This window comes from Bufo gargarizans, chromosome 3 (genome assembly GCF_014858855.1).
Source record: "Bufo gargarizans isolate SCDJY-AF-19 chromosome 3, ASM1485885v1, whole genome shotgun sequence".
Taxonomy (NCBI): domain Eukaryota; kingdom Metazoa; phylum Chordata; class Amphibia; order Anura; family Bufonidae; genus Bufo; species Bufo gargarizans.
The window spans coordinates 401,591,514-401,663,602 of record NC_058082.1 but is presented as its reverse complement, the minus strand read 5'-3'; the positions used below and the strand labels follow the sequence as shown (position 1 = coordinate 401,663,602).

Below are 72,089 nucleotides of genomic sequence, written 5' to 3'. Positions count from 1 at the left end.
TGCATAGCAATGACATAATGCTTTCTGTGCTATCCAGTACATTCCAGAACTGTAAGGCCCCTTTCACACGGGCGAGTATTCCGCGTGGATGCGATGCGTGAGTTGAACGCATTGCACCCGCACTGAATCCCGACCCATTCATTTCTATGGGGCTGTTCACATGAGCGGTGATTTTCACGCATCACTTGTGCGGTGCGTGAAAATCGCAGCATGCTCTATATTCTGCGTTTTTCACTTAACGCAGGCCCCATAGAAATGAATGGGGTTGCGTGAAAATCGCAAGCATCCGCATGCAAGTGCGAATGCGGTGCGATTTTCACGCACGGTTGCTAGGAGACGATTGGGATGGAGACCCGATCATTATTATTTTCTCTTATAACATGGTTATAAGGGAAAATAATAACATTCTGAATACAGAATGCATAGTACAATAGGGCTGGAGGAGTTAAAAAAAATAATAATAATTTAACTCACCTTAGTCCACTTGCTCGCGCAGCCCTTCTGTCTTCATCTTAGCTGTGTGCAGTAACAAGGACCTTTGGTGACGTCACAGTCATCACATGATCCATCACATGATCTTTTACCAGCATTTACACCAGACTATACACTGACTGACTGCAGCATTTACACCAGACTATACACTGACTGACTGCAGCATTTACTCCAGACTATACACTGACTGACTGCAGCATTTACACCAGACTATACACTGACTGACTGCTGCATTTACACCAGACTATACACTGACTGACTTCAGCATTTACACTAGACTATATGCTGACTGCAGCATTTACACCAGACTGAATTGACTGCAGCATTTACACCAGACTATACACTGACTGCAGAATTTACACCAGACTTACACTGACTACAGCATTTACACCAGACTGTGAACTGACTGCAGAATTTACACTAGACTATACACTGACTGACTGCAGCATTTACACTAGACTGTGAACTGACTGCAGTATTTACACCAGACTATACACTGACTGCAGCATTTACACTAGACTGTACATTGACTTACTGCAGCATTTACTCCAGACTATACACTGACTGACTGCAGCATTTACACTAGAGTATACACTGACTGACTACAGCATTTACACTGGACTATACACTGACTTACTGCAGCATTTACACTGGACTATACACTGACTGACTGCAACATCAGCATTTACTGTACATTAAACTGTGCACTGACCAGCAGCAGCATTTACACTACACTGTGCACTGACCAGCAGCAGCATTTACACTACACTGTGCACTGACCAGCAGCAGCATTTACACTACACTGTGCACTGACCAGCAGCATTTACACTACACTGTGCACTGACCAGCAGCAGCATTTACACTGGACTATACACTGACTGACTGCAACATCAGCATTTACTGTACATTAAACTGTGCACTGACCAGCAGCAGCATTTACACTACACTGTGCACTGACCAGCGACAGCATTTACATTACACTGTGGACTAACTGCAGCATGTACACTACACTGTGGACTGACTGCAGCATTTACATCACACTGTGGTCTGACAGAAGCATTTACACTACACTGGTTGACTGCAGCATTTACACTACAGTGTGGACTAACTGCAGCATGTACACTACACTGTGGACTGACTGCAGCATTTACACTACAGTGTGGACTAACTGCAGCATGTACACTACACTGTGGACTGACTGCAGCGTTTACATCACACTGTGGTATGACAGAAGCATTTACACTACACTGGTTGACTGCAGCATTTACACTACAGTGTGGACTAACTGCAGCATGTACACTACACTGTGGACTGACTGCAGCATTTACACTACAGTGTGGACTGACTGCAGTGTTTAGACCGCACTGTGGACTGACTGCAGTGTTTACACTACACTGTGGACTGACTGCAGCATTTACACTACACTGTGGATTGACTGCAGCATTTACACTACACTGTGGACTAACTGCAGCATGTACACTACACTGTGGACTGACTGCAGTGTTTAGACCGCACTGTGGACTGACTGCAGCATTTACACTACACTGTGGACTAACTGCAGCATGTACACTACACTGTGGACTGACTGCAGTGTTTAGACCGCACTGTGGACTGACTGCAGTGTTTACACTACACTGTGGACTGATTAGAGTGTTTACACTACACTGTGGACTGACTGCAGCATTTACACTACAGTGTGGACTGACTGCAGTGTTTAGACCGCACTGTGGACTGACTGCAGTGTTTACACTACACTGTGGACTGATTAGAGTGTTTACACTACACTGTGGACTGATTAGAGTGTTTACACTACACTGTGGACTGACTGCAGCATTTACACTACACTGTGGACTAACTGCAGCATTTACACTACAGTGTGGACTGACTGCAGTGTTTAGACCGCACTGTGGACTGACTGCAGCATTTACACTACACTGTGGACTGATTAGAGTGTTTACACTACACTGTGGACTGACTGCAGTATTTACACTACACTGTGGACTAACTGCAGCATGTACACTACACTGTGGACTGACTGCAGTGTTTAGACCGCACTGTGGACTGACTGCAGTGTTTACACTACACTGTGGACTGATTAGAGTGTTTACACTACACTGTGGACTGACTGCAGCATTTACACTACACTGTGGACTAACTGCAGCATGTACACTACAGTGTGGACTGACTGCAGTGTTTAGACCGCACTGTGGACTGACTGCAGTGTTTACACTACACTGTGGACTGATTAGAGTGTTTACACTACACTGTGGACTGACTGCAGCATTTACACTACACTGTGGACTAACTGCAGCATGTACACTACAGTGTGGACTGACTGCAGTGTTTAGACCGCACTGTGGACTGACTGCAGTGTTTACACTACACTGTGGACTGATTAGAGTGTTTACACTACACTGTGGACTGACTGCAGCATTTACACTACACTGTGGACTAACTGCAGCATGTACACTACAGTGTGGACTGACTGCAGTGTTTAGACCGCACTGTGGACTGACTGCAGCATTTACACTACACTGTGGACTGATTAGAGTGTTTACACTACGCCAGTGTTTCTCAACCTTTCCACAAAAATTACCCCTTAGGCCACTTTCAGGCGAGCGAGTTCCACGCTTTGCACTTGCAACATGAGTATGCGGCAGCTCCCGTCCTGACCTCCCAGAACTGACAGGGTCACATAGCATTATATTGATTTATGATGCTATGTAACCTTTAGGCTAGGTCTACACAACGACATTTGTTGCACAACATTTTATCTCACTAATGTCGCGTGACAATTTTTATAATGATAGTCTATGATGTCGCACTGCAACATGCGACAGACTGCGATGCGACAGTCGCAAAAAATCTATTCAAAATGGTTCTGTTGCGTCCCAGTCGCAGCATGTCGCAGTGCGACATCATAGACTATTATTATAAATGCTGTTGTGTAGACCTAGCCTTAGAGGTCTGGAATGTATTGCATAGCAATGACATAATGCTTTCTGTGCTATCCAGTACATTCCAGAACTGTAAGGCCCCTTTCACACGGGCGAGTATTCCGCGTGGATGCGATGCGTGAGTTGAACGCATTGCACCCGCACTGAATCCCGACCCATTCATTTCTATGGAGCTGTTCACATGAGCGGTGATTTTCATGCATCACTTGTGCGGTGCGTGAAAATTGCAGCATGCTCTATATTCTGCGTTTTTCACTTAACGCAGGCCCCATAGAAATGAATGGGGTTGCGTGAAAATCGCAAGCATCCGCATGCAAGTGCGAATGCGGTGCGATTTTCACGCACGGTTGCTAGGAGACGATTGGGATGGAGACCCGATCATTATTATTTTCTCTTATAACATGGTTATAAGGGAAAATAATAACATTCTGAATACAGAATGCATAGTACAATAGGGCTGGAGGAGTTAAAAAAAATAATAATAATTTAACTCACCTTAGTCCACTTGCTCGCGCAGCCCTTCTGTCTTCATCTTAGCTGTGTGCAGTAACAAGGACCTTTGGTGACGTCACAGTCATCACATGATCCATCACATGATCTTTTACCAGCATTTACACCAGACTATACACTGACTGACTGCAGCATTTACACCAGACTATACACTGACTGACTGCAGCATTTACTCCAGACTATACACTGACTGACTGCAGCATTTACACCAGACTATACACTGACTGACTGCAGCATTTACTCCAGACTATACACTGACTGACTACAGCATTTACACCAGACTATACACTGACTGCTGCATTTACACCAGACTATACACTGACTGACTGCAGCATTTACACTAGACTATATGCTGACTGCAGCATTTACACCAGACTATACACTGACTGACTGCAGCATTTACACCAGACTATACACTGACTGACTGCAGCATTTACACCAGACTATACACTGACTGACTGCAGCATTTACACCAGACTATACACTGACTGACTGCAGCATTTACACCAGACTATACAATGACTGACTACAGCATTTACACCAGACTATACACAGACTGACTACAGCATTTACACCAGACTATACACTGACTGCTGCATTTATACCAGACTATACACTGACTGCTGCATTTACACCAGACTATACACTGACTGACTTCAGCATTTACACCAGACGGAATTGACTGCAGCATTTACACCAGACTATACACTGACTACAGCATTTACACCAGACTGTGAACTGACTGCAGAATTTACACTAGACTATACACTGACTTACTGCAGCATTTACACTGGACTATACACTGACTGACTGCAACATCAGCATTTACTGTACATTAAACTGTGCACTGACCAGCAGCAGCATTTACACTACACTGTGCACTGACCAGCAGCAGCATTTACACTACACTGTGCACTGACCAGCAGCAGCATTTACACTACACTGTGCACTGACCAGCAGCAGCATTTACACTACACTGTGCACTGACCAGCAGCAGCATTTACACTACACTGTGCACTGACCAGCAGCAGCATTTACACTACACTGTGCACTGACCAGCAGCAGCATTTACACTACACTGTGCACTGACCAGCAGCAGCATTTACACTACACTGTGCACTGACCAGCAGCAGCATTTACACTACACTGTGCACTGACCAGCAGCAGCATTTACACTACACTGTGCACTAACCAGCGACAGCATTTACATCACACTGTGGTCTGACAGAAGCATTTACACTACACTGGTTGACTGCAGCATTTACACTACAGTGTGGACTAACTGCAGCATGTACACTACACTGTGGACTGACTGCAGCATTTACACTACAGTGTGGACTAAGGCTACTTTCACACTAGTGTTTTTCTTTTCCGGCATAGAGTTCCGTCACAGGGGCTCTATACCGGAAAAGAACTGATCAGTTTTATCCCCATGCATTCTGAATGGAGAGTAATCCGTTCAGTTTGCATCAGGATGTCTTCAGTTCAGTCGTTTTGACTGATCAGGCAAAAGAGAAAACCGTAGCATGCTACGGTTTTCTCTCCGGCGAAAAAAACTGAAGACATGCCTGAACGCCAGATCCGGCATTTTTTCCCATAGGAATGTATAAGCTCCGGATCCAGCATTCAGAATACCGGAATGCCGGAACCGTCGTTCCGGCATGCACAGATCGGTAGTAATGAGAAAAATGTACAAGACGGATCCGTCGGTCCGCATGACAAGCGGAGAGACGGATCCGTCCTTGCAATGCATTTGTGAGACGGATCCGCATCCTGATCCGTCTCACAAATGCTTTCAGTCAGCTGCAGATCGGCGGATCACACTGCCGCAAGTGTGAAAGTAGCCTTACTGCAGCATGTACACTACACTGTGGACTGACTGCAGCATTTACACTACAGTGTGGACTGACTGCAGTGTTTAGACCGCACTGTGGACTGACAGCAGTGTTTACACTACACTGTGGACTGACTGCAGCATTTACACTACACTGTGGACTGACTGCAGTATTTAGACTGCACTGTGGACTGACTGCAGTGTTTACACTACACTGTGGACTGATTAGAGTGTTTACACTACACTGTGGACTGACTGCAGCATTTACACTACACTGTGGACTAACTGCAGCATGTACACTACACTGTGGACTAACTGCAGCATGTACACTACACTGTGGACTGACTGCAGTGTTTAGACCGCACTGTGGACTAACTGCAGCATGTACACTACACTGTGGACTGACTGCAGTGTTTAGACCGCACTGTGGACTGACTGCAGTGTTTACACTACACTGTGGACTAACTGCAGCATGTACACTACAGTGTGGACTGACTGCAGTGTTTAGACCGCACTGTGGACTGACTGCAGTGTTTACACTACACTGTGGACTGATTAGAGTGTTTACACTACACTGTGGACTGACTGCAGCATTTACACTACACTGTGGACTAACTGCAGCATGTACACTACACTGTGGACTGACTGCAGTGTTTAGACCGCACTGTGGACTGACTGCAGCATTTACACTACACTGTGGACTGATTAGAGTGTTTACACTACACTGTGGACTGACTGCAGCATTTACACTACACTGTGGACTAACTGCAGCATGTACACTACAGTGTGGACTGACTGCAGTGTTTAGACCGCACTGTGGACTGACTGCAGTGTTTACACTACACTGTGGACTGGTTAGAGTGTTTACACTACACTGTGGACTGACTGCAGCATTTACACTACACTGTGGACTAACTGCAGCATTTACACTACAGTGTGGACTGACTGCAGTGTTTAGACCGCACTGTGGACTGACTGCAGTGTTTACACTACACTGTGGACTGATTAGAGTGTTTACACTACACTGTGGACTGACTGCAGCATTTACACTACACTGTGGACTAACTGCAGCATGTACACTACAGTGTGGACTGACTGCAGTGTTTAGACCGCACTGTGGACTGACTGCAGTGTTTACACTACACTGTGGACTGATTAGAGTGTTTACACTACACTGTGGACTGACTGCAGCATTTACACTACACTGTGGACTCACTGCAGCATGTACACTACAGTGTGGACTGACTGCAGCATTTACACTACACTGTGGACTGATTAGAGTGTTTACACTACGCCAGTGTTTCTCAACCTTTCCACAAAAATTACCCCTTAGGCCACTTTCAGGCGAGCGAGTTCCACGCTTTGCACTTGCAACATGAGTATGCGGCAGCTCCCGTCCTGACCTCCCAGAACTGACAGGGTCACATAGCATTATATTGATTTATGATGCTATGTAACCTTTAGGCTAGGTCTACACAACGACATTTGTTGCACAACATTTTATCTCACTAATGTCGCGTGACAATTTTTATAATGATAGTCTATGATGTCGCACTGCAACATGCGACAGACTGCGATGCGACAGTCGCAAAAAATCTATTCAAAATGGTTCTGTTGCGTCCCAGTCGCAGCATGTCGCAGTGCGACATCATAGACTATTATTATAAATGCTGTTGTGTAGACCTAGCCTTAGAGGTCTGGAATGTATTGCATAGCAATGACATAATGCTTTCTGTGCTATCCAGTACATTCCAGAACTGTAAGGCCCCTTTCACACGGGCGAGTATTCCGCGTGGATGCGATGCGTGAGTTGAACGCATTGCACCCGCACTGAATCCCGACCCATTCATTTCTATGGAGCTGTTCACATGAGCGGTGATTTTCATGCATCACTTGTGCGGTGCGTGAAAATTGCAGCATGCTCTATATTCTGCGTTTTTCACTTAACGCAGGCCCCATAGAAATGAATGGGGTTGCGTGAAAATCGCAAGCATCCGCATGCAAGTGCGAATGCGGTGCGATTTTCACGCACGGTTGCTAGGAGACGATTGGGATGGAGACCCGATCATTATTATTTTCTCTTATAACATGGTTATAAGGGAAAATAATAACATTCTGAATACAGAATGCATAGTACAATAGGGCTGGAGGAGTTAAAAATAATAATAATAATTTAACTCACCTTAGTCCACTTGCTCGCGCAGCCCTTCTGTCTTCATCTTAGCTGTGTGCAGTAACAAGGACCTTTGGTGACGTCACAGTCATCACATGATCCATCACATGATCTTTTACCATGGTGATGGATCATGTGATGACTGTGACGTCACCAAAGGTCCTTGTTACTGCACACAGCTAAGATGAAGACAGAAGGGCTGCGCGAGCAAGTGGACTAAGGTGAGTTAAATTTTTTATTTTATTTTTTAACCCCTCCAGCGCTATTGTACTATGCATTCTGTATTCAGAATGCTATTATTTTCCCTTATAACCTTGTTATAAGGGAAAATAATACAATCTACAGAACACCGATCCCAAGCCTGAACTTCTGTGAAGAAGTTCGGGTTTGGGTACCAAACATGCACGATTTTTCTCACGCGAGTGCAAAACGCATGACAATGTTTTGCACTCGCGCGGAAAAAACGCAGGTGTTCGCACCGCACCCGCACATGTTTCCGCAACGGCCGTGTGAAAGAGGCCTAAGGGTAACATAGCATCATAAATCAATATAATGCTATGCGACTATATCAGTGCTGGGAGGTCAGGATGGGAGCTGCCGCATACTCACGCTGCAAGTCCAATGCATGGAACTTGCTTGTCTGAAAGGGGCCTTAAGGCCTCTTTACACTCCCCGATGTTCGGCAGATTATTGTATGAATGCTCAGTGATTATCGGTGTAAATGTGCTGCTGATTACTCAATCAATGAGTGAAATGCTCATTCATCAGGTAATAGGATCTTTCATGCGGTCACCTAAATCATTGTTTTCCCGCAGCAGATCATGCCATCTAAACAGCACTCCGCTGCTAGCAAACAATGATTCTGTATGGGGACGAGAGATGGCCTTGGTGATCTGTCCTCTCCATACTGTGGAAGAGAACGCTGTTTTGAACCTCTGTCAGCAGTTCCTTTAGATTTGTCAAAATTGTGTTACGGACAATTGTTCAGGATCCACTGTGCCAACCAACTGGTTTAGCATACTTGTAACCGTAGGAGCTTTATTCTGGAGCCTCCCTGGTAGTCACCTTTTAACCCCTGTACAGGGGTGTAGACCTCACTGTGGGTTAGAAACCAGACCACTACCTCATAGAATAGTCCCGGTGTAGTTGGCAACTGACATACATGGGTCAGAGACACTAGTGCAAAGCACCAGAGGGACAGGCAAGGCCCTAATACAAAAGCAGGCAGAGCACAAGCGCACCCAAGACAAAAACATATTAGGGAGCGTTCACATCTCTGTTTCATTTTGTGTTCTTCTGATCCATCAGAAGAACAGAGAAAAAAACAGGATCCTGTAAAAAAAATAGAAATCTTGTAGAATTTTTTTTTGATCCTTTAATAAAAACGGATCCTGTTGCATATTTGGCATCCTTTTTTTTAACCATTTGTGTCCGAGATCTATTTTGTTATCAGGGGAAAAAAAAGTCCTGCATGCTGATCTCTGATGGAAATGGCTCAAACGGATTCCAAATGTGCATAACTGATGCACAGGATCCGTTTTTTACAGGATCCTGTTTTGTTTTCTGTTCTTCTAAAGCACTGGCAGACAGACATCAGGAACCCAGACACACGGACTTCAGGAATTAGGCCAAACAGACTACTGGAACTCAGGCATACTGACTTCAGGTACCATTCAGACATAGCAAATACATGTGCAGAAGCTTGGCACTACAGGAGACAGTTCAGACACGGCAGAAAAATAGCAAGATGCAATCGGCGCAGAACACTAGGACACAGTTCAGACATAGTAGGTCCAGATTTAGAAACTTGGCAAAGCAGGCTCAAGCACATGACAAACAGAACTGAGTAACAGATAGGGTAAGACTGGTGAAAGACAAACAGAATCCAGACATAGACAGCATGTACAAAAACCCAAGATAATCTGAAAGACAAATATGGCAGACTTCAACTCATTAATCAAACAGATGTTAACTCGTGCAAACCGGAGCTGAGGAGAGATACAAGTATATTGGCACTAGTTCACACCCACAAGTAGCCGAGGCCAGGATGTACAGAAGAGTAGCAACAGGAAGCACCATTGTACCCAACAGCACAAATTCAAACCCACAAGAAGCTAATACTTGCACGCATGGTACAATGGCGACAAGTGAAACGGCATTGTTACAAGTAGTGCAGCATGCAATGCTAATCTTCCTTAAAATGACTGACAACACATTTGGACACATGATAGATGGCTATTTCCTACATTCATCCCAGACTGCCATGACAACTTCTGCCAGCCACATCCTTCTTTACAGAGTTTGCCACGCACACATAGTAGGTTCCACACTTTTCCATAATCCTCACCACCTTCTCAACACAAACTCCCCATACTGGTGCCCCCACAATGTCATACTGCCCCTACGGTCATTATTATGCTTCCCAATGCTCCAAAATACTTTACTGCAGAAATAGATAGTCCTCTACTAGTACCACACACAGTGCACCCTTTTGTAGTTTATAAGAAATAGTGCCACAAATATAGTCCCCCAGAGCCCCCCATTAGTAGCAGTGTCCTCCATAGTGTTCCCAATAATAATAATGACCCCTTATTGCCATTGTAGTAATAGTGTCCCCAGTAGTCCCCCAGTAGGAATAATGTCCCCTTTATTGCTGCCATAGCGATTGCAGTAGTAATAAAGCCCTCCATAAATGCCCTCACTAACAATAAGGTCACCATAGTGCCTCCAGTAGTAATAAGCCCCCATTAGTGCCCCACTATAGTGCCCCGAGTACTTATAATGCCCACAATAGTGCACCAAGTAGTAATAAGGCACCCTTCTAGTGCCCCCATTAGTATGCTTCCCCAAAGTGGCAAAGAGAAAAATAAAATACCTCATTCCTGTTCCATTCTCCTTCATCCAACATGTGTCCTGAGCTTCGTGCATTCTGGTTAAGGCGGTCACGATGATGTAATTTTGTTGTCTGCGCTGTCCTCTCATAGGCTTTAAGCCTAGTGGCCTGTACTATATGAGGGTGCATCTGTAAAGAATAAATCAAGGCAACTGGACTTACTGTAGCTTTCTTGAAAACGTTTCACTCGTTCTTCCAACGAGCTTTCTCAATTCTGAGTGACTGTACAAGAATTCTCCCAGTAAAACGTTTTCAAGAAATCTACAGTAAGTCCAGTTGTCTTGATTTATTCTTTAAAAAATATGCCATGACCTGGATAAATGAGAACCTTCACAGATATATATGAGGGTGATTACTTGGGCGGGATGTCATCGGCTTCCATGGCCCACCTCAGTAAAGTGTATAGAAATCCTGAGGATGCTGAATGCTAGTGCAGTCTTTCGTGTTCCCTGACGTACTACAAGTACCCCTAGACTATGAACTGACTGCAGTATTTACACTATGATGTGGACAGACTGGAGTGTTTACACCATAGTGTGTACCAACTAACGTGAGCATTTACACTAGATGGTGCACTGACTGCAGCATTTACGCTAAACTGTGCACTGCCTCCAGCGTTTACACTAGTCTGTGCACTGACTGCGCCATTTACCCTAGACTGTGCAGTGACTGACTGTAGCACTTACAGTAGAATTTGTACTGATTTCAGCATCTACACTAGACTGTACACTGACTGACTGCATAATTTACTGTAGACTGTGCACTGACTGACTGCAGCATTTACACTAGATTGTGCATTGACTGCAGCATTTACACTAGAGTGTACTCTGACTGACTGCAGCATTTACACAAGACTGTGCACTGACTGCAGCATTTACACAAGCCTGTGCACTGACTGCAGCATTTACACTAGACTGTGCACTGACTGCAGCATTTACAATAGATTGTGCATTGACTGCAGCATTTACACTAGAGTGTACTCTGACTGACTGCAGCATTTACACAAGCCTGTGCACTGACTGCAGTATTTACACTAGATTGTGCATTGACTGCAGCATTTACACTAGAGTGTACTCTGACTGACTGCAGCATTTACAGAATCCTGTGCACTGACTGCAGCATTTACACTAGACCGTGCACTGACTGCAGTATTTACACTAGATTGTGCATTGACTGCAGCATTTACACTAGAGTGTACTCTGACTGACTACAGCATTTACACAAGCCTGTGCACTGATTGCAGTATTTACACTAGATTGTGCATTGACTGCAGCATTTACACTAGAGTGTACTCTGACTGACTGCAGCATTTACAGAATCCTGTGCACTGACTGCAGCATTTACACTAGACCGTGCACTGACTGCAGTATTTACACTAGATTGTGCATTGACTGCAGCATTTACACTAGAGTGTACTCTGACTGACTGCAGCATTTACAGAATCCTGTGCACTGACTGCAGCATTTACACTAGACTGTGCACTGACTGCAGCATTTACGCTAAACTGTGCTCTGCCTCCAGCATTTACACTAGTCTGTGCACTGACTGCGCCATTTACCCTAGACTGTGCAGTGACTGACTGTAGCACTTACAGTAGAATTTGTACTGATTTCAGCATCTACACTAGACTGTACACTGACTGACTGCATAATTTACTGTAGACTGTGCACTGACTGACTGCAGCATTTACACTAGATTGTGCATTGACTGCAGCATTTACACTAGAGTGTACTCTGACTGACTGCAGCATTTACACAAGACTGTGCACTGACTGCAGTATTTACACTAGATTGTGCATTGACTGCAGCATTTACACTAGAGTGTACTCTGACTGACTGCAGCATTTACACAAGACTGTGCAATGACTGCAGTATTTACACTAGATTGTGCATTGACTGCAGCATTTACACTAGTGTACTCTGACTGACTGCAGCATTTACACAATCCTGTGCACTGACTGCAGCATTTACACAATCCTGTGCACTGACTGCAGCATTTACACAATCCTGTGCACTGACTGCAGCATTTACACTAGACTGTGCACTGACCAGCATTTACACTAGACTGTACACTGACTGCAGCATTTACACTAGACTGTGCACTGACTGCAGCATTTACACTAGACTGTGCACTGACTAGCATTTACACTAGACTGTACACTGACTGCAGCATTTACACTAGACTGTGCACTGACTAGCATTTACACTAGACTGTGCACTGACCAGCATTTACACTAGACTGTACACTGACTGCAACATTTACACTAGACTGTGCACTGACTGCAGCATTTACACTAGACTGTGCACTGACTGCAGCATTTACACTAGACTGTGCACTGACTAGCATTTACACTAGACTGTGCACTGACTGCAGCATTTACACTAGACTGTGCACTGACTAGCATTTACACTAGACTGTGCACTGACTAGCATTTACACTAGACTGTGCACTGACTGCAGCATTTACACTAGACTGTGCACTGACTGCAGCATTTACACTAGACTGTGCACTGACTAGCATTTACACTAGACTGTGCACTGACTGCAGCATTTACACTAGACTGTGCACTGACTAGCATTTACACTAGACTGTGCACTGACTAGCATTTACACTAGACTGTACACTGACCAGCATTTACACTAGACTGTGCACTGACTAGCATTTACACTAGACTGTACACTGACCAGCATTTACACTAGACTGTGCACTGACTAGCATTTACACTAGACTGTACACTGACTGCAGCATTTACACTAGACTGTGCACTGACTAGCATTTACACTAGACTGTACACTGACTGCAGCATTTACACTAGACTGTGCACTGACTAGCATTTACACTAGACTGTACACTGACTGCAGAATTTACACTAGACTGTACACTGACCAGCATTTACACTAATCTGTGCACTGACCAGCATTTACACTAGACTGTACACTGACCAGCATTTACACTAATCTGTGCACTGACTGCAGCATTTACACTAGACTGTACACTGACCAGCATTTACACTAATCTGTGGACTGACCAGCATTTACACTAGACTGTACACTGACCAGCATTTACACTAATCTGTGCACTGACTGACTGCAGCAGTTAAACTAGACTGTACACTGACTGCAGCATTTACACTAGACTGTGCACTGACTAGCATTTACACTAGACTGTACACTGACTGCAGCATTTACACTAGACTGTGCACTGACTAGCATTTACACTAGGCTGTACACTGACTGCAGCATTTACACTAGACTGTGCACTGACTAGCATTTACACTAGACTGTACACTGACCAGCATTTACACTAATCTGTGCACTGACTAGCATTTACACTAGACTGTACACTGACCAGCATTTACACTAATCTGTGCACTGACTGCAGCATTTACACTAGACTGTACACTGACCAGCATTTACACTAGTCTGTACACTGACCAGCATTTACACTAATCTGTGCACTGACTAGCATTTACACTAGACTGTGCACTGACCAGCATTTACACTAATCTGTGCACTGACTAGCATTTACACTAGACTGTACACTGACCAGCATTTACACTAATCTGTGCACTGACTGCAGCATTTACACTAGACTGTACACTGACCAGCATTTACACTAGACCGTACACTGACCAGCATTTACACTAATCTGTGCACTGACTAGCATTTACACTAATCTGTGCACTGACTGCAGCATTTACACTAGACTGTACACTGACCAGCATTTACACTAGTCTGTACACTGACCAGCATTTACACTAATCTGTGCACTGACTAGCATTTACACTAATCTGTGCACTGACTGCAGCATTTACACTAATCTGTACACTGACTGCAGCATTTACACTAGACTATATGCTGACTAGCATTTACACTAGACTGTACACTGACTGCAGCATTTACACTAGACTGTACACTGACTGCAGCATTTACACTAGACTGTGCACTGACTGCAGCATTTACACCAGACTATATGCTGACTAGCATTTACACTAGACTGTACACTGACTGCAGCATTTACACTAGACTGTACACTGACTGCAGCATTTACACTAGACTGTGCACTGACTAGCATTTACACTAGACTGTACACTGACTGCAGCATTTACACAATCCTGTGCACTGACTAGCATTTACACTAGACTGTACACTGACTGCAGCATTTACACTAGACTGTACACTGACCAGCATTTACACTAATCTGTGCACTGACTAGCATTTACACTAGACTGTACACTGACTGCAGCATTTACACTAGACTGTACACTGACTGCAGCATTTACACAATCCTGTGCACTGACTAGCATTTACACTAGACTGTACACTGACTGCAGCATTTACACTAGACTGTGCACTGACTAGCATTTACACTAGACTGTACACTGACCAGCATTTACACTAATCTGTGCACTGACTAGCATTTACACTAGACTGTACACTGACCAGCATTTACACTAATCTGTGCACTGACTGCAGCATTTACACTAGACTGTACACTGACTGCAGCATTTACACTAGACTGTGCACTGACTAGCATTTACACTAGACTGTACACTGACCAGCATTTACACTAATCTGTGCACTGACTAGCATTTACACTAGACTGTACACTGACCAGCATTTACACTAATCTGTGCACTGACTGCAGCATTTACACTAATCTGTACACTGACTGCAGCATTTACACTAGACTATATGCTGACTAGCATTTACACTAGACTGTACACTGACTGCAGCATTTACACTAGTCTGTGCACTGACTGACTGCAGCAGTTAAACTAGACATTCCACTAACAAATCATCGGAAAATAATGCAAGATGTGAATACATCCTTTGTATGCAGACTGCAATGATTACTAGACACTTTCTCCTTTACAAATGTCATTATTAGACTACAGTATATAGCATTCACTGCATTTCAGCTTGTTTCAGTATAGCATGATGGAAAATAGCAGAGGTTTTGGTTCAGAAAACCCCTTATAAAATGTTCTGATTGGAACTTCCTCTAATTAGTCAGAGTGGAACATTAGATAGTTCATTGATTTCAATGGGATGCAGTGTAATATTTTTTGGACCCATTAGGGAACTTAACGCTGAAATTGTGTGACTGTTTCTTTTATACATTTAGATACTTCTGTTACACTGACAGGCAGTCTATTAGGTCCTCTGATCGCTATGAGACCTCAGCACACGTTTTGTCAAGTGGCTTTTGTGGGTGCACGTCTCCTGACAGGCTCCTTCCACCCGCGGAGTAAATCAATAGCTTATATTAGTGGTTTGGAGACAGCACACCGGAGTCAGCAAGTAGCTTTGTATTCAATCTTTATTTTACCAGTGGTATAATCTCATGACATTTATTGCTTATGGCAACGTTTCGGGCCCAGTTCGGTGCCCTTTGTCAACCGAACTGGGCCCGAAACGTTGCTATAAGCAATAAATGTCATGAGATTATACCACTGGTAAAATAAAGATTGAATACAAAGCTACTTGCTGTCTCCAAACCACTAATATAAGTCTATTAGGTCCTGCTTGCCTAAGCTATTTAGGTGCATTGTTGTTAGTGTACAAAAATAGGTTATAGTAAGACTATTGTATGAACACAGGCAGGGAAAATCAGCATGGGAGACTGGGGTCAAATATAGGGCTTGGTAAACCCGCTTCTAGAGCTGTGAGGCGCTGGCCACTGTGCCCAAAAGACTCCCTCCCCTCCCTCTTGATTGACAGCGTCGGCACCTTTAAGGTCCATTCACACGTCTGTAGTGTATAGCGGATCCGCAATACACCCGGCCGGCATCCCCCGTAGAACTGCCTATTGTTGTCCACAATTGCGGACAAGAATAGGACATGTTCTATTTTTTGCGGAGCCGCGGACCGGAAGTTTGGGGCCGAGGCACAGAAATGCGGACTGCAAACTGTCCAGTTAACGCTGTAACCCACAGATGTTGGCGCTTGCTAGATCTTGATGGCACGTCGGCTGCACACAGTGCCATCTACCGCTGAGGCCATTGATTGCCAGCTGCAGTCATATGCTGTATACAACTATATCACCACTGCAGCATGCAAACACTAACCAGAGGTGAGGACTGGAACTTCAGAACTGGAAACAATGGGGGACTAGGTGGTGAGTATATGTTCTTTTTTTTATCTTATCATTATCCTAAGGCCTCATGCACACGACTGTTGTTTGGTTCCGCACTTCAATGGGGCCGCAAAAGATGCGGACAGCACTCCGTGTGCTGTCCGCATCCGTGGCTCCGTTCCAGAGCCCCGCTAAAAAATATGTTCTATTCTTGTCCGCGCTTTGCAGACAAGAATAGGCATTTATATTGCCGGCGCCCGTTCCGTTCCGCAAATTGCGGAAGGCAACACTGGCAGCTTCCGTTTTTTGCGGATCCGCGGTTTGCGGACCGCAAAAACCGGCACGATCGTGTGCATGAGGCCTAAAATGCAGACATCCCCTTTAATTAATAAGATCGTAATATACTAGGATCTATCAAGGTCACACACCTGCACAGTATATTGTTAAGGTCCCGTTACACGGGACAATATTACAGCAGATAGTCGGGAAGGAAGCATTCCTTTCATACAATCTGCTGATCGCTGGTGATGGAGACCGACACAAATTTAGTTTTTTTACAAGGTTTGCTTTTTCAGTGGTTTTAGATCTTTTGTCAGATGTTTCTATGGTAACTGAAGTACAATTAGGCTACATGCACACGACAGTGAAAAAAAACATCCGTTAAAAACGGACATGAAAAATGGATGAATTTGATTTGTAGTTATTTCTAGTCCCACCCTTCTGAGAAGACCCATATGATGGTCACATGATCAAGCCAGAAGCCATTTCTCTTGCTTCAGGAGCATAGAGATCCTTTAGGATTTCTTAGTTTGTTTTCAGTGGTTTCTTGCATCTTTATTGCATGGTTTTGAGAGCAGTATGTCCTCACAACCACTGGACCGTGTGCTGCTTCTTTGGCTGATTTCTGAGCAATTTGCAGAGTGTCCAAAAATGCTTGAAGAACCCATGCGGAAGAGGCGGCGGTACTGGGTTCACCCCATAGTCTCTCAACGGGCCTGGAAAGGACACTTCAGCACTCTCTACCAGGACCTGCGCCAGCACCCGGACAAATATATTGCTTTCTGTCGGATGTCCGTTCCAATGTTTGACAGGCTGCTGGAGTTACTGCAGGCTGGTTTGACATATGAAGACACCAACATGTGACGTTCCGTGTCTGCTATAAAACAGCTCATCGTTACCTTGAGGTAAACAAAACATAGTGGGCTAGGATTTTCCAAACGGGTGTAAAGGAAAACTGTCTTAGTTGCCTATAGCAACCAATCAGATTCCACCGTTCATTTTTCAGAGCTCCTTTGGAAAATGAAAGGTGAAAGCTGATTGGTTGCTATGGGCAACTAAGAAAGTTCTACCTCACACTAGTTTGAACCCCCCCCCCCCCCCCAGTGTCCCTTTTAACCACTTCAGCCCCGCTAGGCTGAAACCCCCTTCATGACCAGAGCACTTTTTACACTTCGGCACTACACTACTTTCACCGTTTATCGCTCGGTCATGCAACTTACCATCCAAATGAATTTTACCTCCTTTTCTTCTCACTAATAGAGCTTTCATTTGGTGGTATTTCATTGCTGCTGGCATTTTTACTTTTTTTGTTATTAATCAAAATGTAACGATTTTTTTTGCAAAAAAATGACATTTTTCACTTTCAGCTGTAAAATTTTGCAAAAAAAACGACATCCATATATAAATTTTTCGCCAAATTTATTGTTCTACATGTCTTTGATAAAAAAAAAATGTTTGGGCAAAAAAAAAAAATGGTTTGGGTAAAAGTTATAGCATTTACAAACTATGGTACAAAAATGTGAATTTCCGCTTTTTGAAACAGCTCTGACTTTCTGAGCACCTGTCATGATTCCTGAGGTTCTACAATGCCCAAACAGTAGAAAACCCCCACAAATGACCCCATTTCGGAAAGTAGACACCCTAAGGTATTCGCTGATGGGCATAGTGAGTTCATAGAACTTTTTATTTTTTGTCACAAGTTAGCGGAAAATGATGATGATTTTTATTTATTTATTTTTTCTTACAAAGTCTCATATTCCACTAACTTGCGACAAAAAATAAAAAATTCTAGGAACTCGCCATGCCCCTCACGGAATACCTTGGGGTGTCTTCTTTCCAAAATGGGGTCACTTGTGGGGTAGTTATACTGCCCTGGCAATTTAGGGGCCCAAATGTGTGAGAAGAACTTTGCAATCAAAATGTGTAAAAAATGACCGGTGAAATCCAAAAGGTGCACTTTGGAATATGTGCCCCTTTGCCCACCTTGGCAGCAAAAAAGTGTCACACATCTGGTATCGCCGTACTCAGGAGAAGTTGGGGAATGTGTTTTGGGGTGTCATTTTACATATACCCATGCTGGGTGAGAAAAATATCTTGGTCAAATGCCAACTTTGTATAAAAAAATGGGAAAAGTTGTCTTTTGCCAAGATATTTCTCTCACCCAGCATGGGTATATGTAAAATGACACCCCAAAACACATTCCCCAACTTCTCCTGAGTACGGCGATACCAGATGTGTCACACTTTTTTGCTGCCAAGGTGGGCAAAGGGGCACATATTCCAAAGTGCACCTTTCAGATTTTGCAGGCCATTTTTTACACATTTTGATTGCAAGGTACTTCTCACACATTTGGGCCCCTAAATTGCCAGGGCAGTATAACTACGCCACAAGTGACCCCATTTTGGAAAGAAGACACCCCAAGGTATTCCGTGAGGGGCATGGCGAGTTCCTAGAATTTTTTATTTTTTGTCACAAGTTAGCGGAAAATGATGATTTTTTTTTTTTCTCTTTTTTCCTTACAAAGTCTCATATTCCACTAACTTGCGACAAAAAATAAAAAATTCTAGGAACTCGCCATGCCCCTCACGGAATACCTTGGGGTGTCTTCTTTCCAAAATGGGGTCACTTGTGGCGTAGTTATACTGCCCTGGCAATTTAGGGGCCCAAATGTGTGAGAAGTACTTTGCAATCAAAATCTGTAAAAAAATGACCGGTGAAATCCGAAAAGTGCACTTTGGAATATGTGCCCCTTTGCCCACCTTGGCATCAAAAAAGTGTCACACATCTGGTATCGCCGTACTCAGGAGAAGTTGGGGAATGTGTTTTGGGGTGTCATTTTACATATACCCATGCTGGGTGAGAGAAATATCTTGGCAAAAGACAACTTTTCCCATTTTTTTATACAAAGTTGGCATTTGACCAAGATATTTTTCTCACCCAGCATGGGTATATGTAAAATGACACCCCAAAACACATTTCCCAACTTCTCCTGAGTACGGCGATACCAGATGTGTCACACTTTTTTGCTGCCAAGGTGGGCAAAGGGGCACATATTCCAAAGTGCACCTTTCGGATTTTGCAGGGCATTTTTTACACATTTTGATTGCAAAGTTCTTCTCACACATTTGGGCCCCTAAATTGCCAGGGCAGTATAACTACGCCACAAGTGACCCCATTTTGGAAAGAAGACACCCCAAGGTATTCCGTGAGGGGCATGGCGAGTTCCTAGAATTTTTTATTTTTTGTCGCAAGTTAGTGGAATATGAGACTTTGTAAGGAAAAAAGAAAAAAAAAGAAAAATCATCATTTTCCGCTAACTTGTGACAAAAAATTAAAAATTCTAGGAACTCGCCGTGCCCCTCACGGAATACCTTGGGGTGTCTTCTTTCCAAAATGGGGTCACTTGTGGCGTAGTTATACTGCCCTGGCAATTTAGGGGCCCAAATGTGTAAGAAGTACCTTGCAATCAAAATGTGTAAAAAATGGCCTGCAAAATCCGAAAGGTGCACTTTGGAATATGTGCCCCTTTGCCCACCTTGGCTGCAAAAAAGTGTCACACATCTGGTATCGCCGTACTCAGGAGAAGTTGGGCAATGTGTTTTGGGGTGTCATTTTACATATACCCATGCTGGGTGAGAGAAATATCTTGGCAAAAGACAACTTTTCCCATTTTTTTATACAAAGTTGGCATTTGACCAAGATATTTTTCTCACCCAGCATGGGTATATGTAAAATGACACCCCAAAACACATTCCCCAACTTCTCCTGAGTACGGCGATACCACATGTGTGACACTTTTTTGCAGCCTAGATGCGCAAAGGGGCCCAAATTCCTTCTAGGAGGGCATTTTTAGACATTTGGATCCCAGACTTCTTCTCACACTTTCGGGCCCCTAAAAAGCCAGGGCAGTATAAATACCCCACATGTGACCCCACTTTGGAAAGAAGACACCCCAAGGTATTCAATGAGGGGCATGGCGAGTTCCTAGAATTTTTTTTTTTTTGCATAAGTTAGCGGATATTGATTTTTTTTTGTTTTTTTTCTCACAAAGTCTCACTTTCCGCTAACTTAGGACAAAAATTTCAATCTTTCATGGACTCAATATGCCCCTCACGGAATACCTTGGGGTGTCTTCTTTCCGAAATGGGGTCACATGTGGGGTATTTATACTGCCCTGGCTTTTTAGGGGCCCTAAAGCGTGAGAAGAAGTCTGGAATATAAATGTCTAAAAATGTTTACGCATTTGGATTCCGTGAGGGGTATGGTGCGTCCATGTGAGATTTTATTTTTTGACACAAGTTAGTGGAATATGAGACTTTGTAAGGAAAAACAAAAACAAAAACAAACAAAAAATTTCCGCTAACTTGTGCCAAAAAAAATGTCTGAATGGAGCCTTACCAGTGGGGGGGTGATCAATGACAGGGGGGTGATCAATGACAGGGGGTGATCAATGACAGGGGGGTGATCACCCATATAGACTCCCTGATCACCCCCTGTCATTGATCACCCCCCCTGTAAGGCTCCATTCAGACATCCGCATGATTTTTTACGGATCCATGGATACATGTATCGGATCCACTGAACGCATGCGGACGTCTGAATGGAGCCTTACAGGGGGGTTATCAATGACAGGGGGTGATCAGGGTAATCAGGGTGATCACCCCCCTGTCACTGATCACCCCCCCTGTAAGGCTCCATTCAGACATCCGCATGATTTTTTACGGATCCATGGATACATGTATCGGATCCACAGAACGCATGCGGACGTCTGAATGGAGCCTTACAGGGGGGTTATCAATGACAGGGGGTGATCAGGGTAATCAGGGTGATCACCCCCCTGTCACTGATCACCCCCCCTGTAAGGCTCCATTTAGACATCCGCATGATTTTTTACGGATCCATGGATACATGTATCGGATCCACAGAACGCATGCGGACGTCTGAATGGAGCCTTACAGGGGGGTTATCAATGACAGGGGGTGATCAGGGTAATCAGGGTGATCACCCCCCTGTCACTGATCACCCCCCCTGTAAGGCTCCATTCAGACATCCGCATGATTTTTTACGGATCCATGGATACATGTATCGGATCCACAGAACGCATGCGGACGTCTGAATGGAGCTTTACAGGGGGGTTATCAATGACAGGGGGTGATCAGGGTAATCAGGGTGATCACCCCCCTGTCACTGATCACCCCCCCTGTAAGGCTCCATTCAGACATCCGCATGATTTTTTACGGATCCATGGATACATGTATCGGATCCACAGAACGCATGCGGACGTCTGAATGGAGCCTTACAGGGGGGTTATCAATGACAGGGGGTGATCAGGGTAATCAGGGTGATCACCCCCCTGTCACTGATCACCCCCCCTGTAAGGCTCCATTCAGACATCCGCATGATTTTTTACGGATCCATGGATACATGTATCGGATCCACAGAACGCATGCGGACGTCTGAATGGAGCTTTACAGGGGGGTTATCAATGACAGGGGGTGATCAGGGTAATCAGGGTGATCACCCCCCTGTCACTGATCACCCCCCCTGTAAGGCTCCATTCAGACATCCGCATGATTTTTTACGGATCCATGGATACATGTATCGGATCCACAGAACGCATGCGGACGTCTGAATGGAGCCTTACAGGGGGGTTATCAATGACAGGGGGGTGATCAGGGAGTGTATATGGGTGATCACCCGCCTGTCATTGATCACCCCCTGTAAGGCTCCATTCAGACGTCCGCATGTGTTTTGCGGATCCGATCCATGTATCCGTAAAAATCATGCGGACGTCTGAATGGAGCCTTACAGGGGAGTGATCAATTACAGGCGGGTGATCAATGACAGGGGGTGATCAGGGAGTGTATATGGGTGATCACCCGCCTGTCATTGATCACCCCCCTGTAAGGCTCCATTCAGACGTCCGTATGCTTTTTGCGGATCCGATCCATGTATCCGTGGATCCGTAAAAATCATACGGACGTCTGAACGGAGCCTGACAGGGGGGTGATCAATGACAGGGCGGTGATCAATGACAGGGGGGTGATCAGGGAGTTTATATGGGGTGATCATGGGTGATCAGGGGTTTATAAGGGGTTAATAAGTGACGGGGGGGGGGGGTGTAGTGTAGTGTGGTGTTTGGTGCGACTGTACTGACCTACCTGAGTCCTCTGGTGGTCGATCCTAACAAAAGGGACCACCAGAGGACCAGGTAGGAGGTATATTAGACGCTGTTATGAAAACAGCGTCTAATATACCTGTTAGGGGTTAAAAAATTCGGATCTCCAGCCTGCCAGCGAACGATCGCCGCTGGCATGCTGGAGATCCACTCGCTTACCTTCCGTTCCTGTGAGCGCGCGCGCCTGTGTGCGCGCGTTCACAGGAAATCTCGCGTCTCGCGAGATGACGCATATATGCGTGACTGTGCGCCAGCCTGCCACCTCCGGAACGCACATGTGCGTTAGGCGGTCCGGAGGTGGTTAAAGAATTCTGTCAAATATACCCTTATAAAATATACTATGGTATCTCCCCTTTTTAAAGCCAAGTGTTCATAATAAATATGTTAAATTTAGGCCCCTTTCACACGGGCGAGATTTCCGTGCGGGTGCGATGCGTGAGTTGAACGCATTGCACCCGCACTGAATCCTGACCCATTCATTTCTATGGGGCTGTTCACATGAGCGGTGATTTTCACGCATCACTTATGCGTTGCGTGAAAATCGCAGCATGTTCTATATTCTGCGTTTTTCACGTAACGCAGGCCCCATAGAAATGAATGGGGTTGCGTGAAAATCGCAAGCATCCGCAAGCAAGTGCGGATGCGGTGCGATTTTCACGCACGGTTGCTAGGTGACAGTCTATTCACTGTATTATTTTCCCTTATAACATGGTTATAAGGGAAAATAATAGCATTCTGAATACAGAATGCTTAGTATAATAGTGCTGGGAGGGTTAAAAAAAATAAAAAAGTTAACTCACCTTATCCCCATGATCGCCTAGTTCCCGGCCGGTCTCTTCTTTAGCTGTGACTAAAGGACCTGTGGTGACGTCAGATCACATGCTCCATCACCACGGTGATGGACCATGTGATTGGAGCATGTGATCTGACATCACCAAAGGTCATTCAGCCCAAGCCCACAGCTAAAGAAGAGACCGACCGGGAACTACACGATCATGGGGATAAGGTGAGTTAACGTTTTTATTTTTTTTTAACCCTTCCAGCGCTATTATACTAAGCATTCTGTATTCAGAATGCTATTATTTTCCCTTATAACCATGTTATAAGGGAAAATAATAGAATCTTCAGAACATCAATCCCAAGCCCGAACTTCTGTGAAGAAGTTCGGGTTTGGGTACCAAACATGCGCGATTTTGCTCACGCGAGTGCAAAACGCATTACAATGTTTTGCACTCGCGCGGAAAAATCGCGGGTGTTTCCGCAACGCACCCGCACATTTTTCCGCAACGCCCGTGTGAAAGGGGCCTTAAGGGTACGGATACATGGCAGCCAGGATCTCAGGAACATCACAATGTACCGATAATCCCAAAGAAAGGACTGGGGTTTGAACGCAAATCACACGGCTGCGGCAACAGCGTTCCCTTAATCTCATAAAATCCAGCAGACCCCAGAGTTCAATGTGGTATCAATGCTACATTGCAATGCCCCTGCGTTCCTGGCCATGACAGCCGTCACCATACTGTGGGGTCTACACATTTGTATCAAAATGGTATAAGAAGCAAAAATGTATACTATATTAAGATCTTTTCGTTTTACTTTTTCTTAATTTGTGCTGATTTTGGGCTACTGGAAACTCCTATGCGTCTCTCCATTTCAAATTCCTGCTGGGAACAACTACAATTGGTGGGATTATCTGGTCTACCTACCACCTCATTTGGATGACCCTGAAGGAGATGGTGATGCCTCAACCCTCGCCTTAAAACTGGCTGCGAATAGCTGATAGATTTCAGGATAGTGCCCCGTTTCCCAACTGCATAGGGGCACTAGACAGAAAGCACATCCATGTAAAGAAGCCTGCAAAGTCTGGCTCCCGTTTTTATAATTACAAGCAGTATTTCTCAGTGGTGTTGCTGGCATTGGCAGACAGAAATTATAGCTTTGTGAGTGTGGACATTGGAGCTTATGAGAGCACTGCAGATTCTGGTATCTTCAAGGGTTCAAGAATGGGGGAGAGACTTCGTAACAACCAGCTGTCCCTACCTGAAGCCCGGCCCTTTCCTGGCTCTTCAGGACCACCGGTCCCATTCGGCAATGTGGCAGACGATGGTTTGGGCTCTCCCCTCATCTGATGCGTCCTTTCCAAAGGCACTTATTGGACATCCACAAAGGTGTATTTAACTACCATCTCACCAGAGCCTGCAGGTATTTTGAATGTGCTTTCGGCATACTTGCAGCAAAGTGGAGGTTTTTCCATTCTGAAATTCAGATGGAACCAAATAATGTGGACTGGGTCATCAAGGCTTGCGTCATTCTTCACAATTTCACTCGGACCCACGATGTCGCCTTGGATGTTGATAACAGTTTCCCTTCCCCATGTGTTCAGTTAGACAATACATTGCATGGAAAACCGGGATCTTCTGGCATAGAAGTTTGGGATTTGTATGCGGATTACTTCATGACCCCAGAGGGTTCTGTACCATGGCAACAGGACCTCATCTGGTTGCGCGCTTGTGACCAGTGGACAGGATTTCCATAGTTTAATTGGTTTTTCTACAGTTAGTTCATATTACCTAAATTCCAAAATAAAATAATTTTCAAATAATTGTTTGCTGTAATTTGTTAAAGGGATCCTGTGTCCTCAAATAAGCTGCTTGCTCTCACTGACGCCAGCCTAGTATAGTGAAACATTTCCAGAGTTCAGCGTGCAACTTCTCTCATGGCAGTCAATACTTTATTGACGCCATCATGGCAAATACTGACCTCCATGACAGAAAATGTTAGATGCTAGGCCCACCTCCCACCAGTGCCTCTCAATCCCCTATTGATACACTTCACAGCGATGCAAAAGTTAAGTTGTTTAATATCATAAATTAAAGAGTTTCCAAACTTTTACTATGTGTGGTACTGAGCATGTGCATCCAACTCAGGTGGACAGAGAAATGCTGAAATGAACAAACAGCAGGTGGCGATATACAGATATATTTTGTTAAATAGCTGAGGGGCTAAACTAAGGGACACATTTATTAAGACCAGCATTTTAGACACCAGTCTTAATAAAGCCCCTGCGCTGGCGGAGGATCCGCTGAAGTTATGAAGAGGTGCCGGCCTCTCCATAACTTCGGCCAATCCAGCACCACTTCTAAATGTAAGATAGCTTACTAGCTGTCTTACATTTAGACCATTTTCTATGCCTAAAACAGGCGTAGAAAAAGGTGAATGAGACAGACCTCCTGGCCCGTCACCTTCCATGCCCACAATTTTAGACCTGGCGTGAGCATGGCAAAGTCGCAGATAGAGGCGCAACTAACTGTTGCGTCGCCATCTGTGCCGGAAATATAGGCGGATTTCAGAATAGTAAATGACCCCCTAAATGTTTAAATACATGCAATTCCAAAATAATTCCGATCCAGGTGCTGGTTTGAAAAAAGTAGGAAATTTAACTGCATTTTTAAAACGAAATAAACGGGAAAAAACTGGAACCAAAAGTGCAAGGGAAATTATAAGTCCATCAAATGGCCAGAGGTAGAAAGCAACCCTGAGGTGTCTTGTGATCCTTCTTGGCCGCCTTGGCTGGAACACAAAGGGGATGTGAATGGTTGTCCACTATTACCGGAGGAGGATGGCTATGACCAATGCTCATACTGACTTTGTTGAGGAGAAGGTAGGGCATACAGGCCAGGTCCAGATAGAGATGGGCCATGAGGATTTCCTTGAAAAAGAGACGGTGGTATGTTATGGGGCCACAAATGGTAGTCCTGATTGTAATGGAGGGGTGTTGAATCCCCCCCTCAATACTGCGTGCGTGGTGCAGATAAGCCAGGTTATCTTGCTGAATATGCCACATATTTATAGCACACAGTATGGGAGAGGGATCATGAGGTGGTACAAATGCCTCCAGTACAGTGGCAACTACCATTTGGGCCCGATAACTTACCGCCTCTGGGACCTGCCTTAAAAGGGGTGCCAGAGATCTTAAGAAGGCCTATTCATATCCTTCAGAAGAGGACTTCTCAAGATAATTCAGCACCCGCTCATGAATTTTGGCCCTGGTAGCATCCTCGACCATAGCAGAAGGTGGTAGTCGACGCTTATGACGCGTTGAGGCATAAGGCACAGCGATAGCAGGAGACGTGGCACTTTCATCATGTGTGCTGGTGAGGTGATCTTCAACAGCATGCTCCTGTATTAGATGTGGCAGCAAACATTGTTCACCCCCAACTACCTCCGCCTCCTCCTCCAGTGGGATTTCTGATTGTAAATCCTGTAAATTGTAACTGGTCCTGTGTGTAGAAACAAAAAATCCTAATTATTGATAGAGCAACTATAGCTGTATGCTGTGTACCTATTCACTACAGTATTCTGCCACTATTGAGGGCACCATAGTTCCCTTTTTTTTCTTTTGCCCAATTCCAGTTTTTAAACATATTGCCCAAAACATGAACACTATTAATGTATAAGGAAAGAATATACTCACTGTTGTGTATCCATCACACACTTTAAAAACTGTAATTGCCTTGCAAATGCATAAGGCCTCTTTTTGCTGGATGCATCTCCGCTCCTTCCTTGTTCCTTTAAATGTTTTTTTAAATGTTTTTTAAACTGATCTCGGCAGGATGCCCATCTTGATTTCAGATCTTTCACTAGAGCAAAAAACAAAAGAATTTCTCATTTAAAAAAAGGGGACATTATACCATGAGAGTGGGTACATTAGTACAAAATAAATTGACTGCTATACTTTCCAATATGTTCTCTGGCCTTATCATCTTTGGCTGAACTAGCGGAGAACATCTGGCCTGCAATGTCCGCCCATGCTGTATCTTTCTTATAGCGATCGTGATACTAATCCAAATTGACGTCCCAAATTTCTGCCTATGCATTTTAATGCTGTACTGAGACAGAAGATTGCTTCGTTCATCTCTAAAACTTATTTTTTTTAAAAGGGGGGCTTTTTCATAACCAGCCAAAGTTTAAACAACAGCTGGGGGATGACATTATCAGGATGAGAAGGTCCATGGTTCTTGGTCCCTTCTCACCCTAAAAATACCAGCCCGCAGCCACCTCAAGAGCAGAACCATCATATAAAAGTGTTCCACCCTGGACGGCAACCCTGAGGCTTTGGGTACCAGGGTAATGGAGAGGGGTTTAATATCAGCTCTGGGGTGAAAGAACACCACTGGCTGACAATAAGACCCAGTGATAGTTATGAAAGCGTCTGTTAGATACCTACATTACTACCACTACAATTAAATGGAAATAAATCAAACCACATGAAAAAAAATCTTTATTTAAATAAACACGCCCCGACTACAGCCCTATTTGACTATGTTATTTAATAAACTCCACATGACTCTTTCATGTAGTCCAGCGAATCCGTCATAGTCCGAAAGCAGATCTGTTAAAAATGAAAGAGATAAAAACAATTTAACATTGGTTTTGAAAAATAGAAGTATGGTTCCTCTGGCCCCTTCACAGTAGTTTTGGCCCCAGACTGCCCCGTAAACATTAGTTATGGCCCCTAGCAGTAATAATGTCCTCCTTTTTGGCCCCCAACTATAATCGAGACCTCCCATGGTGCGCATAATGTCCTCCATAGTGCTTCTAACTAAAGTAATGTCCCCCACGGTGTATATAATTTTTTTTATAGTGCTCCCAGTTTTAATAATGCCTCCAATGTAGGGCCCCATCTAAAATAATGTCCCCCATAGCGTGTGATTTATTTATTTTTTAACGACCCCAGCTTTATGCATAATGTCCCCCATGGTTTAAATATTGCCCCCATAGTGTCCCACAGCCAAAAACAAAACAAAGACCTCACCTTATCCACTTGCTCGCGCTGCAAAAGTCTCTTCTTTCTTCACTGAACTGGACCTGCCGAAGGTGCGCAATGATGTCACTGCACGCTGCCACGTGGTTACGTCACCACGCATATTGCAGGTCCTTCGGCAGGTCCTGCTCAATGAAGAGAGAAGAGAGGTTTTTTTTTAACCCCGAAATGTTAACCTCTAAATGGCCTCGGTAAAGTCTACCCGTTTTTAACGGCCGTTAGACGGGTGCACTCCTGTCAATTGGCCATTAAAAACGGTCCCATTGATTTCAATGGGTCCGTCTGATCTTAAAAACTTCCAAAAATAGGACACGTCCTATTTTTGGACGGACGCTATTCACTGGCCGTTGAAAGAACGGCCATGTGAATAGCCCTATAGACTTTCATTGGTGCTAAAAAATAAAATGGCCATGTGACGGCCGTTACTTAGACCGCCGTCACACAATATCTGATCAGTCTGCCTCCCAGCACCCCCACTGATCAGCTGTTTGAAGAGGCTGTGGCGCTCCAGTAAGTTCCGCAGTCTTCTTAGGCAGTGATGTCACATTCATCGGTCTAATGGCATACCGAGCACAGCTGCTATTCAGTGTACAGTACTGTGCTTTGTAAGCTGTGGAGAGCTGATCAATGGCAGTGACAGGTGTCGAAGCTCCACCTGCTATCCTGAGGATACGTCATCAATATTTTCCTCCTGGAAAACCCCTTTAAATGCTGTAAAATGCATATAATACTTATTACTTTCCTACAGATGTAACGTGCAGGCGTAAGAATTCTTCACTTACTGCTCTTTACGCCCATAGACACAGATATAAAGTGTTTAGCTGTCTGCCACTTGTTCCTACGACGAACAATAGAATACCTGCTCTATAGCTGATGAACAATACAATACCAAGGATTGCTCTGTGGTCACCCCTGGCTTTTGGCTCTGTCGCTAGGCAACAAACAGCCTGAGCCTGAAGGATTCACTGATGAATAATTACAATAGGAAACACCGGATTTCACCTTAGATTATTTTTAAACGTATAAAATGTTTTCTGTTCAAACAATCTAAAACTAAAGATTTTATTTTTTACACGGACCGCACATGGATGGTGTGTCTGTGTGTGGCTTGGTTCTCTCGCAGACCCATTCACTTGAATGGCAAGTCTTGAAAGAAATTGGACCAAAATAGAGCATACTGCAATCTTCTCTGTAAGAACCAATGGGAACAAAACAAATCACACGTGAAATGACCCACTGACCCACTCTACACGTGAACATCACTCATGTGAAAGAGCACAGATCAGCTTTTATATCATAAAGTTAGCTATTGTGTATTCATTAACATGTCATTTCTTCTTAAACCTGCAGCCTGCCGAGCCCCCGTTCCAAGTAAAGAAGCCATGTGTGTCACCTCCCACCAGCTGGACTGATGACTGCTTATGCCCTGTTTTGGGATGCGGTGTGCATGGGGATCAAGTGTCCTTTGCATTCACACTGCTCCACTCTAAACTAGGATTTTTTTTATCAGTGCACAGTGGGAGAGAGGGAGCAAGTAGGTGAGTGCTGGAGAGAGGGTAGGGAGGGGGCAGGATCCATAGGAAGGGCACTGAGCCAGGAGTAGAGGGACAACGCAATAGTTTAGAGATAGCTGGATACAATTTTCTGGGGAAAATCTGCTAGGAGTGCACGTCAAATTATAACGGGTGTACACTCAATCTAATATTTATATAAAAATACAGATTAGCGGAAAGATTATATCCTTATTTGCCAAACCTAAATTACAGAACACAAAAGTGGAAGAAGAATACTGAAGTGCAAATGTAAAAAAAAAAAAAGATTTGCAGAAGCAGATAAAATCAAAGTAGGTCTGAAACCAGAAGACTTGTCAGACAAGGTTATCTAGTTAGACTGAGAGGGCTGAAGGTAAAATCAATCCGCAGAGTCTGAAGATTGGCCACAATCTGGGAAGTGGAGGCACTTTTTTGGGGACATTTGGACTTCATTCATCTGCTTTGGAAAACTGTGATCCAAGAACATGTCTACAGGAATGTCATCCTCAACAATGGACAGAGAAGGGGGCCACACAGGCTTTGCCTTCAAGGTAGAGCAAGAGAGTGGACAATATTAATGGTGTAGTCTTTATTCAGTGTGAATGATCTAGATAATGACATGTCACCCCTGATTCACTAGAATCCACTGACAGGTCTGCGCTGGAAACGACTGGAAGAGCCACTTGGATTCATTAAATTGCTGGAATGGGTAAGAAAAGTTATGTATTTTAGAAGTGTTTCCTAACCTGTTATCATAGCTAGATGCTGGTTGAAAGTGGCATCACAATCTAATGATACAGTTAGGTCTGGCATTAAGTTCTTCATATACGTTATATTGAAATATTCATGTAAATGCACAATCCAAAACCTTTGGATTCTGTATGGCTGAGCTTTTCCTACCAGCACTTTTTAGAATAGCAACTACAATCATATATGTCACTCCTTTCCTTTTATATCATGACATATCTTGAATTGAAATGTTTTACGGACATCCACTAATATCATTCGGATTACATTTATAGAGTTAAATTGTAGGTGGTAATGGCAACACAACGGTATCTCTGTCAACCTTTGACAGCCTCAGCTGTTGCTGTATGTGGATGGTGACAATAACTCTGCCTGTATATTTCTGTCATTATAAGCCATGGTTGTTTAAGATGGGATCCTCTATCACCTACTAGTATTATTCTTTTTTACTATGTATGTATTAGTATTTCTTTTCCACAATATTATATATTTCTGCTCCCAGCCCCCAACTTGGATGGCTCTGTATGCCAATCACAAATAGCTGCTCTCACATTTCACTGCCGTTTAGGAATCTCTCCCAGTCAGTAACCTTTCTACCATCTCCATGCCCCACATGCTTGGGATCACTCAGCTCAGTGCCAAAGACTGTTCATATTTCAACCGTATAGTTTGTCTTGTACGCATATCTTTAACATCTAATAACTAGCATAAAATTGTTATTATGTAGATAATGATCTCAGTAGATGACTCAAATATATTAAAATGATATAACGTCAAGGGCATAACAAGTAACCACGGGGCCCCACAGCAAAATTTGGACTATGACCACTTTCAGCAACATTTTCTTAGATGCTTATGACTGGTCTCCCCAAAGGACAGGGCTAAAGCACACAATGATATTATAGTACAGGAATAATGCACGTAATGATGTCATAGTACAGGGATAATGTACACAGTGAAGTCATGGTATAGGGATAGTGCATACATTGATGTCACACAGTGATGCCCCAGTACCGGGATAATCTACAACACTGAAATTATGCAAACAGTGATTTCAGATGCAAATATAATCTACATATGATGTCACAGCACACAAAAAAATGGCACGCAGAAGGGAAAATGCAAACAGCATAAGTAACCATCTAATATAGCCACACTAGAAGCCCCACTGTGAACATCCTAGGCCAACACAGCACCACAAAATGGTGGTTCCAAGACACTAACGCAATCCAAGAGTTTCATCTCAACACTTCTCAAAAAAGATGTGCAGCAGTGGATTCATATGTGTTCATTTGGTTGTCTATGTAATAGGTGATGACTGTGTCATTATCCATGGTGGCTGTGCTTTTTTGTTCTCCTTTGCAATGCATAAATGTAAATTACTGTTTCTATAGATATAGGAAATATAATTGTAATTCTTAAGATGGCCATGCACATTAGATGTACAGTAGACTACCATCTAATGTGTATGAAACGTTCGGCTTTTGTTTGTTCTGCTTATGGCAGGTGAAAAAAGGGCAGAGCATGCCCAATAGTATGTTCTCAAAGCCAAAATGTACGCGTATCAGCAGAAGGTATCGTAAATAACAATGCAAGTTGTAGGTGATTATAATTGTAGGTGTTATCTATCTAGTGTTCCATATCTGATGCATAAATAGAGGATACAGCCTCATATTCGTAGCATTATGGCTGTGTTCCCCTGAACTTGGTCAGGGGTTCCTCAGAGGACAGCAGCGGTATTACAGTAGAGATGGCAAACCCATTTCAACCTGCACAAAGGTGCTTGGTATGAGGGCAGGGAAATCAGTAAAAAAAATGGAGTGTAGCCAAAATAGAGTGTAGCCTAATAGATGCTTCACTCATCCCTCATTAAGCTTCTTTGAAATAGGAGTAGGGTTCCTTGAATGCAGAAACATTTTTCAAGGATCCTGCCCAGGTAATAACATGGGGCATAACGGTATTATGACATAATCTTCCTAAAATGAGTATGCTCTAAATCTTGCTGGGTATTATAGTATTGTTTCTATGATAGGGACCATTGTTGGCTGAAGTTGTGAACAGTGGTCTTTGAATGGTGGTGGTATTCTTAGCTTATGATGCAGTCATTAGTGGAGCCCACTTTTTCTTTCAACTCGTTATAATTATATTTTTCTTGCATTATCCATTTGTGAAAGACAGACACCTGTGGGTGCAGCCACACTATCAGATTTCCTGATGCAGTTTTGGAAGCCAAAACCAGGAGTGACATCAAAAATTTGTATCTGTCCTTTTTTGACCCACTCCTCATTTTGGCTCCCAAAACCGCATCAGTTAACCTAACCCTATTAGCCACAGCTTAACAACTGTAGTAATTTCATATGAAAACATACAATATTTGGTTCCCATGAAAATATAATACAGCTTATGTAACTATATGGTCATATGTTAATGAATAATATTTAATATGTTTAATTCAGTTTGGTCACAAATACCTCTACACTTTATGTATGGCTCTGACATCATGCAATAAATAAGTAATATGTTGTTCACTTTTTAGATGTCATGCTTTGTAATGCACACATTTCCTTTAAAGGGATTTTCCAGCTTCAAGCCTGATTTTAGCTAGGGCCAGGACACCATGGTACCTAAATTAAAAATTGCAATGATCTATTCCCCTCTGCTCTGTTCTAGCACCAAGGGTCAAGCTTCTTCTGGTCTCCTGTGTGTAAACATCGGGATGTGGTCACGTGCGTTACTGCAGCCAATCCCTAGTGGTAGTGGTCTCCTGTGGCACATAACATGCCACTTGGGACACACCAACACTGAGGCCAGTTATTGGCTGCAGTAGAGCAGTTGAATCTGTCCAAAAGTTTACATGCCAGGGACCAGAAGGACCATAACCTCGGCACTGGAATGGAGCAACAAGAAGTAGGTGAGTGCCTTTTTTACAGTTCTGGCTTGGCCCTAGCTAAAATGAGCATTGTAGCTGAAGAAACCTTTTAAGAACTCTGTTGCAAATCTACTGCCTATTTAACCTCCTGTCCTCCTTGTTTCTTCTTCTGACTCCCAGCTGTTTGCCATCTTGGCCTTTGGAACCTGTGGTTCTTTCATTGGAGAGACAGCAGTAGTCGTGATGTGTAAGGTTTCGGATACACAGACAGACACAGATCTAATATCTGTGCCCTTTTCTTACCCTTTCAGGTAAAAATTGTATCTTCACTTGACTCTCTGCCATAGTAAAATTCCCAAAGCTTTTTTTCTGCCTTTTGTCCCTGTGATGAGTATGTGATAATCCACTTAACAGTTTATGTATATACTCCAGTCATCCATAAGATTAAAACTACTGACAGGTGAAGTTAATAACATTTATTATCTTTTCTGTTAAGTAATAGGATGCGTTGATGGGTGGGAAGCAGGAAATATGGCCAAATGTCAGGATCTGAGTAGTTTTGACAAGGGTAAAACTGTGATGTCTAGAAGATGGGGTTTGAACCCTGTCCAGCAGTAAAAGTGCACATGAACGTTGCACAATGAAGCAACGGATGAAGGTGGTCTTGCCTGCAGGATCACATTTTGTGTTACATCATGTGGATAGCCATGTGCATGAGATGGGACGAGGATGCACTATAGGCAATGTTCTGCTTGGGAACGGTGGGCCCTGGCATCATATGTACTTTACTTTGATACCAACTACCTAAACACTGTTGCAGAACAAGTACACCCATTGATGGAACTGATATTCTCAAATATCATGGCCTCTTTCAGCAGGATAATGTGCCCTGCCACACTGTAAACATTGTTCAGGAATAGTTTTAAAAGCATGAGTAAAATTTGAAAGTGTTGACTTGGCCTACAGATTTAACGGAAGTCTGAAGTCTAATCCATGGATATCCCATATTGCAACTTATAAGATTTGTCTTGGTTCCATATACTACAGGACACCTTCAGAGGTCTTGTGTACTCCATGCCTAGGGAAAATAGTTTTGCCAGTGTGTTGTGGTGCACCTACACAAGTTTCAATGTTATGGCTAATCAATGTTTTTTTCTATATAAAAAGTTGAATAACTTTGTACATATAATGTATTATTTGACGTATAATGATCCTAAATTACAGGCTGTGTTATAGTCCCAAGTTGTATTTCTACTCAGAGTTCTTAGTTCAGATATTTCTTTTATATCAGATAACTGTACAGCATCCTGGAAAAAATAAACTTTCTAAAAGTCAAATCCCTGGAGCAAGATCTGTACAGTCATTAAGTAAGCCAACCATGTGGGGAGATTTTAGCTCTTAAGCCAGCAGAACTGTTAATGCAGCTTTGTACTATAATACAGGCAGCTACTCAATATACAGTATATTATGGCTCCATTTTACATGGAGCCATAAAAGGGCACCCATAGAAGTGCATGGGACCTTTGCAGTATCTCTGTTCACCTGATTTCATACAAACAGAGGCAAACAGATTTTTTTTTAAATCAAATTCTAATCCGACTGGAAACAATTGTAGAGTGCTCCATTGGATGCCTTTTTGCAGCACATACAGAGATATTCTACCCAAGAAGCAGTGCTCTGGGGAAGAACAGCTCCCTGGTACATGCATCACATGCTGGACCACTGTACAGTGGCATTCAGAGTCCCTGTAGCTATGTAATACAGAGTGATGCGTACTCTGTGTCACTGTACAGACTCTGCTATGTCCATAAGTCCTCACTTTTTATGTACATACAGTATCTTTATGGAGGAGGCTTAAAGACTATGTACACCTTGGGGGGCATATTTTTTTTACTATTATTGCATTTATTTTGAGCTAAAAATCATTTTTTCAATTGGTCTTTATTAGAAATATGGAGTCCTTTTTTCTGTACATAGCTTAGATGCTCTTGAAGCAGACTTTGGATTTTCTCTCTTTTCTGTCAGTTGGCTAACTGACGGGCTCCTTATCTCTGCTCTCTGACATTATAAACACTCATTATAGCTCAGTTCTTATCTTACTGATAAGAATGTGGCTTAAATATTTGTTTATGTCCTCTTAGTAGTTTAGAGATACGTTTTTTTTTTTTTTTATGTAAAATATCATGTTATGTAAATTCCCACACTCATGAATAAAAAAAAGTTACCCTCAGGAAATACGATAGTTGTACAAATAGTTGTACAGTTCATTTCTTTTATTCAGCACACTGAGTAAACAATCACTGTGCAGGGAGTAAAAGTAAGTGAACCCTTGAATTTATAACTCCCTTTAGTAAAAATGAATCCCACCAATTGTTTCCAGTAGCTGCAAATACGATATGCACAATGTCGGGGTGGAATTTTAGACCACTGCGCCCTACAAATGTGTTTCAGTTCATCAATATGTCTGGGATGTCTTGCACGCACAGCTCTCTTCAAGACATGTCACAGCATCTTGATCGGGTTAAGGCCATTCCAAAACAAAAATCTTTTCAATGATTATTTGACTGTGTCTTGGGTCATTGTCTTGTTGCATCGTCCAATATCTCTTCACCTTGAGAACATGGACTGCTATACTTCCATTCTCCTGTAAAATGTTCTGGTACATTTTCAAAGTTAGTGTTCCCTTAAGGATTGCAGAGCAGCCAGGCCCTGAGGTAGTAATGAAGCCTCAAAACATGATGCTCCCTCCACCATTCTTCACAGTTGGTATAAGGTTTAGGCCTCTTTCACACTACAGTATGTTGAATTCAGTGTTTTGCGTTCCGTTTTTCACGGATCCGTTGTTCCGTTTTTTGCTTCCGTTGTGGTTCCGTTTCCGTTCCGTTGTTCCGTTCCGTTTTTCCGTATGGCGTATACAGTAATTACATAGAAAAAATTGGGCTGGGCATAACATTTTCAATTGATGGTTCCGCAAAAAACGGAACGGATACGGAAGACATACGGATGCATTTCCGTATGTGTTCCGTTTTTTTTGCGGACCCATTGACTTGAATGGAGCCACGGACTGTGATTTGCAGGCCAAATATAGGACATGTTCTATCTTTTCAACGGAACGGAAAAACGGAAATACGGAAACGGAATGCATACGGAACACATTCCGTTTTTTTGCGGAACCATTGAAATGAATGGTTCCGTATACGGAACGCAAAAAACGGACCGCAAAACGGAAAAAAAAAACGGTAGTGTGAAAGAGGCCTTAGTTGTTGGTATGCAGTGTATACTGCAAGAATGCAGTCTTTTTCAGGGCTGCCATAAGGAATTTCAGGGCCCCATACAGGCAAACCCTGCACCTTTTCTTTTAACATGAAATAGTAAAATTGTTTAGTAGCTTTTTAGTACTTTTATAACACTGTCATTCTGTAGTGTAGTAGTAAACTTGCTGCCTACCATACAGAAAGGTCTGGGCTGGGGTTCAATTCATACTTGTAAAATAATTTCTTTAGTAGAGGTAAATAAAAAATTAAATTTTTACTTTCCAGCTTTTCATTTATGGTAGAAGTTAAGTTGTACTTTCTAATGCTACCATTAATTATGGCATACAATGTAGTGGGAAGCGGTAAATAAATTCCAAATGGATGAATTTGAAAAAAATGCAATTCCTCCACCGTTTTACGGGTTATGTTCCCACTGCATTTTGTTTGTGGCAAAACTGACCCATGCCCTTCATTCTCTGGGTCAGTACGATTACCACGATGCCCCATATGTATAGGTTCTAAATAGTGTAAAAATAAAATTCAACTTTGAAAAAAAAAAAACATTTTTACATCACCATATTCTGACCCCCATAACTTTTTTATACTTATGTCTACTGAGCTGGGTAGGGGCTTATTTTTTGCTGGACACGCTGTAGTTTTTATTGATACCATTTTGGAGTGTGTGTGACTTTTTGATCACATTTTATTACATCTTTTTGGGTAAGAGAAGCAATGAAAAAATTGCAAATCTGCCATTTTTACCCTTTTTTCCATTACACCATTCTCTGTATTTGAATTAAAAAAAATATTTTAATAGTATGGGCGTTTTCGGTCGCGGTAATACCCATGATGATGGCTCGTGATTTATTGTTATTTTAGGTATTTATTTTTATATTATACGGAAAGGGGGGTGATTGAAATATTTTTAACATTTAACATAAAAAAAAAAAAGGTTATTACTATTTTGAAGCTAATATATGAGCCTACAAATTCATTTTTTTCATTTTTGTACAATCAGGGATTTTTAAAATGAGTTTATGTCAATTGCTCATGTCTTATGTTGGCCTGCCATCTGGTGGCTAAAATAAGAATTGCAGCATGAATGCTATCAACCTCTTCAGCAAGTCTGATAGTATTCAGAGCAACTACCGACAGTCCATTGGCCGCAAGAGGTGTCGGTAGGAAGCCTGGAAGCGCGAGCTTCTGTTTTTTTGCGCATTTAGATGCCGTGATCTCACTTGATCATGGCATCTAAATCCCTTAATTACCGGTATCGGCATTATTGCCGGTCACGCTAATTAGCTGCAGGTCTCTGCTGTTTGAATCAGCAGAGCAGGCGGCATGTTCGCACATCGTTCCGGATAATCAAGCACACAAAATCCTTCCTTTATAACAGTGCAGTTATATGATATAGCAGTAAATCTGCTGCCTGCCCTACAGAAGGTCTAAGGTTCAATTCCAAACAGAGACCTGTAAATTTATTTCTTTAGTAAATATCTGTGTTGGGAGAGGGTCCCCATACCAACCCAACCCACACGGCATCATTAGTATTCACTGCAGTGAAATAAATTCTTATGAGACTGACCATGTCACAGACCCTAGGTGGCTGGGCCTCTGTCTGCAGTAACGCAAGTACTGCCCTGATGGTGGACCTTTTTCCACCAAACATAGTATTGTACATTTGTGGTAAAAAAAAAAATCCACATTTGTCTTATCTGCAGGGGCGTACACAGAAATCATTGGGCCCCATAGCAAGAATTTAGATTGGGCCCCCATGCCCGTTCCTAGTCCCTCCTACTATGCGCCCTGGCTCCTCTCACTACCCTCCCTAACTTCTCCCCTGCTCCACCTCATGCAGAAGTATTTTGTTCTACAAAATGGCAGTACTCATGCCGATCACAACAGACCCATTAGGGTACTTTCACACTTGCGGCAGGACGGATCCGACAGGCTGTTCACCATGTCGGATCCATCCTGTGGCTATTTCGCCGTGCCGCCGCTCCGTCCCCATTGACTATATGGTGCACGGCGAGAGTCGCCGGACTAAAAAGTCAGACATGCAGTACCTTTTAGTCCGGCGGCTTTCGCCGTGCACCGCCATGCTGCGCCAGAGCTCCGCCCCGTTATAGTCAATGGGGACGGAACGGCGGTCGCGCGAAATAGCCACAGGACGGATCCGACATGGTGAACAGCCTGTCGGATCCGTCCTGCCGCAAGTGTGAAAGTAGCCTTATAGAGAATGGGATCTGATAGGTCCCGGCGGTGTTCAGCATATATTGACAAGAATCTGGGGCGTTACATGATGTAATACCAACTTTCCTGCTGTCCAGCATTGCACATGCGCATAGACATGAGAAAAGTTTGAGGAAGCGAGTGCCCCCCTTCCCCATCCTCTGTGTCATGCAGGACAGCTGGGAGACACTGACATTACTCGCTATCCTGCATGACACATGTGCAGAGACAGGAGTCTCTGGGAAAGCTGAGTGAACCCCTCCCCCCTGCCTTTCCATGTTCTTATTATCTGCATTTATGCCTTGCAGGATAGCAGGAAATCTGAGGGACATTGCATGATGTAAAAGCACCCAGCTTTTCTGCTGCCCTGCATGGCACATGTGAAGAGACATGAGAATACTCTGAGAACGCTGAGTGACACAGCTCCCACCTCCCCTCATATCTGCTCCTGCCTCTGCACCTGTGCCATGCAGGACATCAGGAAAGCTGAGTCACATTACATAATAGCACCCAGCTTTCCTCCTGTTCTGAATGACATATGTGCAGAGGAATAGCCTGGGAAAGCTGAGTGACCCCCCCCCACTGTCCTCACCTACAAGTGGTCACTTACTTCATTACTGGTGGGGTAGTGGCAATCCGGAGGAAATAGGAATCAGGCATAATGGAGCTAACAGGCGGAAGGCGGAGCTAGCCGACGGGAGGCGGGGCTAGCAGACGGGAGACAGTTAGGAAGCTAGACGGGGGCGGGGCCTCTCCTCCACTGCGGGCCCCTCTTCCTCACGGGCCCCATAGCAGCTGCGTGGTCTGCCTATATGGTAGGTACGCCACTGCTTATCTGTCTATATAGAACATTGTACCAGAACCATTTATGAACATTCAGGTGGTCTAGGTTAAATTTGAGACAGGCCGCACAGTTTTTATAGCAACAGTTACAGTCATGTACTTATCTGCTTCTCTGTTGTGGCATAGCTGGAGTCATTCTGTCAGTCAGGGTACATTCACACGACCTTGTGTAATCTTTTCTGTTTTGTGGTCCAAAAATAACGGAACCGTGTGTCCGCATTTTGCGGACGAATGATTTCCGCTTGTGTTCCGTATGTCTTCTGTTTTTTATGGTACGCCAAAAACGGAAGGAAAAAAAAAGAGAGAGAGAAAAAAATAAAAGAATTATTAAGGCCTTCAATAAAACGGTAACAGATCCGCAAAAGACGGATGACATACAGAAACCATTCCGTATGTCATCGGCAATTTGCGGATCCATTGACTTGAATAGGACTGCAGACTGATCTGTGTGGACAATAGTAGTACAAGCTTCATATTTTTGCAGACTAGAAATGTGGAAGCACGGATGCGGACAATATACTGAACGTTGTCCGCACATTTTATTCACCCATAGGAATGAATGGATCCGCATCTATTCCGCAAAATGCGGAACAGATGCGGATCGGACGTGGATAAAATGATATGGTCGTGTGAATGTACCCTCAGGTTGATTGGCCTATCAAGGAGCAGGGACGCCGGGCCAATCAGGCTTGCCTGTTACTGCCAATTATATTCTGATGTTACCTCCTGGTATTGACCCTTTCTGTTATTTGACTCATGATTGTATCCTGTTTTGGCTCTGACATTTTACCTTCTGGTTCTGTCTTTGTCTACTGGTATTTGCACCTCTTTTTCTTCAGGTCCCTGTACTTATTTACTGTAAGTTAGGAACCATCAATGGTCATTTAGGATGGAAGGTCCAAGTAGGTAGGGATAGTGGCGTGGGTGGAAGTACAAGGCTGCAGTATTCCCTATCTTATATGACACCTTCTTGGTGTCCTTCTATGAACACCATTCTTGTCCAGTGGATTTCTAATAATGAACATATGAACAGAGATGTTTGCAGTTTGCAGGTCTTTTGCTGGTACCCTTAGGCCTCTTTCACACAGGCGTCCCGGATTTGCTCCAGATGCATTGTATGTGCATTGCGGGATACCCGCGCGAGAAGGCAGTTTTGACTGCAATTGCATTCCGATGTTCAGTTTTTTCTGCGCGAGTGCAATCCGTTTTGCACGCACGTGATAAAAAACTGGATGTGCGAACCCAGACTTTTTCGCTGAAGTTCGGGTTAGGTGTTCTATTCATTTTATTATTTTCCCTTATAACACGGTTATAAGGGAAAATAATAGCATTCTTAATACAGAATGCTTACTAAAATGTGGCTTGAGGGGTTAAAAAAAAAACTCACCTCATCCTCTTGTTTGCGCAGTCGGCATGTCTTCTTTCTTCTTCTTTCAGGACCTGCAAAAGGACCTTTGATGATGTAATCGCGCTCCCCACGTGGTGAGCGTGGTGACGTCAGCGCAGATCCTGCTGAATGAAGATAGAAGGCAGTTTACCCCTATGCAGCAGAATGGTATATGTATCAGTCCTGTGTAATGTATCCATGACCTAAGTGAAACATGGCATCAGTCATGTGACACTCTTCACATCGTATAATCCCTGACATTCAGTAAGCAATACTGTTACATTAACTACATGTGCTGGGTCTGCACACAGGACACATTCATGTGATAAGTAAATATGATTAGTGCTGGAATAATGATTTTATTGTGGTTATTATAGTAACTACATTACTATGTGTATTTACATGACAGTCTACCTCTAGGTGATGGTGATTATGTAAAATGGCTGCCTGTCTCTAGGTGATGTTCTACACAAACATTGTACAGACATGATGAGATGCTGCTGCAGTTACTAATAGTGTATACACTGTACATGTTCTACTCCCCAATACACTACTATTCACCTTATATACCTGGGCAGCTAACTGAAAGTCAGGTCACGATACCAGCTCTCCTATGGATGCATTTTACAGGACTAAAGAGGCTAGTGTATGGATATAATAAAGGTCTGCAAGCATTTTAAATTGATGTATATTAGAAAACTGTTCAACATCCTATTCTCTACATAAATGTAATAATTAAAACTGGATTCTGGGCTTTGACGTCAAGGAGGCAGGCCTATCAGGGATTGACAGCTATCTGTATGTACTGAGCAGTCATAGACGGAAGGCTGTCAATCACTTATAGGACCGCATCCTTGACTCCAAAGCCCAGAAATAGCATGGATATAAATTAATGCATTATAAGTTATACTGAATATTTTCCATAAAACTATGTATCAATATGCTCAGCTCCTCCTGTTCTATAACATGCTGCCTGTAGCTTACATTGTATTTTCATGGTAACAGGTACCCTATAATTGAAGTACTTTTAGCCAATTAGCTCTTGGAGAAGCTATTAAATGGGTTTTCCGGGATTTTAATATTGATAACTTATCCTCAGGATAGGTCAGCAAAATCAGATTGGTGGGGGTCCAACACCCAGCACCTCCGCCGACCATTTCTTTGAAGAGAAGGCACACGCTATGTACGAGCGGAGAATCCCCTTCATGAAAATCATGGAAAAACCCTTCAAGAGGTTCACTTATTTTGTCCCCTGTTTACTGAATAAGACCTTAGATTATTTGGTTTTTCTCTGTGACTGTGTAGCAATCAGCCATTTTTTTAGTAATAAAGACAGAAATCCAGGTAACTCAAAAACATGTATTTACTTTTCTTGCAACAATATATATATATATATTTTTTTTTTTTTTTGTTCGGTCCAAGCTCCCCCTAGTAAGGATCAGGAATTCTGTACCAAAATAACAGGGTGGATATTCACTGTAAAACAGAATTTTGAGATTTTCCTCATGCCCTTTAAATTTCTTTGTACTTTATAAAATCACATTTCAGAGGGTTTTTCAACATTTTAATACTGATGACCTATCCTCTTATCAGCTGATCCCGCCAATCAGCTGTTTGAGTAGGCACCGGCGCTCCTGTGAGTGCCACGTTCTTGTCACAGCTTACCAAGAACAGTGCCGTACATTATATAGCAGCTATGCTTGGTATCACATGCAACGCCATTCACTTTAACCCCTTAGGGACTGGGCTCATTTTCACCTTAAGGACCAGGCCATTTTTAGCAAATCTGACCAGTGTCATTTTATGTGGAGATAACTTTAAAACACTTTGATTTATCCAGTCCATTCTGAGATTGTTTTTTCGTCACACATTGTACTCCATGACACTGATAAAATGGATTAAGTTTCAATTTCTCTACTTCTATAATACATAGTAATACCTCCAGAAATAGTTATTACTTTACATTCCCCATATGTCTACTTCATGTTTGGATCATTTTGGGAATGATATTTAATTTTTTGGGGATGTTACAAGGCTTAGAAGTAAATCTTGAAATTTTTCAGAAACTGCACCCCTCAAGATATTCAAAACTGATTTTACAAACGTCGTTAACCCTTTAGGTGTTCCGTAATAATTAATGGAAAATAGTATTACAATACAATATTGAAAAGGAACGCCATACGGTCTTTGGAAGGCAGATTTCGCTGGACTGGTTTTTTGACACCATGTCCCATTTGAAGCCCCCCTGATGCACCCCTAGAGTAGAAACTCCAAAAAAGTGACCCCATTTGAGAAATTACATGATAGGGTGGCAGTTTTGTTCTTACTAGTTTAGGGTACATATGATTTTTGGTTGCTCTATATTACACTTTTTGTGAGGCGAGGTAACAAGAAGCTGTTCTGGCACTTTTTTTTGTTATTTACAACATTAATCTGACAGGTTAGATCATGTAGTATTTTTATAGAGCAGGTTGTCATGGACGCGGCGATACCTAATATGTATACTATTTTTTTTTATTTATGTAAGTTTTACACAATGATTTCATTTTTTAAACAAAAAATGTTTTTTTCAGTTTTTGGGCGATTATTTTGGGTAGGGTATGATTTTTGCGGGATGAGATGACAGTTTGAGTGGCACTATTTTGGGGTGCGTATGACTTTTTGATCGTTTACTATTGCATTTTTTGTGATGTAAGGTGACGAAAAATGGCTTTTTTTACACCGTTTTTATTTTTATTTTTTACGGTGTTCATCTGAGGGGTTAGGTCATGTGATATTTTTATAGAGCAGGTTATTACAGATGCAGCGATACCTAATATGTATACTTTTATTTATTTATGTAAGTTTTACACAATAATATAATTTTTGAAACAAAAAAAATCATGTTTTAGTGTCTCCATAGCCTGAGAGCCATAGTTTTTTCAGTTTTTGGGCGATTATCTTGGGTAGGGTATGATTTTTGCGGGATGAGATGATGGTTTGATTGGCACTATTTTGGGGTGTGCATGATTTTTTGATCGCTTGCTATTACACTTTTTGTGATGTAAGGTAAACAAAAATTGCCTTTTTTACACAGTTTTCTTTTTTTTACGGTGTTCATCTTTTTATTTTTTATTTTTTACGGTGTTCATCTGAGGGGTTAGGTCATGTTATATGTTTATAGAGCCAGTCGATATGGACGCGGCGATACCTAATATGTCTACTTTATTTTTTTTCTCCCTACTTTTTACCAATTTTTTTTACTTTATTTGGGGAAAATGACTTGAAACTAAATTTTGGGGGGGGGGGAACTTTTTTTTCCCACTTAATTCTTTTCCACATTTTGGGACTTAAAGTTTTGGGGGTTTAATCCCTTTTACAATGCATTCCAATACTTCTGTATTGGCTGTATGAGTAATACAGTGTGTATTACTCATACAGCTTCCGGCCTGTGAGATCCAGGGGGCTGGATCTCACAGGCTCGTCACTGGAAGGCAGTGCCATTGCCTAAGGAAGGCATTGCGCTGCCTTCCATGCCATCGGGTCCCCCTTACAGCCGCACGGGGACCCAATGGCACCTCCGACCACCCGCTGCAACTCCCATAAAAGCTGCATACCGCAGGTCTGAATTGACCTGCGGTTTGCGTTGATCGCCGACACGTGGGGGTCACGGGACCCCCCCCTCGCATTGACCCAAGGTGCCTGCTCAATAATTTGAGCAGGCACCTTGTTCCTCTCACCGCGTGACGGTGATCGGAAATACACAGGACGTACCTGTACACCCTGTGTCCTTAAGAGGTTAAAGAGGCTGAGCTGCATTTAGGTCATATGACCAATGAACGTGTCATCACAGGCCTAGGGAAAGCTGTGAGAAGGCTGCGGTGCTCACAGGATCGCCTGTGCCTTCTCAAGCAGCTGATCGGCAAGGGTCCTGGGTGTCGGAACTCCACTGATCAGATCCTGAGGATAGGTCATCAGTAGTAAAATGTCGCAAAACCCCCTTAAATATACCTTATAACTATATACTACTCATCATTGAAATTGTAACACCAGAAAGGAGAAGTCATAAGGTTATGCAAATTGAGGAAGTAGAAGGTGTCGCTAAGATCTGCAGATGATCAAATTTTCAAGCACATAGATCCAATCTGTGGCATGTGGAAGGAACATAAAAGCCAGATTGAAAGCAAAGTTTTTTAGCCAAATGAAACCTCAAAAATCGGATCAAGTCAAGTGGGATGATTGTGTGATGTCTCCTGTTCATCAATGTGCTAGTTATTGCCACAGAGGCAACTGAGAGACCTTGGTTTATCACTTCAGCAGAAGTGGTTGGGAGAACGACTGGAATGACAGCAAGAGGTTCACAGAGGCAAACCTCTGCATTGATGGATCATCTGATTAGAAGAATGGTACATAGTGATCCATTCAGTACTGCAAGTGAAATTAGACATCCCCAAAAAAGGGTTGCTTTTGCAAGACACTAGGCTACTACAAACCAGACGTGGAGCTACAGGTGTTCCATTCACCTCATACCACCATTCTCAAAGGCTATCATGATACACAGCCAGACTGCAATGGACTCTATCACTGAAACCAACCACCTAAAACATAACTTTTAATATTTATATAATAAAATTTAATCTGGGCCCCTCATGTGGGGACTAATATACATACAGACAGACAGACAATAAGGAACTACTAAGGACCATGTAGGGGGTAGATGTTACCGGTGGTGGACAAGGGGCAAAACCATATGGGTCCCTAGTGTATCCCTAGGGTGTCCCTAAACTGTTCTCTGCCCAGAGATGCACCTAGATGGTAGGAGCACTCTGTCCCCGTACCTAGCCTACCTGTCCTTATAGCGCCCTTACAACATAAATGGACCCATATGGATGCCTCCATTTTTGTTGTAAGGGCGCTATAAAGACAGGCAGGCTAGGTACGGGGACAGAGTGCTCCTACCATCTAGGTGCATCTCTGGGCAGAGAACAGTTTAGGGACACCCTAGGGATACACTAGGGACCCATATGCAGTGCTCCAGACAAAAAAAAATACCTAGTAGCCATTGGCTCCTGAACTGAAAAATGTAGGAGCCAAATTAAATTTTTAGTCGCCAAATTGAAACCGAATCAAAATTTTGGTATCTTGACAATGCTATGCCGATCAGATCGGCGTAGGGTTGTATTGATACCAAAATTTTGATTCGCTTTCGTCACCATAAAAAGTATTGCGATACTCAATACCACGCAAAAAAAAAAAAAAAAAGCTGCGTGCATTTCGCATTTTATGAAACATTTGGCCCATAATAGAACAGTCCCATCCTATTTTTTTGGGGGGTGACAAGGTGACAAAAAAATGACGAATGCTCACCGCATGGGAGATATTTTTTAATAATTTAATAGTTTGGACAGCGCTGTGTAATATGTTTATTTATTAATTGTTTATATATTTTATATGTAAAATTGGGAAAGGGGGGATTTAAACCTAATATTTTAGGGTACTTTCACACTAGCGTTATTCTTTTCCAGCATAGAGTTCTGTCCTAGGGGCTCTATACCAGAAAAGAACTGATCAGGCATATCCCCATGCATTCTGAATGGAGAGCAATCAGTTCAGGATGCATCAGGATATCTTAATTTCAGTCATTTTGACTGATCAGGCAAAAGATAAAACCGCAGCATGCTACGGTTTTATCTCCGGCGAAAAAAACTGAAGATTTGCCTGAATGCCGGATCTGTCATTTTCCCACATAGGAATGTATTAGTGCCAGATCTTTCATTCAAAATACCGGAATGCACCCGCACTAAATCCAGACCCATCCACTTCTATGGGGCTGTGCACATGAGCTGTGATTTTCACACATCACTTGTGCGTTGCATGAAAATCGCAGCATGCTTAATGTGGTGTGCGTTTTTCACGCAACGCAGGCCCCATAGAAGTTAATGGGGCTGCGTGAAAATTGCAAGCAAGTGCGGATACGGTGCGATTTTCACGCATGGTTGCTAGGATGAAAGTCTATTCACTGTATTATTTTCCCTTATAACATGGTTATAAGGGAAAATAATAGCATTCTTTACTACAGAATGCATAGTAGAAGGTCAATATAATAAACATTGGTGGTGCAGTGTGCCCCAACAAAACCCCAGTATGATAAACATTGGTGGCGCAGTGCGCCCCCCCCCCAACAACCCAGTATAATAAACATTGGTGGCGCGGTGCACCCCCCAAAACCCCAGTATAATAAACATTGGTGGCGCAGTGCGCCCCCCCAATATAATAAACATTGGTGGCGCAGTGCGCCCCCCAATATAATAAACATTGGTGGCGCAGTGTGCCCACCCTCAATATAATAAACATTGGTGGCGCAGTGGGCAGTGCCAATGAGGGTTAAAAAATAATTAACTCACCTCCTCCAATTGATCGTCTCCTGTTCTTTCTTCAGGACCTGTCAAAGGACCTGTGGTGACATCACTGTGCTCATCACATGATACATCACATGATCCATCACCATGGTAATGGACCATGTGATGAGCTCAGTGACGTCACCACAGGTCCTGAAGAAAGAACAGGAGACCGGCAGCTACGTGATCAACTGGAGGAGGTGAGTTAATTTTGTAAATTATTTTTAAACCCTCAATGGCACTTCCCACTGAACCACCAATGTTTCTTATACAAATGCAGGAGGCGGGTGCCGGAATCAAACACCGGCACCCGACCTCTATGACAGGGAGCTGCGATCAGCGGCAGTTAACACCTCAGGTACTGCACCTGAAGGGTTAACTCAACTGCCGCTGATCGCAGCTCCCTGTCATAGAGGTTGGATGCCGGTGTTTGATTCCGGCACCCGCCTCCTGTATTTGTATTATAGGTCAGTTATTTTCATTGGGGGCGCAGTGGCCACAGCCCCTCCCCTCCTCCTCCCATCTCTCTTCTTATTGGGTGTGGAAGCAGCACAGGGGGGAGGGAGAGACTCCTTCTCCACTGCGCTGCTGAGAATTCAAGAGTCTGACTCACGGTTCTTTTAACTCAAAGAATCGAATGAGCCACTAACTAAGTCAGATCTTTAGATTATTTTCACCTGTGACTCATTCGATTCTTTCTTAGACTCCCTGTACAGTGTGACTCAGACTCAGAGCTGCTAGTGCTTGCCTTTCCTCAGCTCTGATTGGTTGGTGGGCGGGGAGGGGAGGGGAGGGGCTGGCAGAAGCAGCTTCCACTCTAGGATCAGATTACACTTCTCCCCAGTCCCTCCCCTCCCTGCTGCCAGCGGCTCTGCTGTTGTGTGCTGTGACTCACTGACTCAGACTGAGAAGAACATTGTCGCCATTTGTAAATTCTAAGTCGCATTGGCGACCATTTTGGTCGCCATCTGGAGCCCTGATATGGTTTCGCCCCTTGTCCACCACCGGTAACATCTACCCCCTACATGGTCCTTAGTAGCTCCTTATTGTCTGTCTGTCTGTATGTATATTAGTCCCCACGTGAGGGGCCCAGATTAAATTTTATTATATAAATATTAAAAGTTATGTTTAAGGCCTCTTTCACACTTGCGTTGTCCGGATCTGGCGTGTACTCCACTTGCCGGAATTACACGCCGGATCCGGAAAAACGCAAGTGTACTGAAAGCATTTGAAGACGGATCCGTCTTCAAAATGCTTTCAGTGTTACTATGGCAGCCAGGACGCTATTAAAGTCCTGGTTGCCATAGTAGGAGTGGGGAGCGGGGGAGCGGTATACTTACAGTCCGCGCGGCTCCCGGGGCGCTCCAGAGAGACGTCAGAGCGCCCCATGCGCATGGATGACGTGCCATGCGATCACGTGATCCATGCGCTTGGGGTGCCCTGACGTCACTCTGGAGCGCCCCGGGAGCCGCACGGACGGTAAGTATGCTGCTTCCCCGCTCCCCACTACACTTTACCATGGCTGCCAGGACTTTAGCGTCCCGGCAGCCATGGTAACCATTCAGAAAAAGCTAAACGTTGGATCCGGCAATGCGCCGAAACGACGTTTAGCTTAAGGCCGGATCCGGATCAATACATTTCAATGGGCATTAATTCCGGATCCGGCCTTGCGGCAAGTCTTCAGGATTTTTGGCTGGAGCAAAAAGCGCAGCATGCTGCGGTATTTTCTCCGGCCAAAAAACGTTCCGTTCCGGAACTGAAGACATCCTGATGCATCCTGAATGGATTTCACTCCATTCAGAATGCATTAGGATAAAACTGATCAGGATTCTTCCGGCATAGAGCCCCGACGATGGAACTCTATGCCGGAAGAAAAGAACGCAGATGTGAAAGAGCCCTTAGGTAGTTGGTTTCAGTGATAGCGTTTTTCTTACAACTACCAATCAAGTATTTTGTCAGTTGATAAAAATTGTATACAGACTGCAATGGAGGCTCGAATGGTGGTCTATCCTTTTCTGACACAATGATAGCCAGAAATTGGTCTGGATACCACTTGGGCAACGCCATGAAAAGGCTTTCACAAGTGAACATCACTCTCCTGGGATTATGATATGGTATGGCATAATGTATGGTATCCGGTCCCCTCTAGACATAATTTCAGATACAAGTGGTACACCCATTTCTCCAAAGTGTCCCAGGAGCCGTTTTTATAACAGGACAATGCTAGGCCACACATACCTTGTGCTACGTTGAGCAGCCATCATGGCCTAAACGGGCTAACATGGCCTACAGCGTCTCTGGATCTTGATGACTTGCATGCCCAAGTGCATTCAGCATGGCAGAACATTTCTCAAACAAACATTAATAGAATGCTAAGGCCTGCAAGTGTGTGTGTGTATTTTTGCCTGTGGTGCTCTAACTTCATACTGAATAAATCGAGATGTGAATATTTTGTTTCTATTGTTTTCATTTACATATCATTATAGGATTGAAATATATAGAAGGGCACTCAACACATGGAGTCACATCGAAATCGGAAAATTTGAATATAATACGATTTATTGAACATAATCTAAAATAGACGACAATGGCAATATAAAATCAGCAACAATGAAACAAAATACGATGTGTCATAGAAGCATAAAATGGTAGTCAATAGAGCAATATAGATAATATAAAAGTGATATTATCGTGGTAAATAATGATATGATCTGACGCCGTCTATGTTAAAGAGGACCTTTCACCTGAAAACACAAGTTAAACTAAAGATATACCCTTACTTGCCTGCCCCCGGTGGTGCTTATTCAGTTGTTCATTTTGCACTCAGTGCCCCCGTTTGTCTGTGGTGCCCCCCGCAATATTTCCCGCCTTCTATGCTAATGAGCCATTCGGCTCAACTGCGTGGGCCTGCAAAAGTTCTCCCGTGCGTGTCTTTCTTCTCCCTGGCACGGGGCGCATCCAATCAGAGCGCTCCGCTCTTAGCCAGGGAGAAGAAACTCCAGTTCTTGCGAGATTCGCGAGAACTGGGCCGCAAGAATCTTGCGAGAACTGGAGCTTCTTCTCCCTGGCTAAGAGCGGAGCGCGCTGATTGGATGCGCTCCGTACCAGGGAGAAGAAAGACACGCGCGGGAGAACTTTTGCAGTCCCGCCCAGTTGAGCCGAATAGCTCATTAGCATAGAAGGCGGGAAATATTGCGAGTGGGCACCGCAGACAACCGTGGGCACTGAGTGCAAAATTAACAACTGAATAAGCACCACTGGGAGTCCCGCACATTAGATGGATCTTTTTTCGGGTACAGCAAAAGTAAGTGCTTGCCTCTTTCTCAATCCTGTTTGCTGTACCTGGAGAGTAACGCCCACAGGATCGAGGAAGAGGCAAGCACTTACTTTTGCTGTACCCGAAAAAAGATCCATCCAATGTGCGGGACTCGATTATTGTAGTGTCTGGGTTGATAGCTACCGAATCCGTGTTCGAAGGTAGTGACACGTGGGACGCCGAAAGTTAAGTCCGATACACATGGGATGCTAAATCTTCATACCCTACAGTGTACAGCCTGACTACTGCTACAGCGATTACTAGCAGAAGGCTTCAGACAAGCTCCCATACATACAAGATAAGTAAAGATTCCGATATCTAAGGCTGAGTTCACACGGGCGAGATTTCCGCGCGGGTGCAATGCGGAAGGTGAACTCATTGCACTCGCACTGAATCCTGACCCATTCATTTCAATGGGTCTGTGTACATGAGCGTTGTTTTTCACGCATCAGTTCTGCGTTGCGTGAAAATCGCAGCATGTTCTATATTATGCGTTTTTCACGCAGCCCTGGCCCCATAGAAGTGAATGGGGCTGTGTGAAAAATGCATTGCATCCACAAGCAAGTGCAGATGCCATGCGTTTTTCACTGATGGTTGCTAAGAGATGTTTGTAAACCTTCAGTTTTTTTATCACGCGTGTGAAAAATGCATCAAAACGCATTGCACCCGCGCGGAAAAAACTGAACAACTGAACGCAATCGCAGACAAAACTGACTGAACTTGCTTGCAAAACAGTGCGAGTTTCACTGAACGCATCCGGACCTAATCCGTCACGCCCGTGTGAACTGAGAATATTTCTGCTGTGCCGATTTTTTATCACCATGTGGGACGCCACAAAATGGTTTTAACATAGACGGCCTTAGATCATATCATTATTTGCCACGATATTATTGAAAGTCCTCACACCTGCAGATTTAGGAACCTAATCTGGATGTGGTGTTGACCTGCATTTTTTGTGGTACTGGACATTTTAATTGAAACCCCCCCCTTTATTACATCACTTTTATATTATCTATATTGCTCTATTGACTACCATTTTATGCTTCTATGACACATCGTATTTTGTTTCATTGTTGCTGATTTTATATTGCCATTGTCGTCTATTTTAGATTATGTTCAATAAATCGTATTATATTCAAATTTTCCGATTTCGATGTGACTCCATGTGTTGAGTGCCCTTCTATCTATTTCAATCCTGCCACATTCCTAATCTCTTGATTTGGGTGCATCAACTTTAGTTGGAGGACCGTAGAAATCCTAAATCAGGGTGAGCCGCCCCATATACTTTACATATCATTACATGTCCACCGATTCTGTGATTTCCATAATCTCATGACTTTCCTTTCTTAGCATTGCAATTTCATTGTTGAAGAATATACATTTTAAGTCTAGACATTTCATATGCTGTTATGCCATTCAATATGATGTCACCATTTATATTTATCATTTGTTTACTATTTTGATTGCATAACTACATGCTTACCGTATATAATAAAATGTGAATAGTAGCTCTTGGATACACTTTTTTCTACTCCTGCATTATATATCTGATTGTATCTTTGTATATGTCCTTAGGCTGTATCGACAGCGCTATGAGATGCCACACTGTGTGGAAACTGAAAGACGTATTTTGCATCTCTCAGGAGACTTCTCTGCACCAGCTGAATTCTTTGTTACTTTGTCAGTGTTTGCTTTCTTGTATTCCATGTTTGCACTGGTAATTTACTTGGTCTTCCATGAACGATACACTCAGATACGGAGAGTTCCAATTGTGGTAAGTGGCTCTAATAAGAACTATTAATAGGGAACAAAAAAAAAAGGGAGAGTTGGATGAAACTTTTTAAAATACTAATGAGATGCATTTATAATTGTTGGAAACGATTGACTTCGAGGCAGATTAAATGGGTTATTCCATGAGTAATGTAAAAAATGAAAAGCAGATATTATATACTACATGTAAATTCTTTCTAATAAACTTAGAACCAGCTATGTCCCTGACATGGATTCAGATATCCCCCATTAAATGCTGCAATTGCTCTGCTAGCTCAGGGGTGTGCACTTTCTGATGCAGCTTATGGCAGTTGAAGGATGGAACTGAGCATGTATGTCAACCTCAGTGAGCTGGACAGAGAATTTAGAAAAAGGGCAAACAGCAAGTGGCACTATACAGATAGAGTTCAGTGAATAATCCCTAGGAGAAATTTAGTAACATATATCATGCTATATAGTAGCCCCAGTGCCTGCCTGTCCCATTGCACTTCCAGGTGCATGACACAGAAATAAAGCCTGAAGGGGTTGGCTGTGTGGCTAAGTACACTAGATAAGCTATCCCCTTCCTCTGTTTCTTTACTAGCCATGAAAGAGAAGTGGGATGACTTAGCTACCGCACTCCATTTTAATTTTCTGAACATTAAAAGAACATTTTAACCATTCAGTCAAACCCTTTACAGATCTTCTAGGCAAACACATAAAATTCACTTTTCAATACACTATTATACAGTTACAAGAAAAAGTATTTGAACCCTTTGGAATGATATGGATTTCTGCACAAATTGGTCATAAAATGTGATCTGATCTTCATATAAGTCACAACAATAGACAATCACAGTCTGCTTAAACTAATAACACACAAATAATTAAATGTTACCATTTTTTTATTAAACACATTTATTAAACACACCGTGTAAACATTCACAGTGCAGGTGGAAAAAGTATGTAAACCCCTAGACTAATGACATCTCCAAGAGCTAATTGGAGTGAGGTGTCAGCCAACTGGAGCCCAATCAATGAGATGAGATTGGAGGTGTTGGTTACAGCTGCCCTGCCCTATAAAAAACACACACCAGTTCTGGGTTTGCTTTTCACAAGAAGCATTGCCTGATGTGAATGATGCCTCGCACAAAAGAGCTCTCAGAAGACCTACGATTAAGAATTGTTGACTTGCATAAAGCTGGAAAGGGTTATAAAAGTATCTCCTAAAGCCTTGCTGTTCATCAGTCCACGGTAAGACAAATTGTCTATAAATGGAGAACGTTCAGCACTGCTGCTACTCTCCCTAGGAGTGGGCGTCCTGTAAATATGACTGCAAGAGCACAGCGCAGACTGCTCAATGAAGTGAAGAAGAATCCTAGAGTGTCAGCTAAAGACTTACAAAGTCTCTGGCAGATGCTAACATCCCTGTTAGCGAATCTACGATACGTAAAACACTAAACAAGAATGGATTTCATGGGCGGATACCACAGAGGAAGCCACTGCTGTCCACAAAAACATTGCTGCACGTTTACAGTTTGCACAAGAGCACCTGGATGTTCCAAAAATATTCTGTGGACAGATGAAACCAAAGTTGAGTTGATTGGAAGAAACACACAACACTATGTGTGGAGAAAAAGAGGCACAGCACACAAACATCAAAACCTCATCCCAACTGTGAAGTATAGTGGTGGGGGCATCATGGTTTGGGGCTGCTTTTCTGCGTAATGGCCTGTGCTGATTGCTATCAACGAAGGAAAAATGAATTCCCAAGTTCATCAAGAAATCTTGCAGGAGAACTTAAGGCCATCTGTCCACCAGCTGAAGGTCAACAGAAGATGGGTGTTGCAACAGGACAAAGCATAGAAGTAAATCAACAACAGTATGACTTAAACAGAAGAAAATACGCCTTCTGGAGTGGCCCAGTCAGAGTCCTGACCTCAACCCGATTGAGATGCTGTGGCATGACCTCAAGAAAGCGATTCACACCAGACATCCCAAGAATATTGCTGAACTGAAACAGTTCTGTAAAGAGGAATGGTCAAGAATTACTTCTGACCATTGTGCACGTCTGATCTGCAACTACAGGAGACGTTTGGTTAAAGTTATTGCTGCCAAAGGAGATTGAACCAGTTAATAAATCCAAGGGTTCACATACTTTTTCCACCTGCACTGTGAATGTTTACATGGTGTGTTCAATAAAAACATGGTAACATTTAATTATTTGTGTGTTATTAGTTTAAAGAGGACCTTTCACTAGTTTAAAAACTAACTATATCAGTGGGCAGAGCGGCGCCCAGGGGTCCCCCTGCACTTACTAGTATGTCTGGGCGCCGCTCCGTTCGCCCAGTATAGGCTCCGGTGTCTGCAGCTCTCTCTGTTGTACTGGGCGGATACTAGTAAGTGCAGGGGGACCCCTGGGTGCCGCTCTGCCCACTGATATAGTTAGTGTTTAGTTTTTAAACTAGTTATGTCCTCTTTAAGCAGACTGTGATTGTCTATTGTTGTGACTTAGATGAAGATCAGATCACATTTTATGACCAATTTGTGCAGAAATCCATATCATTCCAAAGGGTTCACAAACTTTTTCTTGCAACTGTATATAATTTATTAGAAAATATATTCAATATCTTTTTTTTCTTATTTTCACATTCAAGAGCCAAAGTGGAGGGAAAAAGTCAGTGCGTTTTATAAACGAAAGGTGACCCCAAATGTGCAGGCTGCAGCAGCTCAGGAGTTCTCACTAACGGCTCCTGAGCTGCCATGAAACTGTGGGCGGGCGGCCAGGAGTTAGCGCGGGCTGGCAGCAGAAGTTAGTCTTCAGTGAAACCTCCACCCTGGAGGGCCGCAGGTTGAGCATGCCTGGTTTATATTAAAGGGGTATTCTGATCTTAGACAATGGGGGCATATCGCTAGGATTTTCTGATAGGTGCGGGTCCCACCACTGGGACCCACACCTATATCGAGAACGGAGTGGAGAGCGCTGTGGCTGGAGGATTTCCCGGGGTCCGTACACCACCAAGCGATAATCCCCACCTCTCCCATAGAAGTGAATGGGAGCGTGCCACGCATACGGCACTAGCCAAGCCAGCGTTCGGCTATTTTCGGCGGCCCCATAGAAATAAATGGAGGGCGGCTGCGCATGCACAGAGCACTCTCCTTCACTTTCGGGCTCCGTTCTTGATATAGGTGCGGGTCCCAATTGTCTGAGATGAGAAAACCCCTTTAAATATGACTATAACCCCCTCATCCGTAGGAATGCACCCATGAACTACAGTATATGGGTGGATTCCTATGGATGAGGGGGGTTATAGTCATATTTAATATGGACAGTTCTGTAATTGGCATGTGTATATATTAAATATGACTATAAACCCCCTCATCCATAGGAATGGGTGCATTCCTATGGATGAGGGGGGTTATACGGTAGTCATATCAGTTACCGTAAGCTTATATTGGTACAGTCCCTGGACAGTGTTCATATTTAATGTCACTATAACTCCCCTCATACTTAAGAATATACCAATATACAGTACCTACAGTACTTCAGTGTATTCTTTAGGATGATGGGGGTTATATCCACAGATTCCCCCATAACAGTGTCATCCACATATCCCCCATAACAGTGTGTCATCCACAGATCCCCCATAACAGTGTGTCATCCACAGATCCCCCATAACAGTGTGTCATCCACAGATTCCCCCATAACAGTGTCATCCACAGATCCCCCATAACAGTGTGTCATCCACAGATCCCCCATAACAGTGTGTCATCCACAGATCCCCCATAACAGTGTGTCATCCACAGATCCCCCATAACAGTGTGTCATCCACAGATCCCCCATAACAGTGTGTCATCCACAGATCCCCCATAACAGTGTGTCATCCACAGATCCCCCATAACAGTGTGTCATCCACAGATCCCCTATAACAGTGCGTCATCCACAGATACCCCATAACAGTGCATCATCCACAGATCCCCATAACAGTGTGTCATCCACAGATCCCCATAACAGTGTGTCATCCACAGATCCCCCATAACAGTGTGTCATCCACAGATCCCCCATAACAGTGTGTCATCCACAGATCCCCTATAACAGTGCGTCATCCACAGATACCCCATAACAGTGCATCATCCACAGATCCCCCATAACAGTGTCATCCACAGATCCCCTATAACAGTGTCATCCACAGATACCCCATAACAGTGCATCATCCACAGATCCCCCATAACAGTGTGTCATCCACAGATCCCCTATAACAGTGCGTCATCCACAGATACCCCATAACAGTGCATCATCCACAGATCCCCATAACAGTGCGTCATCCTCAGACCACCATTAGTTCAAAACCCACCAAAAGCACACCTTTTGGTTCAAGATATTTTTTTTCTTATTTTCCTCCTCAAAAACCTAGGCGCGTCTTATCATCAGGTGCGTTTTATAAAGCCCAAAATATGGTACATCTTCATTTACTGAACTTTATAGAGCCAGACAGGTTTGACACGCGCAGGTTTGGGACCCTAAATCCCAGGTGCATAACATCATGCTGATAGTCCTAAACCAGGTGACATGTTCCCTTTAATAAAAAAGACATTATAGGACACTATAAGTAATGGATTTGCATGGTTATTGTTGGGGGAGGGGGGGGCTTATCTGGTTTGGCTTATGTACGTTGCTATTTATATAGACATCACTGTACAACTGTTTATTAGACAGGGCAATATTTGTACTCTTATCTTGCTTTATCATTTATCAACACAAATATGTCAAATCTTTATCTTTTGTATATGACAAAATGTTATTTCAATAAAAAATATATTTGATTAAAAAAAAATAAGTAATGGATTTGAAGAATTTAAAGTGTAACTGTCATTCTTTTTTTATTTTGGTAATGTATAGGGGCAGTGATACTGACAATTTTATAATATACTTTAATTACTGAAATTGTACATTTCTATTAGAAAAATAGCTCTAAAGTGGCCTATTTTGAGCCTTAGCAACGCTCCTCTGTCTTTTGTTTACATAACTGGAGATATTCTCCAGGCTGCCTGTATTACAAAAATGGTTAGAATCACTGCCCCTATACATTACAAAAATTACAAAAAAAATGACTTTTACACTTTAAAGACAAATATTTGATCTCTTTCTTTGCATTTACTGTTATATTTTCTTATACAGTGTATAGTATGTTCCATTTCACTGCTGTGTATACCCTATTTACACTAGAACTGCTCTATCACCCAAGACCAAAGGCCTTCATTATGTTAATATCATTTTGCAGGATTTCTGTGTGACAGGTGTCTTTACCTTCTTGTGGCTTGTAGCTGCTTCAGCCTGGGGAAAGGGTCTCACGGATGTGAAATTAGCTACTCACCCATCTAGCATCCTTTCATCAATGCCAGTGTGCCAGTTAGAAATCGCATCTTGCTCTGCTGGTGTTACACCATTCTATGGCCTCGCCAATATATCTGTGGTAAGAGTACTTAAAAATTAAATCAGTGCTGTCTACCTAAAAGTCTACCGAAAAGAAAATGTTAGAATTATTATTAATCTTAAGAGAACATTAGAATGATTAATCTTAAAGGGGTTGTGCATGGCATAATACTGATGACCTATCCTCAGAGATATACAGCAGAAGGCAGTTAAAGGAGATTTCCAACCACATAAAATATTTTGCAAACAGTTTACAATGGTATAAAATAACAGGAGCAGGAATACTCACCTTACCTATCCAAAGCCTCTCCCATGCTGATGCTTCCCTGGTAGCCCGCCAGTCTATGCTTACCAGGCTCCAGCAACGACGTGGTGTGTTGCCACTTGACTGATGCAATCACTGGTTGTATTGGTGATGTGTTGACCTCTATTGCCAGTGATTCACTACAGCAGTCTCCTGTCAGCTCAATGCGACGTCACTGGAGCCAGGTGACTGTTGGGAAAACAGGAAAGCTTTAGCAGGGGATTGGTAAGGTGATTGTTCATCTTTTTTGTTAATCTTTGTTATTTTATACCATGTTAAGCGGTTTATAAAGGAAATCATGGTGTTAGAAAATCCCTTTAAAATTATTGTGCCCCCACCATGCTTTTGCTTAATGGCAAAAAAGTTGAGTCTTTCTTTATTATAGTCAGCAAAAATGGCCTGTTCTAGTCACGACTGTACCCTCATAGGACTCTAGTTATGCCGTTTGTTATACAACAGCTTCCAATAAGACTTCATTTTCTTTGCTTTCACCTACAGCTCTTTGGATTTTTGAATTTTTTCACCTGGGCGGCCAATGCATGGTTTGTGTTCAAGGAAACTGCATGGAGCAAACAAGCGGCCAGTAAAGAGGAGTCTGCTGAGCGTGGGGAGGCTGAAGATCTCCAGTGATCCCTCATCACTTCCCACCTAGATCGGGATGTCTTTCCCTAACTGTCACTCTACTTGTTCATTAGTGTGGACTTCTCAAGAGACTCTTGTCTTGTACTTACTTACTGTTCCCCAGCAGTTGGTTGTCATCTTGAACCAAAGTTATCCACTCCAATACAATCATTTTTTCCATCTTTCTGTTTTCCAAAGTCATTAATGCATCTAGAAGGTTTTACCTCCTCTGGTGCTATCTTTTAAATAAAATGATGTCCGCTTTCTCTCTATGTTCAGACTCTTACCTCAAGCAGGTCTACCTGTCAGGTGAATGCTTCCAATGGAGGGTGAGTTGTAGCAGGTCTACAACTATGAAGTGTTTAACAGTCAATTAAGTAACACAAAACCAGTCTGACAAAACACATGGACATTTATTAGTGCCAGGTCACACAGTTTTTTGGTGCTGATTTTGGAGCACGTCTGCCCTTAAAATCAGTTCCAAAAATGCCACTAAACAGCCTCCCATTCATTTCAATGCAGCATGCCCTATCTTGGGGCTGAATGCACACTCAATCTCCCACTGAAATTAATGGGAAGTGTAAAAAAAACTGCTCCGTATGTGTCCGTGCATGCAGATCCACGCCAAAAATCCATGTCAAATTGGCAGCACGATCCTTGCCAAATCAACATCTAAGGGCTCATTCAAACAAACGTTTTTTGCGTTCCATATACGGGCCATTTTTTGCATTCCGTATACGGAACCCTTCATTTCAATGGTTCCGCAAAAAAACTGAATGTACTCTGTATGCATTCCGTTTCCGTACTTTCGTTTTTCCGTTCCGTTGAAAGATAGAACGTGTCCTATTATTGCCCGCATATTACATTCCTTGGCTCCATTCAAGTCAATGGGTCCGCAAAAAAATGCCATTCCGTTTTTACGGAACCATCTATCCAGACCAATTTTGTGGCTGAATGCACACTCAATCTCCCAGTGAAATGAATGGGAAGTGTAAAAAAACCTGCTCCGTATGTGTCCGTGCATGCAGATCCACGCCAAAAATCCATGTCAAATTGGCAGCACGATCCTTGCCAAATCAACATCTAAGGGCTCGTTCAAACAAACGTTTTTTGCGTTCCATATACGGGCCATTTTTTGCATTCCGTATACGGAACCCTTCATTTCAATGGTTCCGCAAAAAAACTGAATGTACTCTTTATGCATTCCGTTTCCGTACTTTCGTTTTTCCGTTTCGTTGAAAGATAGAACGTGTCCTATTATCGCCCGCATATTACGTTCCTTGGCTCCATTCAAGTCAATGGGTCCGCAAAAAAATATCCATTCCGTTTTTACGGAACCATCTATCCAGACCAATTTTTTCTATGTAATTACTGTATATTGTATATGCCATACGGAAAAACGGAATGGAACCACTACTGAAAAGAAAAACGGATCCAGAAAAAACGCCCTGCAAAACACTGAAAAAACATACGGTTGTGTGAACGAGCTTAGGTCATAGGGCTATTGCCACAAATCTGTGGAATAATCCATTGCATATTTTTCCACAACAAATTACAGCCCATGTGGACATTCCATCCCTTATTACTACATCCAGTGTTGGACTGGCCCACCAGAGAATCCTCCGGTTGGCCCAGTCTCTGAAGCCATAGTGGGCCCTAAAGTTCCAGGAGAAAAATCCCAATTAGAGCTAATCACTTGACATTAAGGTCTATTTCTTTGATTCAAACCCTATTAGACTTTATAGATGATATAGGGGTTTGGGTCCTCTGGTGGACCTAAGGAATCCCTGTGTGAAATTGCCTACATCCAAGTTATGTCAATGATTGAAACATAGAAGTACATAATAAAGCCCTAAGCTGGCGGTGGATCTGCTGAAGTTATGAAGAGGTGCAGGCATCCAGCGCCTGTACTAAATGTAAGACAGCTTCCGAGAACCACACCCACAATTTTAGACCTGGCGTGAGGGGGCTGAAGTAGCAGATAGTGGTCCAACTAACCATTGTGACGCTATCTGTGTCTGAAATACGCCTAATATAGGCATATTTCAGTATAATAAATGACCCCCAAAGTTCTTACTTCTTATAAAAAATATCTGGCAACTGCTGCATCACAGTACTGTGTGATAAACAACCCAGCTGCTGCAGAACCTCCATTTAAAAAGGTAGGTCTGCATGTCAGTCACATTGTTAATATGAAGCTTCCCCTTTTCTTCACACAGAGGTTACATAGTCACATAGGTTGAAAAAAGACACCGGTCCATTACGTATTTAATAGCATTCTCAAGCTTTGGCTTTGTGGTTTTATGTGGCAACAAAACTACCTTGTAAATTCTGATATTCTCACATTATGTTACTTGTAAACATTTATGCCATTATACAATAATGTGTGCACATAGAAGTGCCATCATGGTAGATGCACAATGCTCCATATCACCTCCACATGTGGTGTCACATTATAGACTGTCTCCACTGTAGTATCTATAAACTGTTGCTAAAACAGAGGTGCCTTTTATAATTGTGTCAAATTCTGCAGTCCAAGTGTAGCATGCAGTGGGCATGGACCCATTGTGCCAACTAAACCAGTTTGACTTTGGGCTAAACCTAAAGCCGTTGTCCTAGCGGTTCCCTGATATTCACCATTTAATCCCTGTACAGGGATCTGGCCTTCACTGCAGAGAACCAACCAGTTTGTTACCTCTTCCAGTAATCCTGGTGTAGTTGACCGCTAACCAATGGAGGCCAGAGACACCAGTGTGAAACACCAAGGACTCAGGCAAAAGGCATAGTCTGAACACAGTCCAAGATCAGGGCAGGCTGAGTATGTGTGTATTCAAGATAGCAATTCCAAGGTTCGGGCAGGCTGAGTATGTGCGGAATCTAGGTACTAGTTCCAAAGTTGGGACAGTCGGCAAGAAGCAGAATCAGTAGACAGGCAAGGTACTCAGACAAGAGATCACACGTTCGCTGGTTACTAGAGATTAGAAAACCTCAAAGCTCAGACTAGGAGGTGGAACCATAGCCCAGCTAAATAGGGAAACTGATCAGCACCTGGACAGGGAGCCCAAGAGAAGGATTAACTCTCACAGTGCTGAAAGGAAGTTCACAGAGTACTAGTCCCAATACACACAGGGAGAGAGGAGCGATATCCGTGCCTGTCCAGGACAGCAGGACAACCGCAGGCATGGAGGTATGGCATGACAGCAAGCAGTAATGTCAGAGTAGCCACATAAAATACAGAAAAATGCTCCCATACATGCAATACAGAAAAACCATCCATAGCCAAAGAGTATTCATCTATCCACAATAATACCCTGTTCTCAATATAAAAATAGTCAACTGAAGTGCCTGCCTGCCAAGTGCAGGGGAGGTCATATGAGACTTGGCCAAGTACAATAGAAGTGCATTTGGAAAATATCACCCTCTCATTGCCACCAATGAGATCATCAGTGAGGTCAACAAGATGCTGTTATAGTAGCAGTACCGGCACTACCTCTATTTCATGGCTGGGTGAAGCTGAATATAATGAGTCGGGCAGTCAGCATGTAGCCGTCATGTCTGTATACTAGTCAGCTTCCAACATCAGAATATGATACGTACACTATTATTATTAAGGACCAGCATATTTGGGGTCTCAATAACTGAGTGTTTTGATTTCTCCAAGAGCAATAGAGGGAGTTTATTTTCGGCAGAGCAGTATGCGGACTATGCGGACTTGTTTTATACAGTATGAGTTTGCATTGAGGTATGTATAATTTGTTGATTGCATTTTATGCAAGGTATAATTTTGCCAACATTTTTTGCACACTATTTCTATGCTGTTTAATGTGTGGCAAAATAAGGTTATGTTTTTATTTTTTGTTACTTTTGCACAGTAAAAATATATTATATGGCAGGTCACCCAACCAAAGGCTTGGGAGTAGAGTTGAGCGAACACCTGGATGTTCGGGTTCGAGAAGTTCGGCCGAACTTCCCGGAAATGTTCGGGTTCGGGATCCGAACCCGATCCGAACTTCGTCCCGAACCCCATTGAAGTCAATGGGGACCCGAACGTCAATGGGCACTAAAACGGCTGTAAAACAGCCACGTCAGCCACCACTGCAACAGTCCATTGGCATATATTTAGGCCCAGCACCCAGGCAGAGGAGAGAGGTCCCGTAACAGACAATCTGGCTTCATGTCAGCAGAGAATCAGTCTTCATGTCATAGCAGAGAATCAGGCTTCACGTCACCCACCACTGCAACAGTCCATTGTCATAAATTTAGGCCCAGCACCCAGGCAGAGGAGAGAGGTCCCGTAACAGACAATCTGGCTTCATGTCAGCAGAGAATTAGTCTGCATGTCATAGCAGAGAATGAGGCTTCACGTCAGCCACCACTGCAACAGTCCATTGGCATATATTTAGGCCCAGCACCCAGGCAGAGGAGAGAGGTCCCGTAACAGAGAATCTGGCTTCATGTCAGCAGAGAATCAGTCTTCATGTCATAGCAGAGAATCAGGCTTCACGTCACCCACCACTGTAAGAGTCCATTTTCATAAATTTAGGCCCAGCACCCAGGCAGAGGAGAGAGGTCCCGTAACAGAGGATCTGGCTTCATGTCAGCAGAGAATCAGTCTTCATATCATAGCAGAGAATCAGGCTTCACGTCAGCCACCAGTGCAACAGTCCATTGGCATATATTTAGGCCCAGCACACAGGCAGAGGAGAGAGGTCCCGTAACAGAGGATCTGGCTTCATGTCAGCAGAGAATTAGTCTGCATGTCATAGCAGAGAATGAGGCTTCACGTCAGCCACCACTGCAACAGTCCATTGGCATATATTTAGGCCCAGCACCCAGGCAGAGGAGAGAGGTCCCGTAACAGAGAATCTGGCTTCATGTCAGCAGAGAATCAGTCTGCATGTCATAGCAGAGAATCAGGCTTCACGTCACCCACCACTGCAACAGTCCATTGTCATAAATTTAGGCCCAGCACCCAGGCAGAGGAGAGAGGTCCCGTAACAGACAATCTGGCTTCATGTCAGCAGAGAATTAGTCTGCATGTCATAGCAGAGAATGAGGCTTCACGTCAGCCACCACTGCAACAGTCCATTGGCATATATTTAGGCCCAGCACCCAGGCAGAGGAGAGAGGTCCCGTAACAGACAATCTGGCTTCATGTCAGCAGAGAATCAGTCTTCATGTCATAGCAGAGAATCAGGCTTCACGTCACCCACCACTGTAAGAGTCCATTTTCATAAATTTAGGCCCAGCACCCAGGCAGAGGAGAGAGGTCCCGTAACAGAGGATCTGGCTTCATGTCAGCAGAGAATCAGTCTGCATGTCATAGCAGAGAATCAGGCTTCACGTCACCCACCACTGCAACAGTCCATTGTCATAAATTTAGGCCCAGCACCCAGGCAGAGGAGAGAGGTCCCGTAACAGACAATCTGGCTTCATGTCAGCAGAGAATCAGTCTTCATATCATAGCAGAGAATCAGGCTTCACGTCAGCCACCAGTGCAACAGTCCATTGGCATATATTTAGGCCCAGCACACAGGCAGAGGAGAGAGGTCCCGTAACAGAGGATCTGGCTTCATGTCAGCAGAGAATTAGTCTGTATGTCATAGCAGAGAATGAGGCTTCACGTCAGCCACCACTGCAACAGTCCATTGGCATATATTTAGGCCCAGCACCCAGGCAGAGGAGAGAGGTCCCGTAACAGACAATCTGGCTTCATGTCAGCAGAGAATCAGTCTGCATGTCATAGCAGAGAATCAGGCTTCACGTCACCCACCACTGCAACAGTCCATTGGCATATATTTAGGCCCAGCACCCAGGCAGAGGAGAGAGGTCCCGTAACAGACAATCTGGCTTCATGTCAGCAGAGAATCAGTCTTCATGTCATAGCAGAGAATCAGGCTTCACGTCACCCACCACTGCAACAGTCCATTGTCATAAATTTGGGCCCAGCACCCAGGCAGAGGAGAGAGGTCCCGTAACAGAGGATCTGGCTTCATGTCAGCAGAGAATCAGTCTGCATGTCATAGCAGAGAATCAGGCTTCACGTCACCCAACATTGGAACAGTCCATTGGCATATATTTAGGCCCCGGCACCCAGACAGAGGAGAGGTTCATTCAACTTTGGGTAGCCTCGCAATATAATGGTAAAATGAAAATAAAAATAGGATTGAATGAGGAAGTGCCCTGGAGTCCAATAATATATGGTTAAGGGGAGGTAGTTAATGTCTAATCTGGACAAGGGACGGACAGATCCTGTGGGATCCATGCCTGGTTCATTTTTATGAACGTCAGCTTGTCCACATTGGCTGTAGACAGGCGACTGCGTTTGTCTGTAATGACGCCCCCTGCCGTGCTGAATACACGTTCAGACAAAACGCTGGCCGCCGGGCAGGCCAGCACCTCCAAGGCATAAAAGGCTAGCTCTGGCCACGTGGACAATTTAGAGACCCAGAAGTTGAATGGGGCCGAACCATCAGTCAGTACGTGGAGGGGTGTGCACATGTACTGTTCCACCATGTTAGTGAAATGTTGCCTCCTGCTAACACGTTGCGTATCAGGTGGTGGTGCAGTTAGCTGTGGCGTGTTGACAAAAGTTTTCCACATCTCTGCCATGCTAACCCTGCCCTCAGAGGAGCTGGCCGTGACACAGCTGCCTTGGCGACCTCTTGCTCCTCCTCTGCCTTGGCCTTGGGCTTCCACTTGTTCCCCTGTGACATTTGGGAATGCTCTCAGTAGCGCGTCTACCAACGTGCGCTTGTACTCGCGCATCTTCCTATCACGCTCCAGTGCAGGAAGTAAGGTGGGCACATTGTCTTTGTAGCGTGGATCCAGCAGGGTGGCAACCCAGTAGTCCGCACAGGTTAAAATGTGGGCAACTCTGCTGTCATTGCGCAGGCACTGCAGCATGTAGTCGCTCATGTGTGCCAGGCTGCCCAGGGGTAAGGACAAGCTGTCCTCTGTGGGAGGCGTATCGTCATTGTCCTGCCTTTCCCCCCAGCCACGCACCAGTGATGGACCCGAGCTGCGTGGGTGCCACCCCGCTGTGACCATGCTTCATCCTCATCCTCCTCCACCTCCTCCTCATCCTCGTCCTCCTCGTCCTCCAGTAGTGGGCCCTGGCTGGCCACATTTGTACCTTGCCTCTGCTGTTGCCAAAAACCTCCCTCTGAGTCACTTCGAAGAGACTGGCCTGAAAGTGCTACAAATGACCCCTCTTCCTCCTCCTCCTCCTCCTGGGCCACCTCCTCTTCCATCATCGCCCTAAGTGTTTTCTCAAGGAGACATAGAAGTGGTATTGTAACGCTGATAACGGCGTCATCGCCACTAGCCATGTTGGTGGAGTACTCGAAACAGCGCAACAGGGCACACAGGTCTCGCATGGAGGCCCAGTCATTGGTGGTGAAGTGGTGCTGTTCTGTAGTGCGACTGACCCGTGCGTGCTGCAGCTGAAACTCCACTATGGCCTGCTGCTGCTCGCACAGTCTGTCCAGCATGTGCAAGGTGGAGTTCCACCTGGTGGGCACGTCGCATATGAGGCGGTGAGCGGGAAGGCCAAAGTTACGCTGTAGCGCAGACAGGCGAGCAGCAGCAGGATGTGAACGCCGGAAGCGCGAACAGACGGCCCGCACTTTATGCAGCAGCTCTGACATGTCGGGGTAGTTGTGAATGAACTTCTGCACCACTAAATTCAGCACATGCGCCAAGCAAGGGATGTGTGTCAAATTGGCTAGTCCCAGAGCTGCAACGAGATTTCGCCCATTATCACACACCACCAGGCCGGGCTTGAGGCTCACCGGCAGCAACCACTCGTCGGTCTGTTGTTCTATACCCCACCACAACTCCTGTGCGGTGTGGGGCCTGTCCCCCAAACATATGAGTTTCAGAATGGCCTGCTGACGTTTACCCCGGGCTGTGCTGAAGTTGGTGGTGAAGGTGTGTGGCTGACTGGATGAGCAGGTGGAAGAAGAGGAGGAGGAAGCCGAGAAGGAGGAGGTGGCAACAGGAGGCAAAGAATGTTGCCCTGCGATCCTTGGCAGCGGAAGGACGTGCGCCAAACAGCTCTCCGCCTGGGGCCCAGCTGCCACTACATTTACCCAGTGTGCAGTTAGGGAGATATAGCGTCTCTGGCCGTGCTTACTGGTCCACGTATCTGTGGTTAGGTGGACCTTGCTACAGATGGCGTTGCGCAGTGCACACTTGATTTTATCGGATACTTGGTTGTGCAGGGAAGGCACGGCTCTCTTGGAGAAGTAGTGGCGGCTGGGAACAACATACTGTGGGACAGCAAGCAACATGAGCTGTTTGAAGCTGTCTGTGTCCACCAGCCTAAATGACAGCATTTCATAGGCCAGTAGTTTAGAAATGCTGGCATTCAGGGCCAGGGATCGAGGGTGGCTAGGTGGGAATTTACGCTTTCTCTCAAATGTTTGTGAGATGGAGAGCTGAACGCTGCCGTGTGACATGGTTGAGACGCTTGGTGACGGAGGTGGTGGTGGTGTTGGTGGTACATCCCCTGTTTGCTGGGCGGCAGGTGCCAACGTTCCTCCAGAGGCGGAGGAAGAGGCCGAGGCGGCAGCAGCAGAAGAGGCCGAGGCGGCAGCAGCAGAAGAGGTAGCAGGGGGAGCCTGAGTGACTTCCTTGGTTTTAAGGTGTTTACTCCACTGCAGTTCATGCTTTGCATGCAGGTGCCTGGTCATGCAGGTTGTGCTCAGGTTCAGAACGTTAATGCCTCGCTTCAGGCTCTGATGGCACAGCGTGCAAACCACTCGGGTCTTGTCGTCAGCACATTGTTTGAAGAAGTGCCATGCCAGGGAACTCCTTGAAGCTGCCTTTGGGGTGCTCGGTCCCAGATGGCGGCGGTCAGTAGCAGGCGGAGTCTCTTGGCGGCGGGTGTTCTGCTTTTGCCCACTGCTCCCTCTTTTGCTACGCTGTTGGCTCGGTCTCACCACTGCCTCTTCCTACAAACTGTGAAAGTCAGTGGCACGACCTTCATTCCATGTGGGGTCTAGGACCTCATCGTCCCCTGCATCGTCTTCCACCCAGTCTTGATCCCTGACCTCCTGTTCAGTCTGCACACTGCAGAAAGACGCAGCAGTTGGCACCTGTGTTTCGTCATCATCAGAGACATGCTGAGGTGGTATTCCCATGTCCTCATCATCAGGAAACATAAGTGGTTGTGCGTCAGTGCATTCTATGTCTTTCACCGCTGGGGAAGGGCTAGGTGGATGCCCTTGGGAAACCCTGCCAGCGGAGTCTTCAAACAGCATAAGAGACTGCTGCATAACTTGAGGCTGAGACAGTTTCCCTGGTATGCATGGGGGTGATGTGACAGACTGATGGGGTTGGTTTTCAGGCGCCATCTGTGCGCTTTCTGCAGAAGACTGGGTGGGAGATAATGTGAACGTGCTGGATCCACTGTCGGCCACCCAATTGACTAATGCCTGTACCTGCTCAGGCCTTACCATCCTTAGAACGGCATTGGGCCCCACCATATATCGCTGTAAATTCTGGCGGCTACTGGGACCTGAGGTAGTTGGTACACTAGGACGTGTGGATGTGGCAGAACGGCCACGTCCTCTCCCAGCACCAGAGGGTCCACTAACACCACCACGACCATGTCCACGTCCGCGTCCCTTACTAGATGTTTTCCTCATTGTTATGGTTCACCACAACAACAAAAATATTATTTGGCCCAATGTATTGTATTCAAATTCAGCGGGATATAAATTTGAGGTCTAGTATTTAGGCGCTGGGTGACCGGTATGGATTTAGTGACAGAATTAGACTTGGAAATGCACAGTAGCGTGTGTGTGAAGTTATTCTGAATGACCCTATGTGCACCTTGAATATTATATACCCTTTTAGGGATAGATTTCAAATAGCTCTGATATAGCAGAAACCACTAAATTATGAAATTGCTAAATTGGGAATTGTATTTCAACCCAGAACAAAAAATGTGCTTTGACGGACACTAAATAACTTTCCCATCCACAACAGGACAGCGGTAACGAGAGATTTAGCGGGATATAAATTTGAGGCCTAGTATTTAGGCGCTGGGTGACCGGTATGGATTTACTAACAGAATTAGACTTGGAAATGCACAGTAGCGTGTGTGTGAAGTTATTCTGAATGACCCTATGTGCACCTTGAATATTATATACCCTTTTAGGGATAGATTTCAAATAGCTCTGATATAGCAGAAACCACTAAATTATGAAATTGCTAAATTGGGAATTGTATTTCAACCCTGAACAAAAAATGTGCTTTGACGGACACTAAATAACTTGCCCAGCCAGAACAGTACAGCGGTAACGACAGATTTAGCGGGATATAAATTTGAGGCCTAGTATTTAGGCGCTGGGTGACCGGTATGGATTTAGTGACAGAATTAGACTGGGATATGGCCAAAAAATAACCACACTATTGCTGGTTAAATGCACTTGGTGTGACAGCTTGACCAACCACACTACTGAGGGTTAAATGCACTTGGTGACAGGCGCAGCTTGCCCCTGATGTAGTATATATATGGCCAAAAAATGAACAGACAATTGCTGGTTAAATGCACTTGGTGTGACAGCTTCACCCTGATGTAGGCTTCAGCCAAAAAACAACCACACCATTGAGGGTTAAATGCACTTGGTGACAGGCGCAGCTTGCCCCTGATGTAGTATATGGCCAAAAAATGAACAGACTATTGCTGGTTAAATGCACTTGGTGTGACAGCTTGACCAACCACACTACTGAGGGTTAAATGCACTTGGTGACGGGCGAGCTTGCCCCTGATGTAGTATATGGCCAAAAAATGAACAGACTATTGCTGGTTAAATGCACTTGGTGTCACAGCTTGACCAACCACACTACTGAGGGTTAAATGCACTTGGTTTCGGGCGCAGCTTGCCCCTGATGTAGTATATGGCCAAAAAATGAACAGACTATTGCTGGTTAAATGCACTTGGTGACGGGCGCAGCTTGCCCCTGATTTAGTATATGGCCAAAAAATGAACAGACTATTGCTGGTTAAATGCACTTGGTGTGACAGCTTGACCAACCACACTACTGAGGGTTAAATGCACTTGGTGACGGGCGCAGCTTGCCCCTGATGTAGTATATGGCCAAAAAATAAACAGACTATTGCTGGTTAAATGCACTTGGTGTGACAGCTTCACCCTGATGTAGGCTTTAGCCAAAAAACAACCACACCATTGAGGGTTAAATGCACTTGGTCGCAGCTTGGATGCACTTGGTCGCAGCACCGCACAAGACACAAAATGGCCGCCGATCACCCCAGAAAAAAGTGACTTACAAACGGTCTGGGCAGCCTAAAAACAGTGAGCAATTGAGTATCAGCAGCTCAATGATCCACATCTGCAGATCGATCAATTAATCAAGTGCTTTGGAGGAGTTAATCAGCCTAATCTCGCCCTACTGTCGCAGCCGCAACCTCTCCCTACGCTAATCAGAGCAGAGTGACGGGCGGCGCTATGTGACTCCAGCTTAAATAGAGGCTGGGTCACATGGTGCTCTGGCCAATCACAGCCATGCCAATAGTAGGCATGGCTGTGACGGCCTCTTGGGGCAAGTAGTATGACGCTTGTTGATTGGCTGCTTTGCAGCCTTTCAAAAAGCGCCAAGAAAGCGTCACAAAAGCGCCAAGAAAGCGACGAACACCGAACCCGAACCCGGACTTTTACGAAAATGTCCGGGTTCGGGTCCGTGTCACGGACACCCCAAAATTCGGTACGAACCCGAACTATACAGTTCGAGTTCGCTCATCCCTACTTGGGAGTCACATGGCTTGTAGTCCCCCTACATGAGGCTATTGTGCCCTAGTGGCAACAGGAAGATCACAGAATTACTAGCACTTGTGTCTTTTCTAGTATTCAATATGGTTTAACACATCTACACATATTTAACAGTGGCTCTCCCCATTCAAAGGGTAGAGACTTGTTTTATGGAAAAAATGTATATATCGTGTTGCTGCATCCTGAGATCCATAACATCTTTATTTTTCCGTTGACATAGCTTACGGTGCATATTTCTTCAGGACAATTATTTGCCTGCCCCTATTAGTGACAGATTTGTGCAATATATATTATACTGGTAGAACGGTAAAAGGGGCCACTCCAGAGGATAGGACAGGTCATCAGTATTAAAATCTTGGAAAGCACCTGTCACGGTTCCCCTGGACGGCGCTGTTTCGATGCAGC

The 72,089-nt window shown here is 44.0% G+C and overlaps 1 protein-coding gene across 1 annotated transcript; it reads left to right on the top strand.

The window, feature by feature from the left end:
- Positions 1-30,720: 30,720 nt before the first annotated feature.
- SYPL2 (synaptophysin like 2) lies at positions 30,721-60,149 on the top strand. Its single transcript, XM_044286514.1, has 6 exons — positions 30,721-31,301; positions 31,391-31,459; positions 34,547-34,677; positions 53,351-53,549; positions 58,807-58,998; positions 59,761-60,149. Exons 1-6 carry the CDS (start codon positions 31,236-31,238, stop codon positions 59,890-59,892), a joined length of 789 nt encoding a protein of 262 aa, XP_044142449.1. The 5' UTR covers positions 30,721-31,235; the 3' UTR covers positions 59,893-60,149.
- Positions 60,150-72,089: the final 11,940 nt, after the last annotated feature.

Bases quoted from the DNA above. Each gene is read 5' to 3' on its own strand.
- SYPL2 (XM_044286514.1), top strand. From the start codon at position 31,236: ATGTCTACAGGAATGTCATCCTCAACAATGGACAGAGAAGGGGGCCAC. The intron at 34,678-53,350 runs GTAAAAATTGTA...ATATGTCCTTAG, and splicing joins CCCTTTTCTTACCCTTTCAG to GCTGTATCGACAGCGCTATG. The intron at 53,550-58,806 runs GTAAGTGGCTCT...ATCATTTTGCAG, and splicing joins TACGGAGAGTTCCAATTGTG to GATTTCTGTGTGACAGGTGT.